This window comes from Oncorhynchus kisutch, unplaced genomic scaffold, assembly GCF_002021735.2.
Source record: "Oncorhynchus kisutch isolate 150728-3 unplaced genomic scaffold, Okis_V2 Okis01b-Okis20b_hom, whole genome shotgun sequence".
NCBI lineage: Eukaryota > Metazoa > Chordata > Actinopteri > Salmoniformes > Salmonidae > Oncorhynchus > Oncorhynchus kisutch.
In genome coordinates, this window is record NW_022261978.1 from 12054016 (window position 1) to 12118715 (window position 64700).

The 64700-nt window shown below is 43.4% G+C and overlaps 4 protein-coding genes and 1 long non-coding RNA gene across 9 annotated transcripts in view; 2 read left to right on the top strand and 3 right to left on the bottom strand.

Annotated features, from left to right (window-relative positions):
* Positions 1-2558: 2558 nt before the first annotated feature.
* Positions 2559-17130, bottom strand: LOC116359018 (zinc finger protein 239-like). Of its 3 annotated transcripts, XR_004206588.1 has the most exons (4): positions 16859-17130; positions 6315-6711; positions 3156-6114; positions 2559-3064 (listed from the first exon to the last, which is right to left on the bottom strand). XR_004206588.1 is itself a non-coding variant. In XM_031811654.1 (3 exons), the coding sequence occupies exons 2-3, from the start codon at positions 6700-6702 to the stop codon at positions 5339-5341; spliced, it is 1164 nt and encodes a 387-aa protein (XP_031667514.1). In that variant the 5' UTR covers positions 6703-6708; positions 16859-17130; the 3' UTR covers positions 2559-5338. The 3 variants fall into 3 exon arrangements, 2 of the variants coding, with proteins under 2 accessions (XP_031667514.1, XP_031667513.1); XM_031811654.1 differs by having other exon boundaries at positions 2559-6114; positions 6315-6708; XM_031811653.1 differs by having other exon boundaries at positions 2559-6114.
* Positions 17131-17714: 584 nt separating this feature from the next.
* LOC109881742 (zinc finger protein 2) lies at positions 17715-23888 on the bottom strand. 2 transcript variants are annotated; one of them, XM_020473857.2, is made up of 3 exons: positions 23717-23888; positions 23115-23214; positions 17715-20082 (listed from the first exon to the last, which is right to left on the bottom strand). In XM_020473857.2, the coding sequence occupies exons 2-3, from the start codon at positions 23148-23150 to the stop codon at positions 18427-18429; spliced, it is 1692 nt and encodes a 563-aa protein (XP_020329446.2). In that variant the 5' UTR covers positions 23151-23214; positions 23717-23888; the 3' UTR covers positions 17715-18426. The 2 variants fall into 2 exon arrangements, with proteins under 2 accessions (XP_020329446.2, XP_031667506.1); XM_031811646.1 differs by lacking the exon at positions 23115-23214.
* Positions 23889-28654: 4766 nt separating this feature from the next.
* LOC109881744 (vascular cell adhesion protein 1) lies at positions 28655-34684 on the bottom strand. 2 transcript variants are annotated; one of them, XM_031811661.1, is made up of 5 exons: positions 34213-34684; positions 31150-31416; positions 29981-30346; positions 29563-29802; positions 28655-29476 (listed from the first exon to the last, which is right to left on the bottom strand). In XM_031811661.1, the coding sequence occupies exons 2-5, from the start codon at positions 31313-31315 to the stop codon at positions 29403-29405; spliced, it is 846 nt and encodes a 281-aa protein (XP_031667521.1). In that variant the 5' UTR covers positions 31316-31416; positions 34213-34684; the 3' UTR covers positions 28655-29402. The 2 variants fall into 2 exon arrangements, with proteins under 2 accessions (XP_031667521.1, XP_020329448.1); XM_020473859.2 differs by lacking the exon at positions 34213-34684 and adding an exon at positions 32529-32762.
* LOC116359023 (uncharacterized) lies at positions 33697-42293 on the top strand. The gene is made up of 3 exons (XR_004206590.1): positions 33697-33980; positions 34251-34498; positions 38569-42293. It is a non-coding gene; the product is annotated as an uncharacterized LOC116359023 (long non-coding RNA).
* A 21564-nt stretch (positions 42294-63857) lies between these two features.
* Positions 63858-64700, top strand: part of LOC109881745 (gastrula zinc finger protein XlCGF7.1-like) — a 10887-nt gene continuing 10044 nt past the window's right edge. Inside the window, exon 1 of the mRNA XM_031811665.1 lies at positions 63858-63961. The gene's annotated coding sequence lies outside the window, so the exon portion shown is untranslated. The remainder of the gene's footprint in view (positions 63962-64700) is intronic.

Consider the following 64700-nt stretch of genomic DNA (forward strand, 5'->3'; position numbering starts at 1 on the left):
GTCTGGATCAGATTTGAGTCGTCTTGGGTATGCCTGGATCAGCTTTGAGTCGTCTTGGGTATGTCTGGATCAGCTTTGAGTTGTCTTGGGTATGTCTGGATCAGCTTTGCACATCTGGATTTGAGGATTTTCTTGCTTGCATATCTTCTCAAGCTCAGTTAAGTTAGATGGGGCACGATGTGGACAGCAATCTTCAAGTCTTTCCACTGATTTTCAATGGGATTTTAGGCTGGGCTACTCAAGGACTTTTACATTATTATTATTGTTGTCCTTCTGTCAGGTTCTCCCACCCCAGCAAAGGAATTCTGTAGTTCTGTCAGAGTGGTCATTGGGTTCTCAGTTACCTCCCTACTCACATGGAAACTGGAGATATTTTTTACATCACTGGTTAGAGGACAACCTGGAGAAGACAGGCAGGACACGTTTCAATGTGTTGCATTTTGATTCAAGTGGGTCGCACATCACGATAAGTGTAACCGCTACACTTTTTTGTTCATCACTCTGATCAACATCACCTTGAAATCAAACTAGCACTACTCAAAAGCCACACGGAATCTGAGAAGAACTTTTACATCACTGGTTAGAAGATAATTAGTTGAAGACAGTGATCTAAATTCTAGAATGTCGGATGGAGATTCTGGAAGGCTGCCCGAAATGGGGGGAGGAAACAAATAAGTTGCTTTGGTATTTAACTTGTTTAATTTGACTTGAGATATCAAAACCGACAAGGGTTGGGAAAGTACAGTGCGGAAAGTATTCAGACCTATTGTCTTTTCCCACATTTGGGCGGCAGGGTAGCCTAGTGGTTAGAGCGTTGGACTAGTAATCGGAAGGTTGCGAGTTCAAACCCCCGAGCTGACAAGGTACAAATAAGAATTTGTTCTTAACTGACTTGCCTGGTTAAATAAAGGTAAAATAAAAAATAACGTTACAGCCTTATTCAAAAATGGATTAAATAAATCTGCAATCTACACACACTACCCCATAATGACAAAGCAAAAACAGGTTTTTAGACATTTTTGTAAACAGATATATCTTATTTACATAAGTATTCAGACCCTTTGCTATGAGACTCAGAATTGAGCTCTGGTGCATCCTGTTTCCATTGATCATCCTTGAGATGTTTTTACAACTTGATTGGAGTCCACCTGTGGTAAATTCAATTGATTGGACATGATTTGGAAAGGCACACGCCTGTCTATATAAGGTCCCACATTTGGTAGTGCATATCAGAGCAAAAACCAAGCCATGAGGAATTACCCTTCTGCAGAGAAGAATGGGAGAAACTCCCCAAATACAGGTGTGCCAAGCTTGTAGCATCACACCCAAGACTCGATGCTGTGATCGCTGCCAAGGTGCTTCAACAAAAGTACTGAGTAAAGGGTCTGAATACTTATGTAAATGTGATATTTCCGTTTTATTTTTTTAAGAAAGTAGCAAAAATGTCTAATAAACAGGTTTTGTTTTGTCATTATGGGGCATTATGTGTAGATTGATGAGGAAAAAAACAATTTAATCAATTTTAGAATAAGGCTGTAACATAACAAAATGTGGAAAAAGTAAGGGGTCTGAATACTTTCCGAAGGCACTGTATTTGAGTGATAGTTTATACAGTGTCCCGCATTATTCATGCCATTTGAGTTTGAAATTGACAGCAGCGTTCGAAGTCCTGCAACCGCCAAGCGGACCAGAACCAAAGATATTGATCTGTTTGATGAAGCCATCGATTGTGTCATCGCGATAACTATAAACTTTTACATTAACAGCACCAATCTGAAGTAAAAAAAAAAAGTGTAATTAACCATATTTCGATGTGATCAAAACGTGAGCTTGCGTAATGTAGTCGTAACGTATGCCTTCCATTCGATGCGGTCAAAACGTGAGCTTGCGTAATGTAGTCGTAACTATACCTTCCATTCGATGCGGTCAAAACGTGAGCTTGCGTAATGTAGTCGTAACGTGTGCCTTCCATTTGATGTGATCAAAACGTGAGCTTGCGTAATGTAGTCGTAACTATACCTTCCATTCGATGCGGTCAAAACGTGAGCTTGCGTAATGTAGTCGTAACGTATGCCTTCCATTCGATGCGGTCAAAACGTGAGCTTGCGTAATGTAGTCGTAACTATACCTTCAATTCGATGCGGTCAAAACGTGAGCTTGCGTAATGTAGTCGTAACGTATGCTGTCCATTTGGATCAAAACATCAAGGAAGACGGCGAAATATAAAATAATCTAATATGTACAAATAAATCAACATTTCAATGTAGGATGATAGTATTATGTTACCCACTATACATACAACTTCTATCTCACGAGTTTAACCGTTTGCAGAGTTTAAAAAAATAATTGCTTGTAATGCACAATTTAACCGGGCGCTCTAGACAGCTCCCATAGTGACTGTGCAGCCCGTTCATTAGTCTTTCCCCAATAGGAGATACAAAACTATTGTGTGTCTACGTCGATGATGTTTCGTGTAGCTAATCTTACTTTAGGTAAAAAAATAATAATGCATTTTTAGTTGTTCTCAGAAGAATAAGTTGGAAAAAATAATGCCAAGGTTCATTGGAGCTTCGTATTTATTCTCATTAAAAACCTAAATACATTGGCATGTATTAACTACAAGCACATATGCGTTCAATTTGAATTACATTGAATTACATGAAAACTCTACATATAACATTGAATTCCAACATGAAAACTCTACCTATAACATTGGCAAAACATTCTACATTATAACATTTTAATTGACAATACGAGCCCGTTTTTAAAGTGACGGTCTCTCAGCCATCTTAAGATGAAAGCACTAACAGTAGGTGGTAAAGTAAATATTACCCCACAGAGTGTGAAACCCTCAACATGTCATCAAACCAACACACCTTACTCTTCTCTATTTTTACAAATTATTTGCCATTTGTCTTACAAGAAGCTAAAATTACTATGTATGCTGATGACTGCAGACTCTACACATCAGTATCTACAGCCATGGGAGCTCACGGAGACTCGTAGCAAAAGGACTTACAGAATAAACTGGACTTAAATACATCTAAAAGCACCTAAACCTCACCTGGGGTTTTGCATGTGAAGATGGGGTGTGAATATCATGGTCAGGTCATATTGTATTTGGTTCCAACCATTCTCTTAGACCTAAACCTCACCTGGGGTTTTGCATGTGAAGATGGGGTGTGAATATCATGGTCAGGTCATATTGACTAAGTTGTTGTTTAGATGAGGTGTAGTTATCATGGTCTCGTCATATTGACTAAGTTGTTGTTTAGATGAGGTGTAGTTATCATGGTCTCGTCATATTGACTAAGTTGTTGTTTAGATGAGGTGTAGTTATCATGGTCTCGTCATATTGACTAAGTTGTTGTTTAGATGAGGTGTAGTTATCATGGTCTCGTCATATTGACTAAGTTGTTGTTTAGATGAGGTGTAGTTATCATGGTCTCGTCATATTGACTAAGTTGTTGTTTAGATGAGGTGTAGTTATCATGGTCTCGACATATTGACTAAGTTGTTGTTTAGATGAGGTGTAGTTATCATGGTCTCGTCATATTGACTAAGTTGTTGTTTAGATGAGGTGTAGTTATCATGGTCTCGTCATATTGACTAAGTTGTTGTTTAGATGAGGTGTAGTTATCATGGTCTCGTCATATTGACTAAGTTGTTGTTTAGATGAGGTGTAGTTATCATGGTCTCGTCATATTGACTAAGTTGTTGTTTAGATGAGGTGTAGTTATCATGGTCTCGTCATATTGACTAAGTTGTTGTTTAGATGGGGAGAAGTTATCATGGTCAACTGTTAGACTAGGTTGTTGTGAAGATGGGGAGGGGTATTGTCTGTTATAAAAAAATATGTTCTGTGTTTCTGACACAAAGATCAACTGTACTAGTTGTCCAGACTCTGGTCTTGTCCATCTTGATGACTGTCTGGTAATATGGTCAGGTGCAGAAAAGAAAGACCTAGCAAAGCTGTCTCAAAACAAAACAGCACGCCTTGCCCTTTAACTACACACATATAACTAACATCAACAACATGGATGATAGTCTTTTACGGTTGAAGAGAAATGGACTACGTCTTCTCTTAAGAAATATTTGTGTGTTGAAAATACCTAACCGCTTGTATATTGTATTTGTATACACTTCAGAACAGACAGAGTGCCTTCAGAAAGTATTCAGACCCCTTGATTTATTCCACATTCTGTTACGTTACAGCCTTATTCTATAATGGATTAAATTGTTTTCCATCATCAATCTACACACAATACCCCACAATGACATCACAATACCCCGTAATGACATCACAATACCCCATAATGACATCACAATACCCCATAATGACAAACAAAGAAAAACCCCAAATCTTTTTTTTCCAAAATTGTTGCAAATTTATACAAATAAAATTTAAAAAACTGACATCACATTTACATAAGTATTCAGACCCTTTAATCAGTACTTTGTTGAAGCACCTTTGGCAGTGATTACAGCCTTGGGTTTTCTTGGGTATGACGCTAACCTGTATTTGGAGAGTTTCCCCCATTCTTATCTGCAGATCCTCTCAAGCTCTGTCAGGTTGGATGGGGTGTGACGCTGCACAGCAATTTTCAGGTCTCTCCAGGGATGTTAGATCGGGTTCAAGTCCTGTCTCTGGCTGGGCCACTCAAGGACATTCAGAGACTTGTCCCGAAGCCACTTCTTGGCTGTATGCTTAGGGTATTTGTCCTGTTGGAAGGTGAACCATCGCCCCAGTCTGAGGTCCTGAGCAGGTTTTCATCAAGGATCTCTCTGTTCATCTTTCCCTCGAACCTGACTAGTCTCCCAGTCCCTGCTGCTGAAAAACATCCCCACAGCATGATGCTGATTTCTCATAGTCTAAGAGTCCTTCAAGTGCCTTTTGGCAAACTCTAAGCGGGCTGTCATGTGCCTTTTACTGAGGAGTGGCTTCTGTCTGGACACTCTACCATAAAGGCCTGATTGGTGGAGTGCTGCAGAGATGGTTGTCCTTCTAGAAGGTTCTCCCATCTCCACAGAGGAACTGTGGAGCTCTGTCAGGGTGACCATTGCGTTCTTGGTCACCGCCCTGACCAAGGTCCTTCTCCCCCGGGGTCTGAATACTTTCCCGAATAGACTGCAGATACCCCACCAGACACACCACTGAGTTTCATCACGGTACCAAAACCGTGAAGAATGGGGATCCAAAATCCTGTAGCTAATGGGGATCCTAATAAACTAAAAACTCACAGCAGACCACACATCTGTAATGTCTCTCTCCAGTGTGTGTTCGCTGATGCATCTTCAACTGTGAGTTTGTGTGCAACCCAGAGATGATCGAATCCCCTCATTGATCAAAGCTTCTGTAAGATTTCTCTCCCGCGTGTGTTCTCTTGTGCCTTGTCAGTTGTACCGTTTGACGGAAACTCTTTCCACATATAGCACAAACAAAAGGTTTCTCTCCTGTGTGAATTCTCTGGTGTATAGTCAGTGTTCCTAAGGTAGTGAAACTCTTCCCACATTGATCACAGACATATGGTTTCTCTCCTGTATGTGTTCGTCTGTGTTCAGTCAGGGAACCAGCTTCGGCAAAACTCTTCTCACATTGATCACAGTTATATGGTTTCTCTCCCGTGTGTGTTCGCTTGTGTATAGTCAGTTGTCCTGACTGACGAAAACTCTTTTCACATACAGCGCAGACATATGGTTTCTCTCCTGTGTGTATTCTCTGGTGTATAGTCAGTGCTCCTAAGGTAGTGAAACCCTTCCCACATTGATCACAGACATAAGATTTCCTTCCTGTGTGTGTTCGCTTGTGTTCAGTCCTGGTATCAGCTCGAGCAAAACTCTTCCCACATTGATCACAGCGATAAGATTTCTCTCCAGTGTGTGTTAGCTTGTGTTTCGTCAGTTGCCCTGGCTGACGAAAACTCTTCCCACATTGATCACAGCCATATGGTTTCTCTCCTGTGTGTATTCTCTGGTGTCTCTTTAGGTCTCCTAAATGTGGGAAACTTTTCTCACATACATCACAGCTATAAGGTCGCTGGATCACTTTCAACCCTGGAGCCTTCCCAGATGATAAGACCCTCCCACTGAGCGAGCGACCATTAGGGTTGTCCCCTGTGAAACAAAGACATGAAGTTAAGGTTCCTCACATGTACCAAAGTACTTAATGACCTAGTGTTGAAGTATGTTCCCCATCCAACACAGATGAGATGCTATACAACACTGAATAGTTACATTTAGCAAATATGGGTCAATTAATAAATATTGACCAATCAATGAACTGTTACAAAACCAGATTGTAGTCTAATACACACCATTGTTCCTACTTGATGACAACGAATCTGAATCTCCATCGTTGTCCTCCACGTTCCATTCTTCGTCGCAGTCTGTAGCTCCATCATCATCATCATCATCATCAGACTGGCTGGGACTCATGGGTGCCACACTAGATTCTTCCTGTATTTTTCTGATGTCATCTTTCAGTCGGAGTAACCAAGACATTCCCTGCTCCTCCGATTTCAAAGAATCTGCGTTTTCCCACATTTCCTCCATGATTTTACGTCGCAACGAGCGATGGTTCTTTCCTTTAACTTGGGAGCCATCTATTCCACAACGGTCACACAGGTGTCGTAAATGATCCTCCGTTAGAGGGTGTAAACTCTGTTCGATTTCTTCCATCAATGCTTCCTTCTCTCCACTCATGTTGTCCTGCTGGTGGGAACAACAACAACAATGCAGTCAATGGCAAGACAGCAGGAAGTCCATACACTATTAGATGACCTGTAGTAGAAGAAGAAGAGAGCAGGAAGTCCATACACTTTAGATGACCTGTAGAAGAAGAGAGCAGGAAGTCCATACACTTTAGATGACCTGTAGTAGAAGAGAGCAGGAAGTCCATACACTTTAGATGACCTGTAGAAGAAGAAGAACACAGCAGGAAGTCCATACACTTTAGATGACCTGTAGAAGAAGAAGAGAGCAGGAAGTCCATATACTTTAGATGACCTGTAGTAGAAGAAGAACACAGCAGGAAGTCCACACACTTTAGATGACCTGTAGTAGAAGAAGAGAGCAGGAAGTCCACACACTTTAGATGACCTGTAGAAGAAGAAGAAGAGAGCAGGAAGTCCATACACTTTAGATGACCTGTAGTAGAAGAGAGCAGGAAGTCCACACACCTAAGATGACCTGTAGTAGAAGAGAGCAGGAAGTCCATACACTTTAGATGACCTGTAGTAGAAGAGAGCAGGAAGTCCATACACTTTAGATGACCTGTAGTAGAAGAGAGCAGGAAGTCCACACACTTTAGATGACCTGTAGAAGAAGAAGAGAGCAGGAAGTCCATACACTTTAGATGACCTGTAGTAGAAGAAGAGAGCAGGAAGTCCATACACTTTAGATGACCTGTAGTAGAAGAAGAAGACAGCAGGAAGTCCACACACTTTAGATGACCTTTAGAAGAAGAAGAAGAGAGCAGGAAGTCCATACACTTTAGATGACCTGTAGTAGAAGAGAGCAGGAAGTCCATACACTTTAGATGACCTGTAGTAGAAGACAGCAGGAAGTCCATACACTTTAGATGACCTGTAGTAGAAGAAGAGAGCAGGAAGTCCATACACTTTAGATGACCTGTAGTAGAAGAAGAAGACAGCAGGAAGTCCATACACTTTAGATGACCTGTAGTAGAAGAAGAAAACAGCAGGAAGTCCATACACTTTAGATGACCTGTAGTAGAAGACAGCAGGAAGTCCACACACTTTAGATGACCTGTAGAAGAAGAAGAGAGCAGGAAGTCCATACACTTTAGATGACCTGTAGTAGAAGAAGAGAGCAGGAAGTCCATACACTTTAGATGACCTGTAGTAGAAGAAGAGAGCAGGAAGTCCACACACTTTAGATGACCTGTAGTAGAAGAAGAGAGCAGGAAGTCCATACACTTTAGATGACCTGTAGTAGAAGAAGAAGACAGCAGGAAGTCCACACACTTTAGATGACCTTTAGAAGAAGAAGAAGAGAGCAGGAAGTCCATACACTTTAGATGACCTGTAGTAGAAGAGAGCAGGAAGTCCATACACTTTAGATGACCTGTAGTAGAAGACAGCAGGAAGTCCATACACTTTAGATGACCTGTAGTAGAAGAAGAGAGCAGGAAGTCCATACACTTTAGATGACCTGTAGTAGAAGAAGAAGACAGCAGGAAGTCCATACACTTTAGATGACCTGTAGTAGAAGAAGAAAACAGCAGGAAGTCCATACACTTTAGATGACCTGTAGTAGAAGACAGCAGGAAGTCCATACAATTTAGATGACCTGTAGAAGAAGAAGACAGCAGGAAGTACAGTTGATAAATGGCTACTACAGGTTGCCATCTATCAACAGGTATGGAACTATTCCCAAGTTCGTTGTGGTCGTTTTTTTTTTTTAGAAGAGGACAAACGGCTATTGTCCCATTTTCATTGATTTCGATGTGAGTGATTAATATGCTCGCTATTTATTACAGTAGAACAAACTAATCAATTTCAGTCTGGAGTGACCGTTTGGTAAATATTGGTGCGTGAGCAGTTTGTAAAAGGTAGTATTTTAGCAAAATACAAGTAATCTGTGACACGTGTGTAAAGTGAAGTGTGACACGTGTGTGTAGAGGGGAATTTGTATGTCTTGGTCTTCAACAAAATCACAAATTATTTCAGCATATTGATGAATTTGGACATTTAAAACCTCTGATTAATGATTAATTAACGAGACGTGGTCTATAGCGTTGGGGATACGGTCCAATGACTGTGACTGAATGTTGATGCCTCCACACAGCACACGCCAGATGTCATCTGGAGCTCCACATTGATCTGGTACTCCCTGTATATAGCTCCACATTGATCTGGTACTCCCTGTATATAGCTGCACATTGATCTGGTACTCCCTGTATATAGCTGCACATTGATCTGGTACTGGTACTCCCTGTATATAGTTTCACATAGATCTGGTACTCCCTGTATATAGCACCACATTGATCTGGTACTGGTACTCCCTAAATATAGCACCACATTGATCTGGTACTGGTACTCCCTGTATATAGCTGCTCATTGATCTGGTACTGGTACTCCCTGTATATAGCACCACATTGATCTGGTACTCCCTGTATATAGCTCCACATTGATCTGGTACTGGTACTCCCTGTATATAGCTCCACATTGATCTGGTACTGGTACTCCCTAAATATAGCACCACATTGATCTGGTACTGGTACTCCCTGTATATAGCTGCTCATTGATCTGGTACTCCCTGTATATAGCTGCTCATTGATCTGGTACTCCCTGTATATAGCTGCTCATTGATCTGGTACTCCCTGTATATAGCTGCTCATTGATCTGGTACTGGTACTCCCTGTTATTAGCTGCTCATTGATCTGGTACTGGTACTCCCTGTATATAGCTCCACATTGATCTGGTACTGGTACTCCCTGTATATAGCACCACATTGATCTGGTACTGGTACTCCCTGTATATAGCTGCTCATTGATCTGGTACTGGTACTCCCTGTATATAGCACCACATTGATCTGGTACTGGTCCTCCCTGTATATAGCACCACATTGATCTGGTACTGGTCCTCCCTGTATATAGCTCTACATTGACTCTGTACTGGTACCCCCTGTATATAGCTCCACATTGATCTGGTACTGGTACTCCCTGTATATAGCTCCACATTGATCTGGTACTGGTACTCCCTGTATATAGCTTCACATTGATCTGGTACTCCCTGTATATAGCTGCTCATTGATCTGGTACTCCCTATATATAGCTGCTCATTGATCTGGTACTCCCTGTATATAGCTGCACATTGATCTGGTACTGGTACTCCCTGTATATAGCTTCACATTGATCGGGTACTCCCTGTATATAGCTGCACATTGATCTGGTACTCCCTGTATATAGCACCACATTGATCTGATACTCCCTGTATATAGTTTCACATTGATCTGGTACTGGTACTCCCTGTATATAGCTCCACATTGATCTGATACTCCCTGTATATAGTTTCACATTGACCTGGTACTGATACCACCTGTCCGGGGGAATCATCGGATGGGGTCACAGTGTCTCATGACCCCTCCTGTCTCAGCCTCCAGTGTTTATGCTGCAGTAGTTTGTGTCAGTTTGTTATATCTGGAGTACTTCTCCTGTCTTATCCGGTGTCCTGTGTGAATTTAAGTATGCTCTCTCTAATTCTCTCTTTCTTTCTCTCGGAGGACCTGAGCCCTAGGACCATGCCTCAGGACTACCTGGCATGATGACTCCTTGCTGTCCCCAGTCCACCTGGCCGTGCTGCTGCTCCAGTTTCAACTGTTCTGCCTGTGATTATTATTACTTGACCATGCTGGTCATTTATGAACATTTGAACATCTTGGCCATGTTCTGTTATAATCTCCACCTGGCACAGCCAGAAGAGGACTGGCCACCCCTCATAGCCTGGTTCCTCTCTAGGTTTCTTCCTTGGTTTTGGCCTTTCTAGGGAGTTTTTCCTAGCCACCGTGCTCCTACACCTGCATTGCTTGCTGTTTGGGGTTTTAGGCTGGGTTTCTGTACAGCACTTTGAGATATCAGCTGATGTACAAAGGGCTATATAAATAAATTTGATTTGATAACAGCTTACACAATTCTGCCAAAAAACAATGACATTTTCTCTCACCCAAGTGGTATATATGCTATTTAGGTGAGTGCCGAAGTCGCCCCATGATAAGCAGTTCCCATTTTTGCAGTCCGACTCATCCCAAACCATCCTAATTTGGTTGAGGTCGGGGGATTGTGGATGCCAGGTCATCTGATGCAGCACTCCATCACTCTCCTTCTTGTTCAAATAGCCCTTACACAACCTGGAGGTGTGTTGGGTCATTTTCCTGTTGAAAAACTAATGATTGTCCCACTAAGCCCGACCCAGATGGGATGGCGTATCGCTGCAGAATGCTGTGTTAGCCATGCTGGTTAAGTGCATGGAATTCTGAATCACAAACATTGTCACCAGAGAAACCTCTTCCTCCACGCTTTACGGTGGGAAATACACATGCAGAGATCATCCGTTCACCGACACCGCGTCTCACAAAGAGACTTTCTGGTTGGAACCAGAAATGTCCAATTTGGACTCCAGACCAAAAGAAAGCATTTCCACCGGTCTAATGTCCATTGCTTGTGTTTCTTGGCCCAAGCAAGTCTCTTCTTCGTATTGGTTTCTTTGCAGCATTCGACCATGAAGACCTGATTCGCAGAGTCTCCTCTGAACAGTTGATGTTGAGATGTGTCTGTAACTTGAACACCGTGAAGCATTTGTTTTGGCTGCAATTTCTGAGGCTGGTAACTATAAGTTCATTATCTTCTGCAGCAGAGGTAACTCTGGGTCTTCCATTCCTGTGGTGGTCCTCTTGAGAGCCAGTTTCATCCATGTTCTTGAAATTTTCCAAATTGACTGACCTTCATGTCATGTCTTAAAGTAATCATGGACTGTTGTTTCTCTTTGCTTATTTCAGCTGTTCTTGCTATAATTATGGACATGTTATTTACTAAATAGGGCTATCTTCTGTATACCCCCCACCTTGTCACAACACAACTGATGGCTCTAACGCATTAAGGAAAAAAATCCACAAATTAACTTTTAACAAGGCACACCTGTTAATTGAAATGCATTCCAGGTGACTACCTCATGAAGCTGGTTGAGAGAACGACAAGCGTGTGCAAAGCTGTCATCTTGGAAAAGGGTGGCTATTTGAAGAATCTCATATTTTTTTGGTTACTACATGATTCCATATGTGTTATTTCATAGTTTTGATGTCTTCACTATTATTCTACAATGTAGAACATAGTCCAAATAAAGAAAAACCCTGGAATGGGGAGGTGTGTCCAAACTTTTGACTGATACTGTATATAGATACATTTTCTTTAAAACAACAAAACACAGACAATACCATTGGCCGCACACATCAGAGGATGTTCTGGTCAGAGGGTGTTCTGGTCAGTGGGTGCTCGTGCCCCCACTCGCCCAGAGACATCGGCATGGCCCCGCCCAGAGACATCGGCATGGCCCCGCCAAGGCCCAAAGGGATTTTTCAAGGGCGGGACTTGGTACGCCCAGGCGGGCATGGAAGTGAGCGCACCCATAACTATCAGGACCAGCAGACACACAGCATGAATCTACCAGGACCAGCAGACACACAGCATGAATCTACCAGGACCAGCAGACACACAGCATGAATCTACCAGGACCAGCAGACACACAGCATGAATCTACCAGGACCAGCAGACACACAGCATGAATCTACCAGGACCAGCAGACACACAGCATGAATCTACCAGGACCAGCAGACACACAGCATGAATCTACCTGGACCAGCAGACACACAGCATGAATCTACCAGGACCAGCAGGCACACAGCATGAATCTACCAGGACCAGCAAACACACAGCATGAATCTACCAGGACCAGCAGACACACAGCATGAATCTACCAGGACCAGCAGACACACAGCATGAATCTACCAGGACCAGCAGACACACAGCATGAATCTACCAGGACCAGCAGACACACCGCATGAAACAAAAACACAAAACATAGATAGCTAAATGTAAAACATACAATAATCCCATTCCTACCCTCACCCCTGATTGGAGGACCTCCATAATCCCATCCCACCCTCCCGATTGGAGGACCTCAAACATTTATACTGTTCATTGGCGTATATAATTTTTCCAACACGCATCAATTCCACCCTTCAGACAGCATCAGATCAACCTCAATCTTTCCCAGTAAATCATCCTTCTACCATTTCTTCTCACAATATATCCCTCCCATTCTCCCATGGCGTCTCACTAGGGACTTGAACCCCGCCATCTGCAATATTTCTGACCAAACGTCCCCAAAAATAAACATTTAACCCAAAGAGCACAATGATATTTCCTGTTGACTGACAGTGGTCCTTCAAGTCACCCAGAAATATAGTGTGCAGGTCCAACCACACCCCGATATTATTCCTGAACCTGACTCCAAAAATTAGACACCTACTGGACAGTAGGGCTGGGCGATACATAACATGTATTTGATTCATTTGAATGTATGTTTTTGCAAAAAAATTCAAATGCCTGTATTGCAGAATCACGTTTTTTAGTATGTTTTTGGTTTTTAACGAGGGTCCACTTGCTGTCATGTTGTGTGTTTAAAAAATAAATAATGTTTACCTTTACTTAACCAGGCAAGTCAGTTAAAGAACAAATACTTATTTTCAATGACGGCCTAGGAACAGTGGGTTAACTACCTGTTCAGGTGCAGAACGACAGATCTGTACCTTGTCAGCTCGGGGATTTGAACTTGCAACCTTCCGGTTAGTAGTCCAACGCTCTAACTACTAGGCTACCCTGCCTCCTCTACACTCTAACCACCAGGCTACCTGCCGCCCCTACACTCTAACCACTAGGCTACCCTGCCTCCTCTACACTCTAACCACTAGGCTACCCTGCCTCCCTGTTGTCTTTTTGGTCTCCTTTGCTCCTTCTGTGCTGTGTGCACTTTCCCCATTTACATCATTAAAATATCAAGACATTTCGTGAATCGCCAATCAATTTGAACATAAACAGAGATATGATTATTGAGCCATACTGCCCAGCCCTACAGGACAGTACCAGAGAGACATGCTATTGAGCCATACTGCCCAGCCCTACAGGACAGTACCAGAGAGACATGCTATTGAGCCATACTGCCCAGCCCTACAGGACAGTACCAGAGAGACATGCTATTGAGCCATACTGCCCAGCCCTACAGGACAGTACCAAAGAGACATGCTATTGAGCCATATCACCCAGACCTGATGGACAGTACCAGAGAGACATGCTATTGAGCCATATCATCCAGCCCTACAGGACAGTACCAAAGAGACACACTATTGAGCCATATCACCCAGCCCTAATGGACAGTACCAGAGAGACATGCTATTGAGCCTTATCATCCAGCCCTACAGGACAGTACCAAAGAGACATGCTATTAGCCATATCATCCAGCCCTACAGGACAGTACCAAAGAGACATGCTATTGAGCCATATCACCCAGCCCTACAGGACAGTACCAAAGAGACACACTATTGAGCCATATCACCCAGCCCTAATGGACAGTACCAGAGAGACATGCTATTGAGCCTTATCATCCAGCCCTACAGGACAGTACCAAAGAGACATGCTATTAGCCATATCATCCAGCCCTACAGGACAGTACCAAAGAGACATGCTATTGAGCCATATCACCCAGCCCTACAGGACAGTACCAGAGAGACATGCTATTGAGCCATATCACCCAGACCTGATGGACAGTACCAGAGAGACATGCTATTGAGCCATATCATCCAGCCCTACAGGACAGTACCAAAGAGACATGCTATTGAGCCATATCACCCAGCCCTACAGGACAGTACCAGAGACACGCTATTGAGCCATATCACCCAGACCTGATGGACAGTACCAGAGACATGCTATCGAGCCATATCACCCAGCCCTACAGGACAGTACCAAAGAGACATGCTATTGAGCCATACTGCCCAGCCCTAAAGGACAGTACCAAAGAGACATGCTATTGAGTCATATCACCCAGCCCTACAGGACAGTACCAGAGACACGCTATTGAGCCATATCACCCAGACCTGATGGACAGTACCAGAGACATGCTATCGAGCCATATCACCCAGCCCTACAGGACAGTACCAGAGACATGCTATTGAGCCATATCACCCAGCCCTACAGGACAGTACCAGAGAGACATGCTATTGAGCCATATCACCCAGCCCTACAGGACAGTACCAGAGAGACATGCTATTGAGCCATATCATCCAGCCCTACAGGACAGTACCAGAGAGACATGCTATTGGCCCATATCACCCAGACCTGATGGACAGTACCAAAGAGACATGCTATTAGCCATATCACCCAGACCTGATGGACAGTACCAAAGAGACATGCTATTAGCCATATCACCCAGACCTGATGGACAGTACCAAAGAGACATGCTATTAGCCATATCATCCAGCCCTACAGGACAGTACCAAAGAGACATGCTATTAGCCATATCACCCAGACCTGATGGACAGTACCAGAGAGACATGCTATTGAGCCATATCACCCAGACCTGATGGACAGTACCAGAGAGACATGCTAATGAGCCATATCACCCAGACCTGATGGACAGTACCAGAGAGACATGCTAATGAGCCATATCACCCAGACCTGATGGACAGTACCAGAGAGACATGCTAATGAGCCATATCACCCAGACCTGATGGACAGTACCAGAGAGACATGCTATTGAGTCATATCACCCAGCCCTGATGGACAGTACCAGAGACATGCTATTGAGTCATATCACCCAGACCTGATGGACAGTACCAGAGACATGCTATTGAGTCATATCACCCAGCCCTACAGGACAGTACCAGAGACACGCTACTGAGCCATACTGCCCAGCCCTAAAGGACAGTACCAAAGAGACATGCTATTGAGCCATACTGCCCAGCCCTACAGGACAGTACCAGAGAGACATGCTATTGAGTCATATCATCCAGCCCTACAGGACAGTACCAGAGAGACATGCTATTGAGCCATATCATCCAGCCCTACAGGACAGTACCAGAGAGACATGCTATTGAGCCATACTGCCCAGCCCTAAAGGACAGTACCAGAGAGACATGCTATTGAGCCATATCACCCAGCCCTAATGGACAGTACCAAAGAGACACACTATTGATTCTGCACCGGTCTGTCTGTTCAATACCCAATATATACAGAGCATTATTTCTGGAGAGAATTTTATATAATAGCTTAAATTTAAAAATACTAATTGATGCATCTGCTGTTTTGTATAACAGCTCAAACCCGTTGCCATGGTCCTGGGACATCGAAGATCCGTTTTATGTCGCTTAGTTGTCAACCCTCTTGACTGTAATTGAAACTGATACATTTTACGATTTATAAGGAGTCATTTTAGTCATTTATGATTCTTAATTGTTGGCAGACAAACGAATTCATTATTTTCGCAAAATATTTAGCTGGTCCGTGTTTCTCCAGGGTGCTGTTGGAGAGATGCACCGCTATGGGGCTCCATCAACGTCCCGTCAAAAAATAATCAACATAAATCATGTAGCCTACGGTAGGCTACATCATCTATGACAATGTCGTGAAACAGACACTTTTTTTTTTACATCATACAAGCACGCTTCTCCGATCAAATAGACTAAACAAAATTAAGGCCATAAAAAAAAAGCTATTCGATGTGAATGACATGTTAACAAATATATAACATCCTAAAAATCAGGCTACCCACACTTGCTGTCCAGGAGTTTCACCCTGCGGGCTAAATCATGATAATCAGTGATTAGAAGTTTATATTCCTTAAATGGTTTTTGACTAACTGTTCATAGCAACATCAAAAAAATACTAAACTTCAGCATTTCCTGCGGTGTAAATACATTAACTCATTGCAAATAGAATCACTGATCAAGTTGGGTAGCTGATATTCAGAGCTTAAACAGCCAAAATGATTAGTCACAGGAATCAAGACTAATAACACAATGCAAATGTCTGTTTTACAAACGGTACCACGCAGACACTGGCTACACTATTCTAGTTGTTTAGGGCGGATTTTTTGTTGTTGTTGTCTCGTCTAGGGCGGAAGAACGGCCAGGACCGGGCCTGCACTGCCGTGTTTGTTCACGAACCACTAAACTGGAATTATTGACGATATCGTCATATCTAGACTGGCAACATTAGTCGTTCTTAAATGCACAAAAATATTAATCCACCTACAGCTGTTGTTGAACATAAGCTAGCTATTTAACTCACCAAATTCCTCGTAGAAAAGACAGCTAGCTAGCAAGCTAACGTAGCTAGCAAGTCCCTGTCCTCCCTTTTTTTCCACGTGGAAAATGAGGTAGCTAGCTAGCTTTATCTCGTCAGTTTTGGCTAAGGATCCTTTATGACTATCAAACAAAGTTGTCCTGTGGCTGTTGCATTTCGGAGATTGAAAATATGATATATTTAAAGTTGGCTCCAAGCACGAACGTTTCAGCTACTATCTTGCAAGGTAGCAACTTCCGCTTTGACTGGCATTGTTGTTCTTCTTCTACGGTATTTTTGCGGTCCGCAAACAAGTATTGGGTGCATTCCGCCACCTCCTGTACAAGTGGTAAATGATAGAAGAAGGAAAAAACTAAATTGTTGGAAATAAACATTTAAAACCTATCCTACTCCGTCTGTCACAGTCGAACTCAAGTCACATCCTGACAACGGCTCAGTGGCCTGTGAGGACAGAACATTCTGTGACAGGATTTCTTGCAAGGCCTCGGCTGTAAACTCAGTCACAAAAGAGCGTTCTGTATGCACTAAAAAATTACTAAAATGTTCTCTGATTTCCTCTTTGTCATGTGCTGCGTAGTTTATGACGAGGCACTAAATGCAACAAAGACCAACTTTTTTCACGTGCAATATATCAGGATCCCCTGGTTGCCGAGAAACATTCACAAGTGCCGGCTCTATTACCATGACGCCACTCCCACTCGCCTCCAGATAGGAGACACACTTGGCAGCCCTCACTCTTGCCACCTGTCTCCTTCCCCTTAACTGGACAATCCGGGAAATGAAGGCGCATCCGGTCTGCATACACTTGTACCAAGACTGAACTGAGGAGTCAAAACAATAAAAAAGGTAACTCAATGATTTTAATGAACCAATGTTTCTGTACACAGTGAATTTGGAGGAGGGGGTTAATCAATTACAACTGGATTCAGAATCTGTAGAACTGGATTCAAGCACAGATGTGGGAAAAGAGGTCACTGGAACGCAGGACGCTGTGACGGCGTCGTTGGCACACATTCAACAAATCTGATCCAACCAAGTGGATATATTCGTCAAATCAGTCGTGTGATTTATGTGATGTAACAGGCCCACCAAGTGGTTACTGAAGTCCGGTTTCTAAATATTTGTCTGTTTCCTCTGCATGACACATTTTTGAAGTTGTCCCTTTTCCTGTTTAGAAGAAGTAACTGCTAAATGCTAACATCCTGCTCTTATGAGCTTGTAGCATCCATCAACGATGTGTGTTAGTCAAAGTCCTTTTGTTACTATAATACAGTTGATTTGGTGATGATGACATGAACATGTGTTAGGGGGTTAACATCCATACAAGCATTATACTCTGATTTTTACCTCAACATAGAGTGAGGGGACCATGAGGAGATTCGGGATCTTTCCCCCCCCATGGCATCTTTCTCCCACCTGTGTCCATGTCATTTCTATTGTTTTGGTCGAGTTCCATTGACCTCTTTACCGCATATATATATATATAATAGATAGGTGTCATAATTGCCTAGTGCTAGAGGAGTCCAGCAGCGGAACTTTGGACTTTTCTGAGTTTATGGAAGGTTCTGGAACTGATCCTGGGGATGGAGATGGATCTGGAACTTTGTGCTGTTCAGATTTATTTGAGGGTTCTGGAACTGATCCTGGGGAGGGAGATGGATCTGAAACTTGGTGCTGTTCAGTTTTATTTGAGGGTTCTGGAACTGATCCTGGGGAGGGAGATGGATCTGGAATTTTGTGCTGTTCAGATTTATTTGAGGGTTCTGGAACTGATCCTGGGGAGGCAAATCTGTACACACTTCACCTGCTGCGTGTGATTTCTGGTGCACTTTCAATGTTCCTGTTCTACCAAAGCTCTTTCCACATTCTCCACAGATGTACGGCTTCTCTCCTGTGTGTGTTCGCATGTGATCTTTCAGGTGTTGTGAATGAGCAAATTTCTTCTCACACCGATCGCAGATATGAGGTTTCTCTCCAGTGTGCATTCGCAGGTGTGCTTTGAGTTGTTGGGAATGAGCGAATCTCTTCTCACACTGATCACAGACAAACGGCTTCTCTCCAGTGTGTGTTCTCATGTGTGATTTCAGGTGTTGTGGTTGAGTGAATTTCCTCTCACACTGATCACAGCTAAATGGCTTCTCTCCTGTGTGCGTTCGCAGGTGTTCTTTCAGGTGTTGCGAATGACCAAATTTCTTCCCACATTGATCACAGCCGTAAGGTTTCTCTCCAGTGTGCATTCTCTGGTGAACTTTCAACCTTCCTGATTCACGGAAGCTCTTCCCACACCGGTCACAGCAGTACGGTTTCTCTCCTGTATGAGTCAGCTTATGTTTAATCAGGGTTCCTGACAGAGCAAAACTTTTCCCACATAGATCACAGCTGTAAGGCTTCTCTCCTGTGTGTGTCCTCCGATGGTTAGCCAGGGTATGTGATTCAAAGAAACTCTTCCCACAATCCGCACAGCTATAAGGCTTCTCTCCCACATGTTGTTTTCGCTTGTGCTTTGCCAGGGATCCCGGATTGACAAAGCTCTGCCCACACTGATCACAGACATACGGTTTCTCTCCTGTGTGCGAACGACGGTGGCTGGCCAGTAGGCCTGACTGAGAAAAGCTCTTCCCACACTTCTCACAGCTGTAGGGTTTCTCTCCAGTGTGTGTTCGCTGGTGTCGGTTCAGATTGAAGGCTACGTTAAAAGTCTTCCCACATACATCACAGCTATGAGGTTTCTCTCCAGTGTGTGTTCTCAGATGAGTTGCCAGGCTTCCTGACTGTGTGAATGTCTTCCCACACTGATTACAACTGTAAGGCTTCTCTCCAGTGTGTGTTCGCTGAGTCACTTCCGACTGTCGAGGCTTCCCAGCTTCACGGCAGTCTGCAGCGTCCCCATCACCATCAGACTGGCTGGGACTCGAGGACACGCTGCTTGATGCACTGGAGCTCACGGTTACATGTCTACCATCCTCCTGTATACCTCTGATGTCCTCTTTCAGTCGGAGTAACCAAGACTTTGAATCCTCGTTTTCCCAGATTTCCTCCATGATTTGACGCCGCAGCGTGCGTTCACTGTTTTCTTTACCTTGGAACCGATCCTCGGAGCCTATTCCACAACGAACGCACAGGTAACATAAGTTGTCCTTGGTTAGAGTGTATAAACTCTGTTCCAGTCCATCCAACAGCTTGTCCCTCTTTCGACTCATGTTGTCCTGCTGTTGGGAACAACAACAACAATGCAGTCAATGGAAAAACAGCAGGAAGTCCATACACTTTAGATGACCTGTAGAAGAAGAGAGCAGGAAGTCCATACACTTTAGATGAACTGTAGAAGAAGACAGCAGGAAGTCCATACACTTTAGATGACCTGTAGAAGAAGACAGCAGGAAGTCCATACACTTTAGATGACCTGTAGTAGAAGACAGCAGGAAGTCCATACACTTTAGATGACCTGTAGAAGAAGACAGCAGGAAGTCCATACACTTTAGATGACCTGTAGTAGAAGAAGACAGCAGGAAGTCCATACACTTTAGATGACCTGTAGAAGAAGACAGCAGGAAGTCCATACACTTTAGATGACCTGTAGTAGAAGAAGACAGCAGGAAGTCCATACACTTTAGATGACCTGTAGTAGAAGAAGACAGCAGGAAGTCCATACACTTTAGATGACCTGTAGTAGAAGAAGACAGCAGGAAGTCCATACACTTTAGATGACCTGTAGAAGAAGACAGCAGGAAGTCCATACACTTTAGATGACCTGTAGTAGAAGAAGAGAGCAGGAAGTCCATACACTTTAGATGACCTGTAGTAGAAGAAGACAGCAGGAAGTCCATACACTTTAGATGACCTGTAGAAGAAGACAGCAGGAAGTCCATACACTTTAGATGACCTGTAGAAGAAGACAGCAGGAAGTCCATACACTTTAGATGACCTGTAGAAGAAGACAGCAGGAAGTCCATACACTTTAGATGACCTGTAGAAGAAGAGAGCAGGAAGTCCATACACTTTAGATGACCTGTAGAAGAAGACAGCAGGAAGTCCATACACTTTAGATGACCTGTAGTAGAAGAAGAAGAGAGCAGGAAGTCCATACACTTTAGATGACCTGTAGTAGAAGAAGAAGAGAGCAGGAAGTCCATACACTTTAGATGACCTGTAGAAGAAGACAGCAGGAAGTCCATACACTTTAGATGACCTGTAGTAGAAGAAGAGAGCAGGAAGTCCATACACTTTAGATGACCTGTAGAAGAAGAGAGCAGGAAGTCCATACACTTTAGATGACCTGTAGAAGAAGAAGACAGCAGGAAGTCCATACACTTTAGATGACCTGTAGTAGAAGAAGACAGCAGGAAGTCCATACACTTTAGATGACCTGTAGAAGAAGACAGCAGGAAGTCCATACACTTTAGATGACCTGTAGAAGAAGACAGCAGGAAGTCCATACACTTTAGATGACCTGTAGAAGAAGAGAGCAGGAAGTCCATACACTTTAGATGACCTGTAGAAGAAGACAGCAGGAAGTCCATACACTTTAGATGACCTGTAGTAGAAGAAGAAGAGAGCAGGAAGTCCATACACTTTAGATGACCTGTAGTAGAAGAAGAAGAGAGCAGGAAGTCCATACACTTTAGATGACCTGTAGAAGAAGACAGCAGGAAGTCCATACACTTTAGATGACCTGTAGTAGAAGAAGAGAGCAGGAAGTCCATACACTTTAGATGACCTGTAGAAGAAGAGAGCAGGAAGTCCATACACTTTAGATGACCTGTAGAAGAAGACAGCAGGAAGTCCATACACTTTAGATGACCTGTAGTAGAAGAAGACAGCAGGAAGTCCATACACTTTAGATGACCTGTAGTAGAAGAAGAAGAGAGCAGGAAGTCCATACACTTTAGATGACCTGTAGTAGAAGAAGACAGCAGGAAGTCCATACACTTTAGATGACCTGTAGTAGAAGACAGCAGGAAGTCCATACACTTTAGATGACCTGTAGTAGAAGAAGACAGCAGGAAGTCCATACACTTTAGATGACCTGTAGAAGAAGACAGCAGGAAGTCCATACACTTTAGATGACCTGTAGAAGAAGAAGGATAGTGTCAAAATATATATATATCCAATACTTTGATGTTTACTGATCACATGTTACCAATTGACTATTTCCATGGCATTTCAACTTTTGATGTGAAACCGACATGCTGTTGTAATATCAATGAATGCTTTTTATGTACATTGTATGTTTATATAACATTAGTATTTAGAGGCTAGTAATCTCAACACTTTACACTCTAGCCCGTAAACGGGTTGAAAATGGCTGATTAGGTCACTGATAAGGGAATTACATTGGAACGCAGTGGCTGTAGAGTAACATTCCACACATGATGTCAGAGCTGTATGAGATTCAACTGATAGATGCTCAAATTAGGTCACTGATAAGGGAATTACATTGGAACGCAGTGGCTGTAGAGTAACATTCCACACATGATGTCAGAGCTGTATGAGATTCAACTGATAGATGCTCAAATTAGGTCACTGATAAGGGAATTACATTGGAACGCAGTGGCTGTAGAGTAACATTCCACACATGATGTCAGAGCTGTATGAGATTCAACTGATAGATGCTCAAATTAGGTCACTGATAAGGGAATTACATTGGAACACAGTGGCTGTACAGTAACATTCCACACATGATGTCAGAGCTGTATGAGATTCAACTGATAGATGCTCAAATTAGGTCACTGATAAGGGAATTACATTGGAACACAGTGGCTGTACAGTAACATTCTACACATGATGTCAGAGCTGAGAGCTGTATGAGAGTCAACTGATAGATGCTCTTAAAACGTGAGCACCACACACACAACAAGATCTCACCCCCATCCCTCCTGCTAATTGGGACTTCTGCGCATTGTGTCGTCTGAGTAAGAGAGGACTCGATGTGTTCTGAGTTAAGGATTAGAATAAATTCCGCTCTGATGTCATTCATATAAGCATCTTGGAGATGCAGGGTGGAGATGGAGATGCAGGGCTGGGTTCCAAACCCCAAAAAACTACAAGTGCTTGCTTCAGTTCCTCAACGGCAAAGCTAGGAGAGTTTTTTTTTAAACACCTTAAAGATGATGGCTCTTTCGCTGTGTCAAAGTGCAATGAGATGACTTAGTATCAGAACACACATTGAAGACCACTTGGAGACACCAGTTAGTCCTCTTACTGAAACCTTTGTCATTTCTGGGGTCTTAGTTGCACTTACCCAAGCCCTTGATCCTGACTCTGTTGCATTACACATAAGAGTAATTGGATGAAGGCGTCTTCTGTACAGGGGAGTTTTGTTAATAGCCCCGATGCTTGGTCTGAACATTAACACACAACACGTGCGGTAAGGTTTGGAAGCATAAGGACCTTATCTTTGATATCAGAGAGAACTATTTTAAAATCAATTTAAATTCAAAAAAGGTTAAATTGATGCATTCTAATTATGTTTCTGAATGTCTCCAGTGTATTTTAGGATGTTATAAAGAGAGGACCATAGATGTTATTTATATAATACCATCTACTGTATTCTGTGAAGCTATGTTGTAATCGTATATTCTAATATTTAAAAAGTTGTGTGTGGAGGGAACCATTTTAAGGGAACGCATCTCATTTCGTGACGTAATTCACCAAATCGTCTCTAGAACATTACTATATCATACGTGTATACAACGTTAACCTTGATTGAATAAGACACAAATAAACCTTCCACTATTCTATAAAGACGCGTCCAGTAAAGTCACATAAATTTACCGCACATATTCATTGAGTTGGCGCTGCCTATTTAGCTTACAGTTAGCTAACAATAGCATGCTAACTCACCAGCGGTAAAAGGACAAGTCCAAAGTTTCCACAACCGTTACTTTTGTTGACGTTGAGATTGAATTGTCGTTGCTCTGAGATCAGTTTGTCGACGTACTTTATAGATCGAGTGTGTAAAGTATGCCAAGCACAGAATATTTGGTGAAGACTCGCCAGTGTAGGCCGGAAGCGAAATGACTTCCGCTTTCCTATGGCCACTTCTTCTTCTATGATATAATGGCGGTCCGCAAACCAACGTTAAAGGTGCATGCCGCCACCTACTGTGCTGGAGTGGGTGCTCAATCCCGGTTTACAACATCTCTAAATCATCCTACCTAACTCAGTATTTCTGAGAAAAAAGAAAAAAAAGCCTACTAACTTCTAACAGACCCTCCCCCATCCTCAAAATACCTTCCAACCTCAATGACCTTATACTTCAATCTGTCCCTCTCTTAAACACACTTACAACAATATTTTTTATTTATTTTATTTATTTTACCTTTATTTAACCAGGTAGGCAAGTTGAGAACAAGTTCTCATTTACAATTGCGACCTGGCCAAGATAAAGCAAAGCAGTTCGACAGATAAAACGACACAGAGTTACACATGGAGTAAAAACAAACATACAGTCAATAATGCAGTATAAACAAGTCTATATACAATGTGAGCAAATGAGGTGAGAAGGGAGGTAAAGGCAAAAAAAGGCCATGATGGCAAAGTAAATACAATATAGCAAGTAAAATACTGGAATGGTAGTTTTGCAATGGAAGAATGTGCAAAGTAGAAATAAAAAAATAATGGGGTGCAAAATAAATAAATAAATAAAAATTAAATACAGTTGGGAAAGAGGTAGTTGTTTGGGCTAAATTATAGGTGGGCTATGTACAGGTGCAGTAATCTGTGAGCTGCTCTGACAGTTGGTGCTTAAAGCTAGTGAGGGAGATAAGTGTTTCCAGTTTCAGAGATTTTTGTAGTTCGTTCCAGTCATTGGCAGCAGAGAACTGGAAGGAGAGGCGGCCAAAGAAAGAATTGGTCTTGGGGGTGACTAGAGAGATATACCTGCTGGAGCGTGTGCTACAGGTGGGAGATGCTATGGTGACCAGCGAGCTGAGATAAGGGGGGACTTTACCTAGCAGGGTCTTGTAGATGACATGGAGCCAGTGGGTTTGGCGACGAGTATGAAGCGAGGGCCAGCCAACGAGAGCGTACAGGTCGCAATGGTGGGTAGTATATGGGGCTTTGGTGATAAAACGGATTGCACTGTGATAGACTGCATCCAATTTGTTGAGTAGGGTATTGGAGGCTATTTTGTAAATGACATCGCCAAAGTCGAGGATTGGTAGGATGGTCAGTTTTACAAGGGTATGTTTGGCAGCATGAGTGAAGGATGCTTTGTTGCGAAATAGGAAGCCAATTCTAGATTTAACTTTGGATTGGAGATGTTTGATATGGGTCTGGAAGGAGAGTTTACAGTCTAACCAGACACCTAAGTATTTGTAGTTGTCCACGTATTCTATGTCAGAGCCGTCCAGAGTAGTGATGTTGGACAGGCGGGTAGGTGCAGGTAGCGATCGGTTGAAGAGCATGCATTTAGTTTTACTTGTATTTAAGAGCAATTGGAGGCCACGGAAGGAGAGTTGTATGGCATTGAAGCTTGCCTGGAGGGTTGTTAACACAGTGTCCAAAGAAGGGCCGGAAGTATACAGAATGGTGTCGTCTGCGTAGAGGTGGATCAGGGACTCACCAGCAGCAAGAGCGACCTCATTGATGTATACAGAGAAGAGAGTCGGTCCAAGAATTGAACCCTGTGGCACCCCCATAGAGACTGCCAGAGGTCCGGACAGCAGACCCTCCGACTTGACACACTGAACTCTATCAGAGAAGTAGTTGGTGAACCAGGCGAGGCAATCATTTGAGAAACCAAGGCTGTCGAGTCTGCCGATGAGGATATGGTGATTGACAGAGTCGAAAGCCTTGGCCAGATCAATGAATACGGCTGCACAGTAATGTTTCTTATCGATGGCGGTTAAGATATCGTTTAGGACCTTGAGCGTGGCTGAGGTGCACCCATGACCAGCTCTGAAACCAGATTGCATAGCAGAGAAGGTATGGTGAGATTCGAAATGGTCGGTAATCTGTTTGTTGACTTGGCTTTCGAAGACCTTAGAAAGGCACGGTAGGATAGATATAGGTCTGTAGCAGTTTGGGTCAAGAGTGTCCCCCCCTTTGAAGAGGGGGATGACCGCAGCTGCTTTCCAATCTTTGGGAATCTCAGACGACACGAAAGAGAGGTTGAACAGGCTAGTAATAGGGGTGGCAACAATTTCGGCAGATAATTTTAGAAAGAAAGGGTCCAGATTGTCTAGCCCGGCTGATTTGTAGGGGTCCAGATTTTGCAGCTCTTTCAGAACATCAGCTGAATGGATTTGGGAGAAGGAGAAATGGGGAAGGCTTGGGCGAGTTGCTGTTGGGGGTGCAGTGCTGTTGTCCGGGGTAGGAGTAGCCAGGTGGAAAGCATGGCCAGCCGTAGAAAAATGCTTATTGAAATTCTCAATTATGGTGGATTTATCAGTGGTGACAGTGTTTCCTATCTTCAGTGCAGTGGGCAGCTGGGAGGAGGTGTTCTTATTCTATATATAACAACACATACTCCATTGTTTCATCGGCCATACACTTGAGACACAAGCCATTCACATGCTTGCCAAACAGATGTAATGACGAGTTTCAATGTCCAAAGCGCAATCGAGCAAACACCACCTCTTCCTTTGCATCTTGGTCCACAACGTTTCTTTAGAGGGCATATAAATCCCGGCCCTTGGGCTCAGAGTCCCATCTCTTCTGACACACATCTATCAAAATGGCTCTGATCCTACATTTGGCCTCATCTCTACCCAGTGGAACATTAATATCAATGATATCTAATTTCAAAACTATTTTGGCTAACTGGTCTACAATGTAATTTCCTTCCACACTTGGGGCGGCAGGGTAGCCTAGTGGTTAGAGCGTAGGGGCGGCAGGTAGCCTAGTGGTTAGAGTGGAGGGGCGGCAGGGTAGCCTAGTGGTTAGAGCGTTGGACTAGTAATCGGAAGGTTGCAAACCCCTGAGCTGACATGGTACAAATCTGTCGTTCTGCCCCTGAACAGGCAGTTAACCCACTGTTCCTAGGCCTTCATTGAAAATAAGAATTTGTTCTTAACTGACTTGCATAGTTAAATAAAGGTCAAAAATAAAAATAAAACTCCTGTAACGACATCAACTCTTGCACCACATCCATCATCATGACACACTAATGATCTTGTTTCCATCGTATCTTCCACAATATTACCATCAAATCCAATTGTATTTGTCGCAAGCGCCGAATACAACAGGTGTCGATCCTTTACAGTGAAATGCTTACTTACAAGCCCTTATTCACCAACAATGCAGTTTTAAGAAAAACTACGTGATAAGTAAAAAATAAGAAATAAAAGTAACAAATAATGAAAGAGCATTAGCATCTGTATGTGTGCTTTCCCATAAACTACTAGTCGCCACACCATATCTCCCTAGAGCCCAATCCTCCTGATATTTCATCAAACATCGCTACAGATAGTCGACGACATGGGTTGTAAAAAAAAATAATGTTGTAACTTAATATTACTACCTGCACTGTAGATTTCCACCATCACATCATTGATATTCAGATGGGACAGTTATATTACAATATACAAGACCTTCCCTTAGGAACGTAGCACAGGCTTCTGGCCAGTTAGCAAAAAGGCTTCTGGCCAGTTTGCAAAAAGGCTTCTGGCCAGTTAGCAAAAAGGCTTCTGGCCCGTTAGCAAAAAGGCTTCTGACCAGTTAGCAAAAAGGCTTCTGGCCAGTTAGCAAAAAGCCTTCTGGCCAGTTAGCAAAAAGCCTTCTGGCCAGTTAGCAAAAAGCCTTCCGGCCAGTTAGCAAAAAGGCTTCTGACCAGTTAGCAAAAAGGCTTCTGACCAGTTAGCAAAAAGGCTTCTGACCAGTTAGCAAAAAGGCTTCTGACCAGTTAGCAAAAAGGCTCCTGGCCAGTTAGCAAAAAGGCTCCTGGCCAGTTAGCAAAAAGGCTCCTGGCCAGTTAGCAAAAAGGCTTCTGGCCAGTTAGCAAAACGGCTTCTGACCAGTTAGCAAAAAAGGCTTCTAACCAGTTAGCAAAAAGGCTTCTGACATTCCACTGAAGGATAACAAAAAACCACAACTCTAATTATCATCATACTGAGACATTCCATCATTGGTATTACATATCAACAATCATGGAGACAGTAACATCTGTTTACTCCTAAAAACTCTGTTGCAGCTTCCACAATGACCTTCAACATGGTAGTTTTTCTTTCCACAGACGCAGTCAGGTTGATGACCTTTGACCTAGCCTTCATTAGAAAGGTTATCAAGTCAATCTGAGTAACTATTAAAGTGAACCTTTTTTTTTTGCGTGACACATTTGTGTGTGAGAACAAGAATTCTGAACAGGTCTGGTATCAGTGTCTGGAGCCACAACATTAACAACGTGTCCTGCAGTAGCTCTACTTATACCAGGACTGACCCTGTCGTCTCCATCATTCTGCCGAGTGTGCGTTCTGTGTGGTTGGGGTTGGTTTAAAATCTGATTTTAAGAAGAGAATTGTAAAAATACATGCAGGGTTTTTTACTTTACGGCTGTGGTAACGATCCACGCTATCCGGGATCCCTGGGACGTCCATACCGCACTACCACATTGAAGTCGACATTTAAGATGGTAGTGGTTAGGTTTAGGATTTAGGTTAGTGACATCCCAAGGATCCCGGTTAGCACAAACCCTGTGGTAACTCGTGACGACTCTTCTCCTGTGGATCTGGTTGAAAATGCATAACATGGCGCAGCTACGTCACCTACACACAAACACATCCACCCACACTCATCATCATCATCATCGCAGCCAACCTGATAACAAATATGTTAAACCAATGACAGTTTATGGGTCAACTTTTATTCGTCACAAAAGACATAGACAACAAACACATTCAATAAGTATTATGGCAGATCTGTTGCTAGAGACTGGGTTAGGATTAGGGTTAGGATTAGGGTTAGGATTATGGTAGATCTGTTGCTAGAGACTGGGTTAGGATTAGGATTAGGGTTAGGATTATGGTAGATCTGTTGCTAGAGACTGGATTAGGATTAGGGTTAGGATTAGGGTTAGGATTATGGTAGATCTGTTGCTAGAGACTGGGTTAGGATTAGGGTTAGGATTATGGTAGATCTGTTGCTAGAGACTGGGTTATGATTAGGGTTAGGATTAGGGTTAGGATTAGGTTAGGATTAGGGTTAGGATTAAGGTTAGGGTTAGGATTAGGCCGAAACATTTATATAGTTTATTAGTAATAAACATTTAAGGTTAGGATTTGAAATAAACATTTATACCGTTGTGTCGTGCATAAGAACAGCCCATAGCCGTGGTATATTGGCCATATACCACACCCCCTCGGGCCTTATTGCTTAATTACAGACCTGTTCAATAGCACTACTTCAAAATAACACATTTCAAAACAGCTCATTTCACATTTAGGCAAAAAGGGTTTTCTACTAACTCTGATTCCAGATCTATTGAAGACTGCCCTCACAGATCACTGTCAAATCACAAAGCTCCAGCACAGAGATCGGTGTCCTGATTGGTCAATGAATAACTCAACCGTTCAATCAATAAAATAATCATTCAATATAGCCAATGAATGAGCTGGTGGAGCAGCACAGCCACCGTGGCACTCCCAGCAGCCTGACAGGAAGCTCCTGTGGAGGGAAACAGAAGTTGAACAACACCTTAAAAATCAGTTTCTAACGCACACACACACAGACAGACAGACAGACACACAGACCTCTAGCAGCACGGTCATGTAGGACCTCCACCTCCACTGTGTGATTGGCTCTTCCGATACGGTTCAAAGCCATGAGGGTGTAATTCCCAGCATCCTCTCTGCTCAGGTGTGTGGGCGGGGTCAGTATCTGTCCGTCTCTCAGCCAGGTGACCGATGGGAGGGGATTGCCTCTGACCTCACAAGTTAGCCCCTCCCCCGCTCGCACCTCTAGCTTGGCAGAACAGGAGAACTCAGGAGCGACTGGGGGGGGGGGGGATACGAAACTTCAGTGAAACAATCATATTATAATCATCATCATGACCTCAATTACATCGCCCATCATTTGATCCCTGTCATCTTTACAACCATCATAACCCACAGTACTGATCTGTACAGATAGACATTACCAATCGAGTCACAAATCACCAGATGGACTCACAGTGCACAGTGGTGTTGAGGCGGTCTGATTCCATTACAGCAGGAGGTCGGGGTCCCTCTGGTCCCAGATCCAACATGGCTGAACAAAACCACTGGGCCCCGTCATCAACACTAGTAGGGGAGAACTGCAGGGAATAGCTCTCGTTCACCGGTTGCCTCATGTCATTGTTCAATTGTTGAATGTCGTTGTTCAGTGGTTGTGTGTATAACACTGTCCGTTCACCATTGGTAGAGACTTTGAAGAAGGTCACTCTGAGGTGCTCAATAGGAGCGGTGTTCTGGACAAGACAATGCAGAGAGTACTGATGCCCCTCAACCACGGGACCAGAGTGGTTTACATATCTGATGGAGACTCTGTCTGGAAGCTCTGTGGAGGAAGGGAAACACACACGCACCATTGAAATGAACAGAGTGTGTTTCTGGTCAGTGTGTTACGAACAGGTTTCTGATCAGTTACTAACAGGTTTCTGGTCAGTGTGTCACTAACAGGTTTCTGGTCAGTGTGTTACGAACAGGTTTCTGATCAGTTACTAACAGGTTTCTGGTCAGTGTGTCACTAACAGGTTTCTGGTCAGTGTGTTACTAACAGGTTTCTGGTCAGTTACTAACAGGTTTCTGGTCAGTGTGTCAATAACAGGTTTCTGGTCAGTTACTAACAGGTTACTGATCAGTGTGTTACTAACAGGTTTCTGGTCAGTGTGTCACTAACAGGTTTCTGGTCAGTTACTAACAGGTTTCTGGTCAGTGTGTCACTAACAGGTTTCTGATCAGTTACTAATAGGTTTCTGGTCAGTGTGTTACTAACAGGTTTCTGGTCAGTTACTAACAGGTTTCTGGTCAGTTACTAACAGGTTACTGATCAGTTACTAACAGGTTTCTGGTCAGTGTGTTACTAACAGGTTTCTGGTCAGTGTGTCACTAACAGGTTTCTTGTCAGTTACTAAAAGGTTTCTGGTCAGTGTGTTACTAACAGGTTTCTGGTCAGTTACTAACAGGTTTCTGGTCAGTGTGTTACTAACAGGTTTCTGGTCAGTTTGTTACTAACAGGTTTCTGATCAGTTACTAACAGGTTTCTGGTCAGTGTGTTACTAACAGGTTTCTGCACAGACAAAAGATACTGGGAGACACGAGAGACAGTCAGAGAGCAAACATACGAGGGAAGTTACTCACTGTAAACAGTAACTTTCAGCACTCTGGCACACTGGCCTCCCACCTCAGAGATCTCAAAGCATTGAGGCGTTATATTCCAGTCAGTCAGGCTGTCTACTCTCCAAGTCAGCTCTTTCACCTCAGTGCCAAAGAGCGGAGATTCTCCTAGGCTCGGCTCCCAGCCCATAGAGGTGACCGTATCGGAGGTGCAGTTGGCCGAAGCAGGGGCTCCATACTTCACCACCAGCCCAGCAGGACTGACCACCAGGGAACAGGACTCACACACGCCTGGAGAGAGAAACGGATGGGGGGGAAGGGAGGGGAGAGATATTATGTCTGTGAGTGGAGAGCCTGGAAGTGTCAGGAAATCAACGTCTTAACAATTACGCAAATAGGAAACCAGACTACACACTTTTTGAGAGACGAGCGAGAGCGAGAGCGAGAGCGAGAGCGAGAGCGAGAGCGAGAGCGAGAGCGAGAGCGAGAGCGAGAGCGAGAGCGAGAGAGCTGGGGAGGAGGGTGCTGGTGGGACAGGAGGAAAGGGAAGTGACCTCACCTGTGTCATTGACAGAGAATGCTGACGACGCCAAAAGCCAAACACAGCAACAGCACACGCATGCACACACACACACACACACATACACACTTAATATCCAACAATGAGGAGAGGAAAGGAGTTCCTGACAGGAAGGAAGGAGTCCCTGACCTAGCCAATCATCTCTCTGTGACCATTTTTTAGCCAATTACCTCATTCCTCTCTATGAACAGTGTTCAGTGGTCCTTTGGGATATTATGATCTCATTTACATTCACTGACATAGGCAATACATGTACAGTCATGATAGCACTGTGTGTGTGTGTGTGTGTGTGTGTGTGTGTGTGTGTGTGTGTGTGTGTGTGTGTGTGTGTGTGTGTGTGTGTATTTGTTCAACCGCCATCTCTATCTAACTCAATCTCAATCGTAGTGTAATATAACCCTAAACATAATAGACATCTGAAATCATAATTTCAAAGTTGATTCGCCACCTGCAAAGCATACAACAGCTGTAAAACAGTACAGTGGAATTCTTACCTTGAGAACTCTTTCCCATCAATGCAGTGATAATAATGACGATAATACTAATAATAATGATACTAATGATATAGATAATAATAGAAAATATAATTTAAAAAAATACAGGAAGTATGATATAAGTTCTTTTTTTTAACCAATTGTTTCCTGGTGATCTAATAGTTACCTTTCTAAATACTAAATCTCTTTCATGATCTACTGCTCTGTATCACTCCTCTCTCCTTCTCACTCATTTTCTCTCTCACACACACACACACACACACACACACACACACACACACACACACACACACACACACACACACACACACACACACACACTCTCTCACCTGGCTTCAGAAGGTGGAGGATGAGGAGGAGAGAGAGTGTGTGCATGCTGCGTCTGTTCCTTCACTGAGAGATCAGTAGCTGCACAATGCTCCCCTCAAGAGTTATCTTAGTGACTGAGACGAAGACAGCTGATCTCCTCCGGTGTGTGTGTGTGTCCAGCTCATTGTCCCTTTTCTTTCGTCTTTTGGGTTTGTCCTGTGACTAACCTGGGTGTTCCTACTGTTCTGACTACGACCGCGTTCCAAGAATGGCACCCTATTCCCTATATAGTGCACTACTTTTAACCAGAGTCCTATGGCCAATGGTACCCTATTCCCTATATTGTGCACTACTTAGGGCGCAGGGTGCCATTTGGGATGCAGACCTGTGAGAGGAAGGAAGGGAGGAGAGAGTGCTTGTCTCTAAACACAATGTGGAGTAAGAAGGGTGGGCAGAACACAAACACCATTTACAGCACACAGTACATACGCACTATAGTATCAGATACTATGTCTGCTAATGAGGAGGCTACACACATACACACTATAGTATCAGATACTATGTCTGCTAATGAGGAGGCTACACACATACACACTATAGTATCAGATACTATGTCTGCTAATGAGTTGAATAGGAGGAGGCTACCTACATACACACTAAAGTATCAGATACTTTGTGTGATATGTGCTGCTTCGTGTGATGTATTGTTGTCTCTACCTTCTTGCCCTTTGTGCTGTTGTCTGTGCCCAACAATGTTTGTACCCTGTTTTCTGCTGCTACTTTGTTGTGATGCTACCATGTTGTTGTCATGTCTTGCTGCCATGCTATGCTGTCATCTTAGGTCTCTCTTTAGGTAGTGTTGTGTTGTCTCTTGTTGTGATGTGTGTTTTTGTCCTATATTTTTATGTAATTTTGGTAGGCCGTCATTGTAAATAAGAATTTGTTGTTAACTGACTTGCCAAGTTAAATAAAGGTTAAATAAATAAATATGTCTGCTAGTGTGTTGAATAGTAGGCGATTCCAAAATAATAGGAGAAGGCTAAACACAGAGCTGATCATAAGTGGAGAAATACATGTTTGATAACTAGTATACGATAGGATTATAATTGTGCATATATTTCCAATCGTTTATTTCGCCTTCATAACCCATTTACACACGGTTTACAGGACACGACTCTTATTTTGAAGGATTTTTTCAACCCAAAATGACGTCACCCGGAAGTTATTGCTTAGCTGGCGTCAAATAGTTTTCCACCGATATTCTCATCCCAACAAACAAATTATTTTAGGTAACTAGGAAATTCGTTTAAATGTGTTTTAGATTTTCATTTGGAACTTTAATGTGTTATTTAAATAACGCATGGCTCAGACAAACTCTTGAGTCTTTTAAAGTGTTTGTTATCCTAGCTTGTAAGCTAGCTAACGTTACACTAGCCATTGTCTTGGGTTGGAAAGTGACGGCAGCTCAATAGGTTGGTATCTTTCTAGCTAGCTAACACTATGCATTGTGTTTTTTGTCCATAATATAGTATTTAGCTATTGCTTTTGGCTACGAAAAGTTATACACTCGTATGTTGCTCTGGATAAGAGTATCTGCTAAATGTCTCAAATGTAAGCTAGCTTGCTATGTTTACTACCACATCAGCGTTCACATTGCACCCCTTTCCCAAATGTGGTATAACCGGATTGTTTTTTTAAACTCACCATTTATACCGCCTCTGGTTCTACTGACCCACCTCTAGCCCACCATGTCTGAACCGGGTTCTGGCTGTGGCGTTCCAGTCCAGAGAAGCTCACAGCCTGGTCCAGAGACGGTGTCAGTGAAGCTGGAGGACTGCGGTCAAAAACTGGAACTCAATGTGATTGTCAAAAAGGAGGAGAAGGGAGATGTTAAAGAAGAAAAGCGCAGAAATCAAAGAAGATAAGGAAGAGGGGGAGAAGAGAGAGGTCCAAGTCGAAGAGGAGAGAAATGCTGATATGGCTCCTCCAGGTCAGTGAGGTTGGATGTATGGAGAGATGTCAATAACAAAATAATACAGTTGTGACCTAAACATTCCCCAAGTGATGCCATTCATTGAATCTAGTTAGGTGGGGTTTGCCTTCTGCCCCTCTCTCTCTCCCTGTAGCCTAGAACTGGAAAGTGACATAAAAGGCTTGACTCATGACGTGTCTGTTCACCGCTAGCTCTGCAAAGCAGCGGAAATAGGTAACTCGTGGGGGAATCCCTTTACTTAAGAACTGCAAAGTAAGCTGGTCATACCAAGCATCATTTAGCTCTTTTGATTTAGGTATAAAAAAAAAATATATAAAATAATAATTATTTTATTAAACATTGAATTTGGCCTTACTGCTTTTAGCCCATAGAAATACAATGCATCAAATAACAGATTCATACATGGAAGAACAGATAACAATCATTTTATAATTTTACATTTTTGGACCCATATTTTTGTCACTAGACTATGTCTACTTCCATTCATTTATTGTAACTGGTACCGGGCTACCTTCAGACGAGTCTGGTTGGCGTCCTAGAACAAAACACTATGGGACACTACGTCCTAGAACATAACACTACGGGACACTACGTCCTAGAACAAAACACTACAGGACACTACGTCCTAGAACAAAACACTGCGGGACACTACGTCCTAGAACAAAACACTACGGGACACTACGTCCTAGAACAAAACAATATGTGGAGCCCCAAGCTGTTCGGACACTACGGGACACTACAGACACTACGGGACACTACAGACACTACGAGACACTACGGGACACTACAGACACTACGGGACACTACGGGACACTACGGGACACTACAGACACTACGGGACACTACGGGACACTACAGACACTACGGGACACTACGGGACACTACGGGACACTACAGACACTACGGGACACTACAGACACTACGGGACACTACAGGACACTACAGACAGACGGTTGTTCAGATCTGCAGAACCGACTTCAGGTTCCCGTGACGCTTGTGAACTATCGTGTTCGTGAGAGTCTCGTCTTTCCATAGTGGTCATAGTACGTCATTTGTAGGCCAAACCGTTCTGACGTTTTCGTGAGAAAGACCCATTTTTCAGGGTTGTCTCGTGGTCTGACAAACACCGCTGTCGCTTGACCTAATTTCCACCGCAGATGCCGAAGGCTGCCATTGGTGGATGCAGTAGATTGAGGCGCAGCCCATACAACAACAACAAAACAGCAATCTATATATTAAATAGATGGATTATTATTATGATTATTTTATTATTATGATTATTATTATTATTTATTATTATTATTATTATTTTTTTTTTTGATGGGGATCTTTTTGTATTATTCAAGGGGGTTAAAGAGTATATGCATTGATTTTAATCAGACTCGATTGTTCCTAAATGTGAAAAATCGTGTTAACTCCTCATTGATTTATACAATTCTGACTAATAACATCCATAAATACTTCTCTATAGTGGAGTATTTGCATATGATCTCAGTGATCATTATCCCATAGTACCTTTTTTAGAGATACCAAACGGCAAAATACTATAATTAAACTTCGTTTAATTCAGAAGATGCGTTTTAAAATGTTTTCTCAAGGGATTTTACATGACTCTGATTTAACTGTGATTTAGCCACTGACATATAAACACCCATATCCCGTTATCATTCAGGATACTCAACACTTCTGTTTTTGAGTTGACGCGTATACATATCATATCCCGTTTTTACAATAACCTGAAAAAAGCTTGTATCCCGGTTATGAAAACCCCCAGATAAGATGCCAGGGATGAGCTGATCTAAGACAGGATACTGTGGCATGTAAACATCTCCTCCCGTATACTGTAGTTTTTGCAGTCTGTGCGGGCTCAGTTTCACATATCACGGGTGTTGTGTGTTGCTGTTTTCATCTGATTTACAAACAAATCCCTTCAATAGGTAGGCTACCTGCGCAGTTAGATCCACCATAATAATTCTATTATAATTTAGCCATAATGAATTTACTGCTGGCTACTTTCACCCCTAATTTAGACAAGATTCTGTTTATAATTTCTGACATTTGGTAGAACCGTATTATAATTTTTGACATTTGGTAGAACCATATTATAATTTCTGACATTTGGTCGGCCATTTTTGTTTGTCAACTATAGTTTGATACATGCAGCTTCTCTTCTGTCATAACTTGTTGCCCCAGAAAACTAAATAAAGAAATGCTCACCAGAATAACGTCTTACATCGTTAGAATGAATGCATTAGTAATCTAGTTAACACCAGTAAAGTTGTCTGTTTCGTTTAGGGACCGGGGAACTAATAATCTAGTTAACACCAGTAAAGTTGTCTGTTTCGTTTAGGGACCGGGGAGGAAGCACCATAACTCCATAACAGTGGAAAGACTGGTCCTATGCAAGATGTCATCTGTTTTTACCAGTTTTAAGGAAATGACAAGCTGAGAAAACGACGAAAGATGTCAGTTGGTGTTTGGTGATGAGATCCTGAGGCCCATATTGTCGTGCCATTTATCCACCGCCATCACCTCATGTTTCAGCATGATAATACACGGCCCCATGTCGCAACGATCTGTACACAATTCCTGGAAGCTGAAAATGTCCCAGTTCTTCCATGGCCTGCATACTCATTGAGCATGTTTGGGATGCTCTGGATCGACGTGTACGACAGCGTGTAATGGTTGGAATGGAAAAAATGGAACAGTATCCAACATATGGAAACCACAGGTTAGACTTCATTCCCTCTATTCCATTCCAGCCATTACAATGAGCCTGTCCTCCTATAGCTCCTCCCACCAGGCTCCACTGGTCACAGAGTTTGCCCCACGAGAGCGCACATGCACAGTTGTTACCCATCTCTGCTGCTGTTGCAGTCGGCCACATTAAAATAATAGCAATAGTTTTAGATGGGGGAAAGTACACATTTCCTCACTCAAAACCATTAGTAATTTAGATTTTTTTTTTAAATAGCTGATTTGGCAGTACCTTTCAAAGAATTTGTCCACAATTCGCAGATTTCACAATCACTCTTTGACTGACAACGAAGCAGAGTTAGTCGTACAGAAAGACGAGTCACGTGACCCTTTTATGCAGCTTTCCAGTTCTAGACTGCAGGGAGAGAGAGTGAGAGTTCTAGACTGCAGGGAGAGAGAGTGAGAGTTCTAGACTGCAGGGAGAGAGAGTGAGAGTTCTAGACTGCAGGGAGAGAGAGGGAGAGTTCTAGACTGCAGGGAGAGAGAGGGAGAGTTCTAGACTGCAGGGAGAGAGAGGGAGAGTTCTAGACTGCAGGGAGAGAGAGGGAGAGTTCTAGACTGCAGGGAGAGAGAGGGAGAGTTCTAGACTGCAGGGAGAGAGAGGGAGAGTTCTAGACTGCAGGGAGAGAGAGGGAGAGTTCTAGACTGCAGGGAGAGAGAGTGAGAGTTCTAGACTGCAGAGAGAGAGAGAGAGAGAGAGAGAGAGAGAGAGAGAGAGAGAGAGAGAGAGAGAGAGAGAGAGAGAGAGAGAGAGAGAGAGAGAGAGAGAGAGAGAGAGAGAGAGAGAGAGAGAGAGAGAGAGAGAGAGAGAGAGAGAGAGAGAGAGAGAGAGAGAGAGAGAGAGAGAGAGAGAGAGAGAGAGAGAGAGAGAGAGAGAGAGAGAGAGAGAGAGAGAGAGAGAGAGAGAGAGACTGCAGGGTGAGAGAGACTGCAGGGTGAGAGAGACTGCAGGGTGAGAGAGACTGCAGGGTGAGAGAGACTGCAGGGTGAGAGAGACTGCAGGGTGAGAGAGGGGCATAGGGCAAACTCCAGCTAACTAGTTTCAATGTATGTAATCACTTGGGAAATTTAGGATTTTAGGTAAACTTCCCCTTTAACCTCATACATTCTGATAGGCGCTGTAATTTAATTGGATTTTAGGTCAACTTCCCCTTTAACCTCATACATTCTGATAAGCGCTGTAATTTAATTGGGGAGACCTTTTGTATTGTTTGGTGTTTTAATCACACCTGAATTCTAAATAAACAAATGTATTATTTAAAAAAAACTTTTCTGATTGTAATCCCACATCTGTTAATATATTCCCACAGGAGAGAGCTCCAACTCAGGCTCACTCAGCGAGCCCAGTACCACAGTATCAGGAAACCACCAACAATACCGAGGGAGGAACTCAAGGCAGAAACATCACCACTGCTTGGACTGCTTCACTAGTTTCTGTGAGCCAGAGGAGTTGAGAAGACACACTTGTAAAGACCGCAGCCACGGTGTAACATGTCCTCCCAAACGGAAAAAGACTTCCAGCTCCTTCTCACCAATCCTCCCACCAGTCCTCCCACAATTTTCTTTCATCATCGTGTCCACTAATGGGGATCCTAGTAAACATAAATGTTGCAGGAGGAGAAACTCCAGATAAAAAGTCTCGGTCCCCCACCAGCCACCTGATGTAGAAATAACACTTCCTCAACACAGAACAAAAGGAAAGGACCCGTTCGTTCAACCCCTCGTGGTTCCATAAGAAATCGTGGCTGACGGCGTCTCCAAAAAAAATACTTTGCTGCTTCCCGTGCCTTTTATTCGGCAAAGACTTGGTCAACGGTTTCAAGGACCTGAAGCACCTCTCCGAAAGGCTTACGAAACATGAGAGTTGTTGTACTCATCTGGAAAACGGCATGAAACTGGGATTTCTAGGGAAGACTAACGCCGCTGATCAGCTGGTCGGCGTAAACCCAAAGCTCCCATTGAGATACACAACAGACAAACGGAGGAGAGTAGGTACGTTTCTGGGTAGAATTCTCAAAAGCTACGTTCTGTGCGGGAGACACATGGCTGCGACGTGGCCGAGCGGCCTGGTCGAGTCGGATTCCCTAAACACATCCATGTTTAAGTGCGTCTTTGAGGAGAGGGAGGGAGACTCCAGAGGCATTACGACGCGCACGGCTTCTTTAAGCACCCAAGAGGCTATGTACAAAACAAACTGTTTGACTGTATGTACGAGGTGTACAAAGAGGCGATTACCAAGGAGGTGTGGGCGGCTAGCTTCGTAGCGGTGCAGGTGGACGGCATGCCGTGGACAGGGGAGGTCTCCTCCAGGGTGATATTGCCCCTAGCTACAGATCTAGGATCAGCTTCCCCAATCCCAACTGTGACCATTAGTGTGGAAAATGCCATACTGGCCCAAGATCGGCTTCTTGGGCTAACAATCTACTCCAGTACTCCACAGCAGGTCTCTGTCGTGCTACGGTACACGCTTCCAGACAATACTGTCACGGAGAGGTTTTGGGAGTTTGTGGACCTAAAGGATAAAACGGCCGCCGGTCTCACCAACGCAGTCAAGGACTCGCTGGAGCCACTGAATCTGGAGCACAAGATGATTGGTCAGACGTACGACGGGGTTGCGGCGGCAGCAGTGGACGGGGCTGACGTACGCGACCTGAAACTCACCTGAAACGCACCTATCCCAGCGCTAACTCTGTGCACTGCTACGCTCACCCGCTACGCGTCACACTCCAGCAGATCTGCTCGGCGACAAAAGTGTTTTTTTTGCGGATTTGTCTTTGTTTTGAAACTTTCTTCAAAGATCAGTCAAAAGAGAGCTACAGCTGCAGGGTGGAACTGTGAGTGAGAAATGGTCAGTGTGGTTTGGGAGAATCGCATTGCTCTTCTGAAGTGTGTGGAGGATATTAGGACACAGCCGATGTGGGACCAGGACTCTATCAGAGAGGCTTACGGCCTGTCAGCTAAACTCAGGGACCCCACGTTCCTACAACTACTAGAATTGTTCTATTTGGTCATGCAAGAGGTGGATGTTCTCACTGTCAACATACACAAAAGGGATGTTGTCGTGGCGGACATCGAACAGGCAGTTGATAGTTTTCGAGAAGTACGTTCAAGCCCAACAGGGGAGAGCTGAGGCCACAGCACACGTAGGCCCTGCGTCGGACAACGACAAGAGAGAGAGACGCAGAGAACTGCAGCGGTCATGAGGAAGGCATGTGACGTCATCGTCACACATGTGCATCACAGGTTTTTCTCAAAGTAGCGACCATTTTAATCGCAGCCAAACTGGTGAATCCCACGCTTTTCTCTTAAGTTCGTAGGCTGTTTCCCGTGCTCAGCCCTACAGTGTGCTGCCAAGATATGGTGGTTAACACTGGGAAGCTGAAGGATGAATTGACCTCTCTGTACCAACACACGGAGCTCCACAGGGGTACAACAGCTCCGTCATTACTGAAAACAATCTGCGAGCTCAACCTCCAGGATGTTTTGTCAGAGACGGTCTCTCTTCTCAAAATCATCATCACCACTCCCATGCAGACCGCCGAGTCTGACAGAAGGTTCCCCACTCTGAAAAGAGTCCAGGTGTTGCCGTGTTCTCGGGAAAAACCTCGGGTTCCGCGGTCGCTTGGCAACAGAACAACGGCAGGCTAAATGCACTGTCCATGCTCTCTGTCGAGAAGGACTTCATTCAAGCACTCAGGTCAGATTTTCACGACTAGGTTGTTGATAAGTTTGTCCAAAATAAAACCTGCCCTGGAGCCTTCCTGTTTAAATGAGCAGTACAGCATCTGAGAAGGCTTGGGCTGTGTCTTTATATAGTATATACTGGGGGCTGAGTCTGTTTATAGTATATACTGGGGGCTGAGTCTGTATATAGTATATACTGGGGCTGAGTCTGTATATAGTATATACTGGGGGCTGAGTCTGTATATAGTATATACTGGGGCTGAGTCTGTATATAGTATATACTGGGGGCTGAGTCTATATATAGTATATACTGGGGGCTGAGTCTATATATAGTATATACTGGGGGCTGAGTCTATATATAGTATATACTGGGGGCTGAGTCTATATATAGTATATACTGGGGGCTGAGTCTATATATAGTATATACTGGGGGCTGAGTCTATATATAGTATATACTGGGGGCTGAGTCTATATATAGTATATACTGGGGGCTGAGTCTATATATAGTATATACTGGGGGCTGAGTCTATATATAGTATATACTGGGGGCTGAGTCTATATATATTATATACTGGGGGCTGAGTCTATATATAGTATATACTGGGGGCTGAGAGTCCCAAATGGCGCACTATTCCCTCTGTAGTGCACTACATTTGACCATGGACCCACAAAATAAGTCCATAGACTCCAGTAGTAAATATTTTTTTATACATAATTCAAATCAGTAGAAGGTCTTTATGTTGGCTAGGCCTTCTATAAGTCAATCATTTCACCTGATTAGCGTAAAATATATATGCTATAGACTATGCAGAGCCACGGTCGGGTCCATTCGGATCTATCAGCTGTTGTTACGTAGACCCGAGATGCGATGACAATCAAACAGGACCCGAGGGACAGGTTAGAATCTCAGACCAGAATGGGCCCGGGTCTCGGGTATATGAAGACCTCTAATTGGCATCCAAAGTCAACAATATGAGTGTGTTATTATGTCATGATCTGCTTGTAAACTGTGAAATGTTGTCAACTATCCTTCAACTGAATTATAAATACAAACAGTTCCAACTGTCTGTGTGGCTCCTCTTCTTCACTGAAAGGGGATTATGTTGGTAGATTGTCTTTATCGATGACAAGTCAGTATAGTAACATGGTGATAATAAATGAAGGATAACAGATGCTATACACTGACCGTTGTAATAATATAACATCACACTGCAGATAGAAATATAATGTAATGACAGCTGTCTTGTTTTGGTTGAGAAATCCACACTGAACAAAACTATAAATGCACCATTTAAAGTGTTGGTCCCATGATTCATGAGCTGAAATAAAACATTCCTGAAATTTTCCATAAGCACGAGAACCTTATTTCTCTCAAAATGTTGTGCACAAATTTGTTTACATCCCTGTTAGTGAGCATTTCTCCTTTGCCAAGATAATCCATCCAACTGACAGGTGTGGCATTTCAAGAAGCTGATTATTTAACAGTGTGATCATTACACAGGTGCACCTTGTGCTGGGGACAATAAAAGGCAATTCAAAAAAATTGTAGTTTTGTCACACAACACAATGCCACAGATGTCTCAAATGTTGAGAGATTTTGCAATTGGCATACTGACTGCAGGAATGTCCACCAGAGCTGTTGCCAGATAATTTAATGTTAATTTCTCTACCATAATCCGGCTCAATGTGATTTAAGAGAATTTGGCAGTACATTCAACTGGCCTCATAACTGCAGACCACATGTATGGCTTCGTGTGGATTAGCTAATGTCAGCGTTGTGAACAGAGTGCCCCATGGTGGGGGTGGGGTTATGGTGTGGGCAAGCATACGCTACGGACAACAAACACAATTGCATTTTATCGATGGTAATTTGAATGCACAGAAAAAAATGTGACTGGATCCTGAGGCCCATTTCTTTTAAGGTATCTGAGACCAACAGATGCGTATCTGTATTCTCAGTCATGTGAAATCCATAGATTAGGGCCTAATGAATTTATTTGAATGGTCTGATTTTCTCATAAGAACTGTAACTCAGGAAAAATCATTTAAGTTGTTGCATCTTTTTTTGTTGTTGTTGCTTTGCCTGACTTCTTTCCGTCAGACAAATCAAGCGAGACGGTGGATGGCGGTTGGAAGAGCGAGACGGTGGATGGCGGTTAGGAAGAGCGAGACGGTGGATGGCGGTTGGAAGAGCGAGGCGGTGGATGGCGGTTAGGAAGAGCGAGACGGTGGATGGTGGTTGGAAGAGCGAGATGGAGGTTGGAAGAGTGAGACGGTGGATGGAGGTTGGAAGAGCGAGGCGGTGGATGGCGGTTAGGAAGAGCGAGACGGTGGATGGTGGTTGGAAGAGCGAGATGGAGGTTGGAAGAGCGAGATGGTGGATGGCGGTTGGAAGAGTGAGACGGTGGATGGAGGTTGGAAGAGCGAGACGGTGGATGGAGGTTGGAAGAGCGAGACGGTGGATGGCGGTTGGAAGAGAGAGACTGTGGATGGCGGTTGGAAGCGCGAGACGGTGGATGGAGGTTGGAAGAGCGAGACGGTGGATGAAGGTTGGAAGAGAGAGACGGTGGATGAAGGTTGGAAGAGAGAGACGGTGGATGGCGGTTGGAAGAGCGAGACGGTGGATGGAGGTTGGAAGAGCGAGACGGTGGATGGAGGTTGGAAGAGCGAGACGGTGGATGGAGGTTGGAAGAGCGAGACGGTGGATGGAGGTTGGAAGAGCGAGACGGTGGATGAAGGTTGGAAGAGCGAGACGGTGGATGGCGGTTGGAAGAGAGAGACGGTGGATGGCGGTTGGAAGAGCGAGACGGTGGATGGAGGTTGGAAGAGCGAGACGGTGGATGGCGGTTGGAAGAGCGAGACGGTGGATGAAGGTTGGAAGAGCGAGACGGTGGATGGCGGTTGGAAGAGAGAGACGGTGGATGGCGGTTGGAAGAGAGAGACGGTGGATGGCGGTTGGAAGAGCGAGACGGTGGATGGAGGTTGGAAGAGCGAGACGGTGGATGGCGGTTGGAAGAGAGAGACGGTGGATGAAGGTTGGAAGAGAGAGACGGTGGATGGCGGTTGGAAGAGCGAGACGGTGGATGGAGGTTGGAAGAGCGAGACGGTGGATGGAGGTTGGAAGAGCGAGACGGTGGATGGAGGTTGGAAGAGCGAGACGGTGGATGGAGGTTGGAAGAGCGAGACGGTGGATGAAGGTTGGAAGAGCGAGACGGTGGATGGCGGTTGGAAGAGAGAGACGGTGGATGGCGGTTGGAAGCGCAAGACGGTGGATGGAGGTTGGAAGCGCAAGACGGTGGGTGGAGGTTGGAAGAGCGAGACGGTGGATGGAGGTTGGAAGAGCGTGCTTGTTAGAAATGGAAAAGCATCGCAGTAGCTTTTGATAAAGAAGAACATCAAGACGAAGCAGCTGCTTTATAAGTGGGATGTTTAGCGCTACATCCCGAGGGGTTCGTGCTGATTGGACGGAGATTGTGATTGGTTGGCTGGTTTTAAATGGCGTCCCTTGAGAACGCAAGAACAAGATGTATGTCAGGAGAAGTGCAGTATTATCATAAGGAGACTTATACTGTACTTGGAATACGGAGGAGGAATGGAGGGGGAAAAATAGGTCTAAGAAGCTTTATTTAACTAGGCAAGTGTTGGATCCTGTATTTTACATTATAGCCATTACCATATATATGATTGAATATTATCTGCTGTGGGCTTGTGTGGATGTATGTATGTGTTATGCAACATAGCTGACTTGAAACATTGTTAAAAGTATCAGGGCCATGGGACCTTCTCATGATGGAAAAATACAGAGAAGCATGAAGACAGGAACTGTTCAAATTAGTTGGGAGGGGTGCATTCAGAGCGGGGTGTTGCGAGAACAAGCGGTCTTTTGTTAGATAACAGGAGCCAGGTGCGAGATAACGGTATGGAGCATGAGAGCCTGGATGTTCTTCACAAGCAACATTTACATCTATCAACAGAAGCGCCAAGAGGCGGGGACCCGCCTGAGCGCCTGCAATAGGCTGAGCAAGTTTAAACCACGCCCAGTCTCTACTGTGATAGACAGTTCCAACCCGTCTGTTGGCCTATCACAGTAGAGACTGGGCGTGGTTTAAACTTGCTCAGCCTATTGCAGGCGCTCAGGCGGGTCCCCGCCTCTTGGCGCTTCTGTTGATAGATGTAACTGTTGCTTGTGAGGAACATCCAGGCTCTCATGCCGTTTCCATCATGAGAAGGTCTCATGGCCCTGATACTTTTAACAATGTTTCAAGTCAGCTATGTTGCATAACACATACATACATCCACACAAGCCAGCAGCAGATAATATTCAATCATATATATGGAAATGGCTATAATGTAAAATACAGGATACAAGTATAAATACAAGTATAAAGAATACTGTTTTACATACGTCTTGTCAGTTCTCTGTTCTGCCCTGCGTGGTATTTCAGTGAGCCCGTATATACGAAAGTTGCATTTGCCATTTATTACTTAGCTAATAAAAAATACATAGTATTGTTATATTTATCCTGTTATATTTATCCTGATACCAGATTTGAATTTACGCAACTCTAACACAAGTCAGTTAAGAACAAATTCTTATTTACAATGACGGCCTACCGGCGAACAGTGGGTTAACTGCCTTGTTCAGGGGCAGAATGAAAGATTTTTATCTTGAGTTAGTGTATGGTAGGGTATATGTTCATTTATTTGTTTCAAACAAACTATAAGGAAGTTCTACTCCAGTCTAGATGGTGGCGGTAATGCAACATGTATTGGATGCCAAACGCCGTTAAACCACACCGAAGAAGAAGACGCATTTCCGCCAGAAGCACGACTCTACGCTGATACGACGCTCACGAACATTTTCTGCCGCATCTCATCAACCAGACCAAACGCACTCGGGAAGTGGGTGAATGTTTCCGCTTGCTCTACGAGACCTCGCCATTTCATCAAGTTCTTCTCGGCTAAATAATTAGCTACAGGAAATCAGTTCAAGGTAACCTATTGCTAATTTCAAAAAACATGTTAAACGTGAGCTTGTAACACGGTCTGTAAAACTAACGCATTACATGATTAAACGGCAGTGGTTGCCGCGGCCTGGCTTTGTTGTTCCCCCAGCTAGCTAAATTAGCTTTTAGCGATAAGCCACTTGTTAGCTAGCTAGCTACACAGCTCCCGTCCAACCCGTTTGTGTCGATATCTAGCTAACAAACTAACATCATTTCGGGGTAACGGTTGAGGTGACTTTTACTTAATAGTTAGCCATCTGTCGTCTCATTGTGAGTAAACTGACTGTGGCGAGGAATTAGCTAACCAGCTAACCAGCCAACACATTGTTTAGCCACATATAGCTAAACAAAATGTCTTTATAACTACAGCAACGTTAATCTGAACCACTAGGTAGCTAAATTGGCTGGGTTAACCGTTGCTAAACTCTTGCTATCTGTTATGAAAACAGCTAATCTCTGAACCGTTTATCACAACTTCTTAATTTGCATGATAACATTATGTCGACATAACTTGTAGTAATTGTATTGTTTCTATCAAAATAATGGCGCTGTGAAGCAGGCACACAAGCGTTTCGCTACACTCAAAATAACATCTGCTAAATATGTGTATGTGACCAATACAATTTGATTTGAAGAATAACTAAATATTTCCGGGTCACGGTTTTTGTTTGGAATCCTTCAGAATAAGAGAGTCGTCATGTATACTTATGCAATAAGGCCAGAGGACGTGTGGTATATGGCAAATATACCACCGCTAAGGGCTGTTCTTATGCGCCAAGTGGCGTGCCTGGATATAGTGGTGGGGAGTCGAATCTATTCCTTGTTAAGCTTCGATTCCACTAAGGAATCTATTTGCTGTAGTCTACTTTGAAAACAAACTCACAGCAAAGAAAGAGCGAGGGGGAGAGAAAGAGATGGGAGGCGGCACCGCCAGAACCATGCATTGGTAATCAAAAGATGTAGGCTATCGCAATACTGTATTTGCATAAGTTCACTAAAGTAGGGGCTATCGACACACTCTAAACACACTCTAGCGTTTTTCATAGTGAAGAGAAAGAAGAGCCAGCGAGTTAGACAGAGGATCATCGGGGCAGACACAACCGTGCGCATAGGCTATATCTTGGTTATCTGTCTCGTCTAGCAATGCATCATAAATTCACAAAGTCTATATTAGGCTATCAATGACTGGTTAAGCTGTTCTTCATGGTGCCAGTGTATTGAAGTTGAACATAGCCAAATGCATCAGTTTAATTAGCCCTAAATGTGCATTAAAGCGTGTTTTGGGAGTCGAGTCGGAGTCGGCTCCAACCGCAGGGAGTCGGCTCCAACCGCAGGGAGTCGGCTCCAACCGCAGGGAGTCGGCTCCAACCGCAGGGAGTCGGCTCCAACCGCAGGGAGTCGGCTCCAACCGCAGGGAGTCGGCTCCAACCGCAGGGAGTCGGCTCCAACCGCAGGGAGTCGGCTCCAACCGCAGGGAGTCGGCTCCAACCGCAGGGAGTCGGCTCCAACCGCAGGGAGTCGGCTCCAACCGCAGGGAGTCGGCTCCAACCGCAGGGAGTCGGCTCCAACCGCAGGGAGTCGGCTCCAACCGCAGGGAGTCGGCTCCAACCGCAGGGAGTCGGCTCCAACCGCAGGGAGTCGGCTCCAACCGCAGGGAGTCGGCTCCAACCGCAGGGAGTCGGCTCCAACCGCAGGGAGTCGGCTCCAACCGCAGGGAGTCTGCTCCAACCGCAGGGAGTCGGCTACCTGGACACAGCCCTTGGCCATGGGCTCCGGACACCCTGGTTCGAATCCAGCTGTATCACAATAGTCCATGATTGGGAGTCCCATAGGGCGTCACACAATTGGCCCAGCGTCATCTGGGTTTGGCCGGTGTTGGCCGTCATTGTAAATAAGAACTGACTTGCCTAGTTAAATAAAGGTATATATAAAAAACAACACCTTATGCAATTATAAATTGGTTAACAAAGTAATTAGACCAGTAAAAATATTGGTCTTATCATACCCGCGGTGTACTTAAGGGTTAATCAACGAGGGTTATGTCTATGGAAAATAATGAGTGACGTGGAAGGTGTTTTCGGGAACTGATAAAACTGACTTATTTTCCAGAGAACCCATAGAGAACCCATAGAGAACCCATAGAGAACCCATAGAGAACCCATAGAGAACCCATAGAGAACCCATAGAGAACCCATAGAGAACCCATAGAGCCCTGCGTTGATTATCCCTTTCATACCACGGCTATAATTGAACACCATTTGCCGGTAGAAATGTGTTCAACATCCACTGAAGGAGCAAGCAAGTTTACTAGATGGCTACAGTAGTTGCTGTGGTAACCAAACATACTTGCTTGTTTAGCTAACCAAACCACCAGTCCTAGCTTGCTATTATGAAAATCGAATTCAACAATACCAATACTGTTTTCAATTTGACTTTTGCAGCTCAAACAAAACTTGTAAAAATGAACTATAGCAATTTTATTATAAGAGTTATTATTATAAGAGTTCATATTAAAAAGACTCCAATCATCTTAAATCCACTTGTTGTTTGTCATATTGGACATAAATATTGCACCGTACATAATCGATTGAGTGTCCATAACAGAGTTTGACCCAAAGTTTAATTAGAGTTTTTTTTACTGGGGTATTAGTCGTGCAATTTTACATCTAACTACGATGGTTTGGAGCAGTATTTAATTTGAATTTGCATTAAAATGAGTCTGTTGTTGAATGACAACAAACCTTCCCTACAGTTGACCAATCACAGACAGGGGCGTAGACTTTGGATACTAGACTTCAGCTTGCCTCAAGAAAATGGTGTGCGCTCGAACAGTCAAAAGAAGAAAAAAAAACATACGAACACCAAATATGGGCAAAAAAAAATCCCTGCTGGGAAGCATATGGCAAGCTTAAGGGATGGTTGATTGATCAAGAGCATTGTCTCTCCGTTGACCCAGTCAGTCAGTTAACAGAACCAAGACGTTCTCAGGAAGGTCCAATAATTTTTCTTGTTAGACCCAACTTTTCAGAATATCAATGACGTTCTGCGCGATGCGGAAGCTGTTGGCAAGTTAGGGACTTTGTTGCTGCATTTAGAGTTTGTTGACCCCTCTTTATTTTTCTTGATTTTAGTCTAGCGACAAATTGAGCAACTTTTTTTTTAGGCTGCCGTTGGGAAGTTTTCTATGGTTTTGAATATCTGATATTTTCCTTGCCTTTAAAAAAACTATACCGATTATTTTAAAAGAAAAAATGCGGCCTTTGAGTCGTTAAATAGTTGAAACGCACACAGTAAGTTATTTATGGGACACAGTAAGTTATTTATGGGACACAGTAAGTTATTTATGGGGAATTTACGTGTGTCCCCATTACCACTAAAACATAATCAAAACCCATTTCTTTCACTTATTTTTTTAAACCCCTTTTTCTCCCCAATTTCGTGGTATCCAATTATTTTAGTAGCTACTATCTTGTCTCATCGCTACAACTCCCGTACGGCTCGGGAGAGACGAAGGTTGAAAGTCATGCGTCCTCCGATACACAACCCAGCCAGCCGCACTGCTTCTTAACACAGCGCGCATCCAACCCGGAAGCCAGCTGCACCAATGTGTCGGAGGATACACGTGCACCTGGCAACCATGGTTAGCGCGCACTGCGCCCGGCCCGCCACAGGAGTCACTGGTGCGCGATGGGACAAGGACATCCCTACCGACCGAGCCCTCCCTAACCCGGACGACGCTAGGCCAATTGTGCGTCGCCCCACGGACCTCCCGGTCGCGGCCGATTACGACAGAGCCTGGGCGCGAACCCAGGGACTCTGATGGCACAGCTGGCGCTGCAGTACAGCGCCCTTAACCACTGCGCCACCCGGGAGGCCTTCTTTCACTTACTTGCTGTGCTGTTTCATTGTTGATTTTGATCAGTCGTTTAATTCTCAACCAGGATTTCATCATACATGTCAAGCAGTGAAGTTTCAGCTCTGTCTGTCCGTGGCCTCTCTTCCTCGGTGCGTCACTGTCACTGTGCCCGTTTACATCTTGTCCAGCTCTGTCTGTCCGTGGCCTCTCTTCCTCGGTGCGTCACTGTCACTGTGTCCGTTTCCATCTTGTCCAGCTCTGTCTGTCCGTGGCCTCTCTTCCTCGGTGCGTCACTGTCACTGTGTCCGTTTCCATCTTGTCCAGCTCTGTCTGTCCGTGGCCTCTCTTCCTCGGTGCGTCACTGTCACTGTGCCCGTTTACATCTTGTCCAGCTGTGTCTAACATTTCACGTAAACCCTCTTTCTTGTCTGCATCGAAGTAGCGGGTCTTGTACCTAGCATCGAGCATGGTGGCGACACAGTAAAGAGGCTCAGAGAGAATGCCACCGAATCGCTTGTTCACAGCCTCTACTAGAGTACTTTTCCAAGTTAACCCCACATTCTGTTGGCATTTTTTTTTGAGCAGGCATGAGAAACAGCAAAAAAAATTGAGCATGCAATACAGCTTTCCTCAGTATGAAATCCTTGTAGACCCACTTTGCTGTCAGACTCAGAACGCTCATCGCTGGTCTAAATGTCAGTCGTGACGCAAATGGCAGTGATGCCCATTAGCAAGTAGCTCATAGACGTGTGTTTCAACAATACTCCAGTAGGGCAACATCTGAAAAACATCTCCTACTTGGTAGTGTGGGCAACATCTGAAAAATAGCGCCTACTTGGTAGTGTGGGCAACATCTGAAAAACATCTACTTGGTAGTGTGGGCAACATTTAAAAACCAGCTCCTACTTGGCAGTGTGGTACCGGTGCTTGACCAGTTGGGGAAAGCCAACATCATCCACGACAGAGAACGGCAGATTTTTTTTTTTTTTTAAGGGCAATGAATTACATTATCTTAGCATTAATGGATTTAGTTTTTTGAGTTGTCTCGCTGAAATGTTCTTAATGTTTCAAATGACTGCTGGACTTGTTGACTGCTCCATCCACACAGCGGACATTGTGGGCTAGTAGGTTAGGAATGCTGTGTTGCGCGTGTAGCTCTATTTGTTGTGGCGTCATTACGTCATCTACCTGCGTTATAAAGGTATGGCACGTCTGCGTTAAACTAGACAGCGGGCCGATGTTGGCATTTTTAGCTAATATCGGCCAATTCCAATACTCTTACCGACCTATATCGTGCATCCCTAATTTTGATAGCATTTAGCGACTTTTCCCACTCAGTTCTGCTGCGAAAGCTGTCTGTGTAACGGAAGTCACAGGCAGAGGAGCACAAGGGGAGGGGGTGAAAACGCTACATCGGGGACCAAATAGCGATTCTCACCGAAATTGTTGGCAACACTGTGCGGAAGAAAGAGCGAAACAAACCGCATGTTGAATATAGTGGCCTGATAAAGCCTAAAGAACTGTTGAATATAGTGGCATGATAAAGCCTAAAGAACTAGGACCCAACAGAAATAACTTAATAAAATAAAAATGTGGCTTAACTGAAATCTAGGACCGTCTCTGACTAAAATGACAATTTAAAGTAAAAATGTTGGTCGACCCAGAGTTGCCTATTCTTAACTTTTCCATGTATAGACGGACACATCCCTTGTGTTTTAATCAAATCAACTATATTCATTTAGCTTGTCTGATGCTTTAAGCACACTGTTTGATTAAATAATTAAGACACAAATTACTAGAGTGAGTCCAACCAGCAATTTATTTGAATGTGGTGAGCCAGGCTCAGACTTGCTGTACTGTGTTTATAAAAAAAAATGTAAAAAGATTGCAAGTGACTGACTATCCCCCGTTGTCTCTCCTCCCTGCGGCAGTGACCACCACAGAACATAGTGTGTATCGCGCTGTCCGTGTGGCCTAAACTGCGACATCATTTTATCCATTTCTGACTGAACAGTAATGTTCCCAAAAATCCCCCATTTTGTTTAGGATAAACATTCCCTATTCCCTCAACCCTTGCTCTCTTTATGTGAGACGTACGCACGTGACCAACAGGGCCCGACCTATAGCATATCATAATCACAAAAGGGAAGTTGGTTTATAACTAACCTCCAAAAACCATAACTGTAGAAAATGGATGCAGAGGACTTTTACTGGTTGCTCAGGAGGTAAAGGGGAAGTCAGATGCGTGGAATAAATTTGACTAGTTGTTTGTAAATACTGGAGATCAAGAAAAAGAAGGTAAAGAGCAAGAGCTGCGTGTCTATTATGTCATGCCAGAAGGTGCTGTATAGACGACAATTAACAATTAAAATACCGTTTTTCTGACCGTTTGGAACAATGTTAACACAATACATTAAACGTACCATAGAGACCCGTAATGTTTTTGTTTTTTTGTCAAGCTTTTATTACAGCACAGAAAACCAGTCGCATTAATTTGCGAATACAATTACCCAAAATGGAACGGTTTATTTACTTGTTTAAGCTAATTATTCAAGGCTCGCTTTATTTTAACAACTAAAATGCTTGATTTGCGTTTTCAAATCATGAATGACTTGTATGCTGTGTGATGACATGAACGAACAAATGATTTGATTGGTATAGTAGCTCATATAAGTATTGAAATATAGTCCTCGGTAAGCTACAGTATTAAGACTAGACGGGATGTGCTCTTAGGCCTACAGCTCAATGGTGGTTATACAAGAATACACAAAAGAAAAACGTTACAGGTCTCTATGGTAAGCCTACTAATAATGACATTACTCATTGTTAATGATCATAATAATAACAATAAGGATATCAAGATATGGGGGTTGTACTGATTTATGATGAACTAATGCTAAGTTATTTTGGTGGCCATGTTTGATGACATCACTCAATGCATTCTAGAGATCAAGAAAAAAGAGCAGTATAATTCTGAATATTCTGGACAATTTGGAACCGTGTAAGCTAACACTAAATTAATTATAAATAGTTCCAGAGAGGCTGTATTAATTATTACAGCAAAGCAAAGATTAAAATATCATTTTAGTATTAATATTAAATTAGAATTTGTGAAATTATTTACTTGACATGTAGTTGCGTGAGGCTTGGCGCTCATGGAATCATTAGGCTATTAAACACTCAAACAGGCAACAGTGGCAGGATCTCATTTCTCTAGATGGATTATTTATTTATTGACTATAGGCCTAATTAAGTTGGTTTCCTCCCTCAATTTTCTTAGACAATTAAAGCAAGGGCTGTTTCCTTGTCTCCTCAAGGGGTACGCGCAATGCCGTCAGGGGTACGCCAAATACAAATGTGATTTTTTTATTTATTTAACAATTGTACATTTATATTTTCCAACGGGGCTATACATTTGGGTGAGATTTTTTTTCTCGCCTGAGTAGCCTCGTTTCACTGCCAAAAATGTTATTATACTATCTAGTGTTCAGCGAAATAACAACACAATGTCAAATATACAGGTAAATAATGAACATCCAATGACATTAACCGTTATTCATCCAATCACAATAACCGTTACTCATCCAATCACAATAACCGTTATTCATCCAATCACAATAACCGTTACTCATCCAATCACAATAACCGTTACTCATCCAATCACATTAACCGTTACTCATCCAATCACATTAACCGTTACTCATCCAATCACATTAACCGTTACTCATCCAATCACATTAACCGTTACTCATCCAATCACATTAACCGTTACTCATCCAATCACATTAACCGTTACTCATCCAATCACATTAACCGTTACTCATCCAATCACATTAACCGTTACTCATCCAATCACATTAACCGTTACTCATCCAATCACATTAACCGTTACTCATCCAATCACATTAACCGTTACTCATCCAATCACATTAACCGTTACTCATCCAATCACATTAACCGTTACTCATCCAATCACATTAACCGTTACTCATCCAATCACATTAACCGTTACTCATCCAATCACATTAACCGTTACTCATCCAATCACATTAACCGTTACTCATCCAATCACATTAACCGTTACTCATCCAATCACATTAACCGTTACTCATCCAATCACATTAACCGTTACTCATCCAATCACATTAACCGTTACTCATCCAATCACATTAACCGTTACTCATCCAATCACATTAACCGTTACTCATCCAATCACATTAACCGTTACTCATCCAATCACATTAACCGTTACTCATCCAATCACATTAACCGTTACTCATCCAATCACATTAACCGTTACTCATCCAATCACATTAACCGTTACTCATCCAATCACATTAACCGTTACTCATCCAATCACATTAACCGTTACTCATCCAATCACATTAACCGTTACTCATCCAATCACATTAACCGTTACTCATCCAATCACATTAACCGTTACTCATCCAATCACATTAACCGTTACTCATCCAATCACATTAACCGTTACTCATCCAATCACATTAACCGTTACTCATCCAATCACATTAACCGTTACTCATCCAATCACATTAACCGTTACTCATCCAATCACATTAACCGTTACTCATCCAATCACATTAACCGTTACTCATCCAATCACATTAACCGTTACTCATCCAATCACATTAACCGTTACTCATCCAATCACATTAACCGTTACTCATCCAATCACATTAACCGTTACTCATCCAATCACATTAACCGTTACTCATCCAATCACATTAACCGTTACTCATCCAATCACATTAACCGTTACTCATCCAATCACATTAACCGTTACTCATCCAATCACATTAACCGTTACTCATCCAATCACATTAACCGTTACTCATCCAATCACAAGAACTGTTACTCATCCAATCACAAGAACTGTTACTCATCCAATCACAAGAACCGTTACTCATCCAATCACAAGAACCGTTACTCTCTAGCGGGAAACCTTCACTCTTGCGCAGACATTTAAAAATGAAACATGACCATTTGAAAAATAAGCCACAGGACTTTTTGAGCGAGAATAAAGACCGCTTTCGAGTAGTAAGACATGTATAAAAGCAGCAGATACCATTTTAATAAGAAGGGGCTAGAAGCGTCTTATATGGTGAGCTACTGAGTGGATAGGACAGGCAAGCCCCATACTATTGTGAAGGACTTAATTCTTCCTGCTGCCGCGGATATGGCTGGGACAATGCTGGGGGAAAAGGTCCAAAAAACTATACAGACAATGCCTCCATCAAACACTGTTACACGACCCATCAGTGACACGGCAGGAGATGTTTTAAAACAATTACTGCTTCGCATATAAGCCAGTGAATTTTATGCGTTACAGCTGGATGAGTCAACTGACGTGGCGGGCCTGGCCACAGCTCCTGGTATGTCTGTTAGGTTTATGGCAAATCGCACCGTGATCTAGTGCGCCTGAAGTCGGATTAAATCATTTTCCATCATTTAACTCGCTTAGATATATTTTTGTCTTTTCCAGAGCTATACCACGATCAAGGTTTGAAAGTCTCACACTGAACTCTTTCGGTCTCCTCTTTTTAAATTTTTTTTTTTTTTTTTTTTTTTTTTTTTTTTTTAAGATCTACCCAACTTACCATGTCTGGCCCGGGTTCTGGATGGGGTGTTCCAGCCCAGAGAAGCTCACAGCGGGCTCCAGAGATGCTATTAGTGAAGCTGGGGGACTGCAATCAAACAGTGGAATTCAATGTGATTGTCAAAGAGGAGGAGGAGGAGAGAGAAATCAATGAGGGGGAGGAGGAAGAGCGAGAGGATGACAGGGACTCAGTTGACCCAGGTAAATTCAGGCTAACATTCTCTTTGGTTCAGAGAGGTAAACTACAAAGCAATGAGTTGGTCAGCTAACTTTGATAAACAACTCAAAATAGCTATTGGTTTTCTGGTTCATTAAGAAATGTAAACTTAGGTTTTTGGTTGTTGAGTTAATTAGACCATGACAATGTCTTATCATATCTTTAAAAAAATAGTTATTTATGAATATTTAGCTGGTTAACTCATTTGATTCTGCTTTTTGTAGTATACCCCTCAGGCTTCTGTATGTGTAAGAGGGAAGGCGAGTGTCAAAAAAAATGTCTACAGACCAATGTGCAATGCATCATGATTCAACAATTGTATTATCTATGTGTGATGCAACAAGCCCATTGCAAAGTATTTATTTCAATACTCTGTTAATTCTAATGACTGAATCCTGCATTATTAAACTTAAATACTTTGTTTCTCTCTGTCTGTTTCTTATCCTATATCTGTTCATATTCTTACAGGAGAGATCCCCAACCCAGACTCAGTCAACAAGCCCAGTTCCACAGCATCAATACTACCTGGGCGTGGGTGTTACCCCTGTCCTCAATGTGGAAAGTGTTTCAGTTCCTCAACTCATCTAAAGAATCATCAAAGAGTACACACTGGAGAGAAATCTTTTGACTGCTCGGCATGTGGGAAGAGTTTCAGTGAGAAAGTCAACCTTAAGAGACATGAGAGAGTACATAGTGGAGAGAAGCCTTACCACGGCACCACGTGTCGGAAGAGCTTCAATCACTCAGGAAGCCTTAAGGAACACCAGCGACTACATACATGGGAGAAACCTTACCACTGCTCTCTTTGTGGGAAGTGTTTCAATCGAGCAGGAGACCTGAAAACTCATAAGAAATCACACAGTGGAAAGAAGCCTACCTGTACTTTCAATGTGATTGTCAAAGAGGAGGAGGAGGAGGAGGATGAGGAGAAGGAAATCGATAAGGAAAAGAGGGAAGAGCAGGAACCTAGTGGTGTAGTTGACCCAGATACATCAAGACTATCTGGTCGTGGTCGTTACCCCTGTCCTCAATGTGGGAAGAGTTTCAGTTCCTCAGGTAAGCTAAAGAATCATCAGAGTGTACACACTCGAGATAAACCATTCCACAGTGCCACATGTGGGAAGAGTTTCAGTGTAAAAGTCAACCTCACGAGGCATGAGATGGTACATAGTGGAGAGAAGCCGTACCACTGCACCAAATGTGGGAAGAGCTTCATCATTCATTCTGGAAGCCTTACACATAGAGTACCTACAGGGGAGAAGCCTTACCACTGCTCTCTGTGTGGGGAGGGATTCACTCAGCTAAGAAGTCTTAAAAGTCATGAGAGAACATCCATTGGAGGGAAGCCTGCCTGTGCTTTTAATGTAATTGTCCAAGAGGAGGAGGGAGAAAAGAAAGAAGTTGAGGACAATAGCGGTGTAGTAGACAGTGCATGTCGGAGCAAAAAACAAGGCACGAGGTCGAAGGAATTGTCCGTAGAGCTCCGAGACAGGATTGTGTCGAGGCACAGATCTGGGGAAGGGTACCAAAAGATTTCTGCAGCATTGAAGGTCCCCAAGAACACAGTGGCCTCCATCATTATTAAATGGAAGAAGTTTGGAACCACCAAGACTCTTCCTAGACCTGGCCGCCCGACCAAACTGAGCAATTTGGGGAGAAGGGCCTTGGTCAGGGAGGTGACCAAGAACCCGATGGTCACTCTGACAAAGCTCCAGAGTTCCTCTGTGGAGATGGTTGTCCTTCTGGGAGGTTCTCCCATCTCTGCAGCACTCTACCAATCAGGCCTTTATGGGAGAGTGGCCAGACGGAAACCACTCCTCAGTAAAAGGAACATGACAGCCCGCTTGGAGTTTGCCAAAAGGCACCTAAAGGACTCTCAGACCATGAGAAACAAGATTCTCTGGTCTGGTGAAAACAAGATTGAACTCTTTGGCCTGAATGCCAAGCGTCACATCACCATCCCCATGGTGAAGCATGGTGGTGGCAGCATCATGCTGTGGGGATGTTTTTCAGCTGCCGGGACTGGGAGACTAGTCAGGATCGAGGGAGAGATGAACGGAGAAAAATACAGAGAGATCCTTGATGAAAACCTGCTCCAGAGTGCTCAGGACCTTAGACTGGGTCAAAGGTTCACCTTCCAACAGGACAACGACCCTAAGCACACAGCAAAGACAACCCAGGAGTGGCTTCGTGACAAGTCTCTGAATGTCCTTGAGTGGCCCAGCCAGAGCCCGGACTTGAACCCGATCGAAAATCTCTGGAGAGACCTGAAAATAGCTGTGCAGCGACGCTCCCCATCCAACCTGACAGAGCTTGAGAGGATCTGCAGAGAAGAATGGGAGAAATTCCCCAAAGACAGGTGTGCCAAGCTTGTAGCGTCACACCCAAGAAGACTAGAGGCTGTAATCGCTGCCAAAGGTGCTTCAACAAAGTACTGAGTTAAGGGTCTGAAAACGTATGTAAATGTGTTATTTTAAATAAATTTGCTAAAATTTCTAAAAACCTGTTTTTGATTTGTCATTATGGGATATAAAAGTGACGATAAACTATTTTTTTTTAATCCATTTTTAGAATAAGACTAATGTAACAAAAATGTGTAAAAAGTGAAGGGGTCTGAATCCTTTCCGAATGGGCTGTATATGAACGCAGCTTCATTAAAGCAGTTAGATGCCGTTTATCATAGCGCAATGCTCTTTATTACGGGAGACAGATTTAGAACTCACCACTGCATTCTCTACCTGTAAGTTGGTTGGCCCTCTGTGATGTCATCACTGCATTCTCTACCTGTAAGTTGGTTGGCCCTCTGTGATGTCACCACTGCATTCTCTACCAGTAAGTTGGTTGGCCCGCTGTGATGTCACCACTGCATTCTCTACCAGCAAGTTGGTTGGCCCGCTCTGATGTCATCACTGCATTCTCTACCAGAAAGTTGGTTGGTCCTCTGTGATGTCACCACTGCATTCTCTACCAGATGTTTGGTTGGCCATCTGTGATGTCATCACGGCATTCTCTACCAGCAAGTTGGTTGGCCCGCTGTTACGTAGGTAAATAAATTGCTATGTTTTCATTTTACAAAAAGTCTCACCGTACTTAACCCGTTTACCAAATCCGGTCTCAGGGATGGTTAACTCTGGAAACTCCTTTGGTCTCTACTGAGTTCGGTACATCAGCTTTTAGTCTTCTTGCACCTTATTTGTGGAACAGTCTTCAAAATGTTGTTAAATGTGATGTTTTGATGCTGCTAAGGGGTCATTCAGAAAGCTGATTGAGGACCGTATAACTGATGAATGTTTATTTCTGCTTGCATTTTGTATTTATACTGGGGGGGAGAAATATTAATGCAACAATTTCTAAGATTTTACTGAGTTACCGTTCATATAAGGAAATCGTTTTTTTTAAAATGAAATAAATTCATTAGGCCCTTATCTACCCGAACAATGTAATAGTCTGGTGGCCATTTGATGAATTGTTCAGCAGTCTTATGGCTTGGGGTTAGAAGCTATTAAGGAGCCTTTTTGTCCTAGACTTGGCGCTCCGGTACTGCTTGTCGTGCGGTAGCAGAGAAAACAGTCTATGACCTGGGTGACGAAGTCTTGGACAATTTTATGGGCTTTCCTCTGACACACCTAGTATATATGTCCTGGATTGCAGGAAGCTTGGTCCCAGTGATGTACTGGGCCGTACACACTACCCTCTGCAGCGCCGAGCAGTTGCCATACCAGGCGGCGATGCAGTCATGCTCTCCATGGTGCAGCTGTAGAACTTTTTGAGGATCAGGGCACCCATGCCAAATCTTTCCAGTCTCCTGAGGGGGGAAAAGTTTGGTTGTGCCCTCTTCACGACTGTCTTGGTGTGTTTGGACACTGATAGTTCGTTGGTCATGTTGACGCCAAGGAATTTGAAACTCTCGACCCGCTCCACTACAGCCCCATTGATGTTAATGGGGGCCTGTTGCGTCCGCTTTTCATGTAGTCCACGATCAGCTCCTTTGTCTTGCTCACATTGAGGGAGAGGTTGTCTTGGCAGCACACTGACTCTGACCACCTCCCTATAGGCTATCGTCGGTGATCAGGCGTACCACTGTTGTGTCGTCAGCAAACTTAATGATGGTGTTGGAGTCGTTTGGCCACGCAGTCGCGGGTGAACAAGGGAGTACAGGAGGGAACTAATTACACACCCCATGAGGGTCCCCAGTGTTGAGGATCAGCATGGCAGACGTGTTGTTGCCTGCCCTTACCACCAGGGGGCGGCCCATCAGGAAGTCCAGGATCCAGTTGCAGAGGGAGGTGTTTAGTCCCAGGGTCCTTAGCTTAGTGATGAGCTTCGTGGGCATTATGGTGTTGATCGCTGAGCTGTAGTCAATGAATAGCATTCTCACATTGGTGTTCCTTTTGTCCAGGTGGGAAGGGCAGTGTGGATTGAGATTGCCTGATCTGTTGGGGCGGTGTGCAAATTAGAGTGGGTCTAGGGCAGTGGTTTCTGAACTTTTCATAGTCCTGTACCCCTTCAAACATTCAACCTCCAGCTGCGTGTACCCCCTCTAGCACCAGGGTCAGCTCACTCAAGTGTAGTTTTTTGCCATCATTGTATGCCTGTACGCTATACATTTTATTATAATAAAAAAAAATGTTTAACCTTTATTTTACTAGGCAAGTCAGTTAAGAACAAATTCTTATTTTCAATGACGGCCTAGGAACAGTGGGTTAACTGCCTGTTCAGGGGCAGAACGACAGATTTGTACCTTGTCAGCTCAGGGGTTTGAACTTGCAACCTTCCGGTTACTAGTCCAAAGCTCTGACCACTAGGCTACCCTGCTACCCTAGTGTTCATTTCTTCACAACCCGGCTTGTGGGAAGTGACAAAGGACTCTTATAGGACCAGGGTACAAATAATAATCAATCATTTTACTGTTTATTTAACTATCTTACATATACCTATACATTTACCTTATTTGTATAACACCCCTCTGAGAGAGTCTGGTCTTTCACCTGCTGAAGACAAACAGAATATTTGGTTAAACAGAGAGACCTGAAAGAAACCTCTACATCAGTGGTTCCTAAATGTTTTATAGTCTCATACCCCTTCAAAACATTCGACCTCCAGCTGCGAATCCTCCTCTTAGCACCAGGGTCAGCGCAGTCTCAAATGTTTTTCAAACTCTCAAATCATTGTAAGCCTGCCACACACACACTATACGATAAATGTATTAAACATGAGTTTGTCACAACCCGGCTCGTGGGAAGTGACAAAGAGCTGTTGTACCAGGGCACAAATAATAATAATCAATAATGTTGTACTTTATTTAACCATCTCACATATAAAACTTTATTTGTTAATCGAAAATTGTGAGTAACTCACCACAGATTAATGAGAAGGGTGTGAATAACTCACCACAGATTAATGAGAAGGGTGTGAATAACTCACCACAGGTTAATGAGAAGGGTGTGAATAACTCACCACAGGTTAATGAGAAGGGTGTGAATAACTCACCACAGGTTAATGAGAAGGGTGTGAATAACTCACCACAGGTTAATGAGAAGGGTGTGAATAACTCACCACAGGTTAATGAGAAGGGTGTGAATAACTCACCACAGGTTAATGAGAAGGGTGTGAATAACTCACCACAGGTTAATGAGAAGGGTGTGAATAACTCACCACAGATTAATGAGAAGGGTGTGAATAACTCACCACAGATTAATGAGAAGGGTGTGAATAACTCACCACAGATTAATGAGAAGGGTGTGAATAACTCCCCACAGGTTAATGAGAAGGGTGTGAATAACTCACCACAGGTTAATGAGAAGGGTGTGAATAACTCACCACAGATTAATGAGAAGGGTGTGAATAACTCACCACAGGTTAATGAGAAGGGTGTGAATAACTCACCACAGATTAATGAGAAGGGTGTGAATAACTCACCACAGGTTAATGAGAAGGGTGTGAATAACTCACCACAGGTTAATGAGAAGGGTGTGAATAACTCACCACAGGTTAATGAGAAGGGTGTGAATAACTCACCACAGGTTAATGAGAAGGGTGTGAATAACTCACCACAGGTTAATGAGAAGGGTGTGAATAACTCACCACAGGTTAATGACAAGGGTGTGAATAACTCACCACAGATTAATGAGAAGGGTGTGAATAACTCACCACAGATTAATGAGAAGGGTGTGAATAACTCACCACAGATTAATGAGAAGGGTGTGAATAACTCCCCACAGGTTAATGAGAAGGGTGTGAATAACTCACCACAGGTTAATGAGAAGGGTGTGAATAACTCACCACAGATTAATGAGAAGGGTGTGAATAACTCACCACAGATTAATGAGAAGGGTGTGAATAACTCACCACAGATGAATGAGAAGGGTGTGAATAACTCACCACAGATTAATGAGAAGGGTGTGAATAACTCGGCACAGATTAATGAGAAGGGTGTGAATAACTCACCACAGGTAAATGAGAAGGGTGTGAATAACTCACCACAGATTAATGAGAAGGGTGTGAATAACTCACCACAGATTAATGAGAAGGGTGTAAATAACTCACCACAGATGAATGAGAAGGGTGTGAGTAACTCACCACAGGTTAATGAGAAGGGTGTGCTTGAAAGGATGCACATAACTCTGCAATGTTGGGTTGTATTGGAGAGAGTCACAGTCTTAAAGTCATTTTCCACACACTGTCTGTGCCTGTATTTAGTTCTCGTGCTCGTGAGGGCCGAGAATCCACTCTCACATAGGTACGTGGTTGCAAAGGGCATCAGTGTCTTAACAGTGCGGTTTGCCTAGGCAGGAAATCTGGCAGTGCCTTCGATTTTAAATTCAATTTTCACAGAACCGCTTGTTGCAATTTTGATGAGGCTCTCTTGTTCAGATATCCGTAAGTAGACTGGAGGCAGGCAATGAATGGGATAATGAATCCAGTTTGCGTCATCCGTTTCGGGAAAGTACCTGCATAATTGTGCACCCAACTTACTCCGGTGCTTCCCTATATCACATTTGGCGTTGTCTGTAAGCTTGTTCATTTGCACACAAAAAAATCATACAATGATTGATCGAAAGGCCTGTGTTGTCCTTGTTAATGCAGACGGAGAAGAGCTCCAACTTCTTAATCATAGCCTTGATTTAGTCCCGCACGTTGAATATAGTTGCGGAGAGACCCTGTAATCCTAGATTCAGATCATTCAGGTGAGAAAAAACATCTCCCAAATAGGCCAGTCGTGTGAGAAACTCATCATGCAAGAGGTCAGACAAGTGATTATGGTCAGTAAAAACGTTAAGCTCATCTCTCAATTCAAATTAACGTGTCAACACTTTGCCCGTTGATAACCAGCGCACTTCTTCTGTATGTCGTAAAAGCGTTACAGGGTCGCTGCTCATATCCTTAACGTAGTGCAGAAAATACGAGTTCAGGGGGCCTTGCTTTAATAAGTTCACCATTTTCACTGGGGTGTCACGTCTTTCAAGCTGCGGTGGATGCTGCAGTAAACCCAAGTGGGGTCGGGAGCAACTGTTTGCACGCGCGTTACCACTTCACTATGTCTCCCTGTCATGGCTTTTGTGCCATCTGTACGGATACCAACATGAGCAGCAGCTACGTTTGGCTACACACAAACCGTTAGTGGAATTCCCACGAGAGAGCAGCGGTTAATGTGATTGGATGTTAATTATTTGACATTTTGTATTTGACAATTTGGTTATTTCACTGAACACTAGATGGTTTAATTTAAATTTTTTGCAGTGAAACGAGGCTATTCAGGCTAGAAAAAAAAACTTACCCAAATGTTTAGTCCCGTTGGAAAATATAAATGGACTGTTTATTAATGTGAATCACATTTTTAATACCTGGTCTACGGTATCCGGAAGGATGCTGTTGTGATCCATGACCAGCCTTTCAAAGCACTAAATGGCACTTCATGGCTACTGTCTGTAATGCCTCTTCTTCGTTGAAAGTGTGTTATGTTGATAGATTGTATTTATCGATGACAAGTCAGTATAGTAACATGATGATAATAAAGGATAACAGATGCTATACACTGACTGTTGTAATAATATAACATCACACTGCAGATAGAAATATAATGTAATGATAGCTGTCTTGTTTTGGTTGAGAAATCTATTTTCGTTTGTTTTGACTGACTTCTTTCCGTCGGAGGCCGGTAAAACATGCACAATGACTACGCTGATACGACGCTCACGAACATTTCCTGCAGCATCTCATAATCCAGACCAAACTCACTCGGAAAGTGGACACATTGTTTCCGCTGCTCTACGAGACCTCATCATATCTAACTATTTTCAGCCAAACAAGAAATCAGTTCCAGGTAACCTATTGCTAATTATTATTGTTTGTTTTAATGATGCTTGTAACACGGTCTGTAAACCAACGCATTCCAGGATGAAACCGCACTGGTTTCCGCGGCCTGGTTTTGTTGTTCCCCCAGCTAGTTAGCCGTTAGCCAGTTAGCAACACATCTCTCGTACAACCCGTTTGTGCAGCTAGCTAGCTAACATGCTAACTTTATTTCAGGGTCACTGTTGAAGTGTGACATTTAATAGTTAGCCAGCTGTCGACTCATCGTGAGTAAAATGACTAGCGAGGAATTAGCTAACCAGCTGCTCTTTGTTTAGCCAAAGATAACCAAACCAAATATTTGTATAACTAACCTATCTAGGTAGTTAACTCGCAATATTATGAGTAACCGTTGCTAAACTTCCCGGCTTCCCGATTATGCAAACAGTTAATCCCTTGAACAAACCTACAGTGTCATTGCGCAAAATGGTACGCAGCATCAACTGGATATTTGTGCACTTTCGATAAATTCAACGTATGCACCGAACGCACTGCAACGCAAGGCAAACTCATTGTTCCACTGCCTGTTCATCCCGCTATCATCAAGATATACTGAATATACTGTACTCTATACCATCTACTGCACCTTGATGTAACGTATCACTAGTCACTTTAAACAATGCCACTTTATATAATGTTTACATACCCTACATTACTCATCTCATATTTATATACTGTACTCTATACCATCTACTGCATCTTGCCTGTCG

Excerpts from the sequence above, each read along its gene's own strand:
- LOC116359018 (XM_031811654.1), bottom strand. The coding sequence starts at position 6,702 with ATGAGTGGAGAGAAGGAAGCATTGATGGAAGAAATCGAACAGAGTTTA. Across the intron at positions 6,115-6,314 it reads GTCATCAAGTAGGAACAATG|GGGACAACCCTAATGGTCGC; the intron begins GTGTGTATTAGA and ends TTTGTTTCACAG.
- LOC109881742 (XM_020473857.2), bottom strand. The coding sequence starts at position 23,150 with ATGTGTAATGCAACAGAGTCAGGATCAAGGGCTTGG. Across the intron at positions 20,083-23,114 it reads AGTCAGGATCAAGGGCTTGG|CAGGACAACATGAGTCGAAA; the intron begins GTAAGTGCAACT and ends TGTTCCCAACAG.
- LOC109881744 (XM_020473859.2), bottom strand. The coding sequence starts at position 32,574 with ATGCACACACTCTCTCTCCTCCTCATCCTCCACCTTCTGAAGCCAG. Across the intron at positions 30,347-31,149 it reads GCTGAAAGTTACTGTTTACA|AGCTTCCAGACAGAGTCTCC; the intron begins GTGAGTAACTTC and ends CTTCCTCCACAG. Across the intron at positions 29,477-29,562 it reads ACATGACCGTGCTGCTAGAG|GAGCTTCCTGTCAGGCTGCT; the intron begins GTCTGTGTGTCT and ends TTCCCTCCACAG.